Here is a 72,089-nt window from a genome sequence, read left to right on the forward strand (position 1 = left end):
TTTCCGATCTATAATATTTCCCAAAATGTTATCTTTCTGAAAAATATAAACACATTATTTATCTTTTTCTTATTTTCTGTATAATTTAAAATTAATGTAAGTAATTTTTCGAAAAAAAATGGCGAAAAAATACGTTTTTATTTTTAAAAAATTTTAATGCACATAACTATTGACTCATTACGATAAATAATAAATTTGTTGTTAATTCAAAAATATATATTTCTAGAAAATCGGGAAAGATTTGGATCCGTTATTAGCAAAAACAACAGACCAAGCTAGGTAAAACAAGTGGCGAATCTTATATACCCTTCACCAAATTATACTTCAAAATACAAATTTTAATATTTTTAGGTAAACAAAATTCATTTTATTTTTTTTGAGTTTTTTCATTTTTTTGGTGAAAAAAAATTCGGGTTAAAAAATATTTTTCCGATTTTGACCCATTTGTAAGTCCAACTTACTATATTCTTATATACGTCGTTGCAAAGGTCTTTGAAATATTTATCATTAGATATCCATATTGTCTATAGTTAATGACTTAGTAATCCAGATATAGGTCAAAAATCGAGGTTGTACTGATTTTTTCCTCATATCTCAGCCATTTGTGGACCGATTTTGCTGATTTTAAATAGCAAACTTCTCGAAAGCATGTCTGACTGAATTATTGAAGATTTGGATCCCGAGGATATCAGGGGTCTTCAGAAAATTGATTTCAACAGACGGACATGGCTTAATCGACTCCGCTATCTATAAGGATCCAGAATATATACTTTATAGGGTCGGAAATGAAAAATGTAGAAATTACAAACGGAATGACAAACTTATATATACCCTTCTCACGAAGGTGAAGGGTATAAAAATAAAATTTTACTATTCAATTGCGAATAACTCGTAAATATGTTATAAGCACAAATTCAAAACTTAAACTTATGAAAACCTCCTCTACAGCCATGGAACATTTTATTGGAATCGTGCTATACGTTTAGAAGTTACATACATATTTATTTGCACTTTTATCAGTTTGTGGTCTGGCGGCTTGATTGGGCCGTTTTTTTTTTTGAAGATTTAATTATTTCACACAAATCAAGTGGCCAGCTAGATCATGTGATTGAACACCACTGGATTATATTTTGTGGAGCTATGTTAAGGACAGAGGATTGTAGCCTTAAAACTAAAAATCCGTGATTAACGAAATGACGTGTCTACAAAGTGATTACAAATTTTTATGAAAGAATCGACATCAGCGTGGTCGTGGTGGACATTTGCCAGATATCATTTTTCATTCATAATTGCCGAACATTTCTCTTCGTAATACAATAAAAACATGAATTATCTTCATCTAAATTTTTTGTTTTAGAAAACAAAGTTCTTGTTGAAAAACCCTTTACATATATTGGGGAGCATTAATGAGTACATGAATGTAATTCTTGTATTCGTAAGTGCCTAATCGCCGTTTCACAATTGACCGCAAATTTTCAATTGGATTGAAATCAGGACTTTGTGCCGTCCACTCCATCAACTGAAAATTTAGTTCAGCAAGCCATTTCTTCATGATTTCGGACGTATGTTTAGGGTCACCATCTTGCTGAAATACGACTTCTTCCTCAGGGTAGGCGCTTCTGTCAACAAAATCGGGTTCTGTAAAATATTCAGGTAATCCTCTTTCCTCAATATTCTATAAATTTTTTGAAGTGGCCCAACATCCCACCATGTAAAACAACCACACACCATGATATTGCCACCACCATGTTTCTCCGTTTCCTTTACGTGATGTCTTTTTATGGGTTCATTGGGCCGGCGCCAGCAATATTGCTTACCATCAGGTTAACAGGTTTTGCAATTTCCAAAGCTGCATTTCCTGGAGTCAAGCTCTTATCATTTTTCGTATGTATCATCATAAGGCGTGCGTCCGCATCTGTCAAAAGCCTTTTACGCCCTTTGACCTTCACGTCAGATTTTGCATTGCGTATTTTATGGACTCTCATCATAAGTGACTGGCTAAATTTCAGTTCCACAGCACAGTATTGACCTTGACCACCATATTGGATTAAAATTAACAACAAATTAAACATTCAATTTGGAAAAATAACGGTAAACATTCTGCTGAAAAGATAACGGGTTTTTGTCTATTTGTTATTAGACAAAAACCAAAGCTCGCAACAAGTCAGGGCGAGCTTTGGGAGCGTGTTGCCAGGGAATGGCAAAATATTCCTCGAGAAGTATTGCAGAACTTGGTTGAAAGCAAATTTGGTCTATAGACCAAATACTGATATTTGTCGCGCAAATTGAAATATAGAAAATGGTGCATAATTGAGTACATACAGATTGTTTTGGTTTTTATAAATTTGTTATTAGAATATATGTATAGTGAATGTCACTTAAAATCGTTTTGTGATGTTCTTTAATTTTCATCAATATTTTTTTAACGAATTGAGGTTTTGTTAACTTTTTTGTTGAAATACATATTTTTTGTTCCAATTAATAAAATGACTTTTAATTTTTTATATAATCACCTATTATTGCCGTATAATTTTATAATATTTAAAAAAAAAAAATCTTATATACCCTTCACCAAATTATACTTCAAAATTTTAAATATTTTTAGGTAAACAAAATTTAATTTTTTTCCAGTTGTTTTTTTCATTTTTTGGAAAAAAAAAATTGTTTCGATTGTTTATGTATACATATGTATTAGAAACGATGGAGTTTATATATGTATATTGTATTCTACAAATAATACAAGCGGCAATAGTATTTGGTTCGTTTAGGGAGACCAAAAGTTTTAAAGCTTTATTTTAATCATTTTTGAGGATCCGACAAGACGTTGTTTTTGTTCTTTCAACCGCTGGTTTAGATGTCGGACTCGAAAATAAATTTGGCACTTAACAAGGCTTTGATGAAGGTTACGAGAATGTGAAATTTCCTCCTATCAGAAAATGCTATAAATTTTATCATTGGCCCCTAATGTCAGTTCTGTTTTGACATTTGTGTAGTAAACACATGCGAAATATACGTTAATAAACAATGTTACTCTACACTGCTCCAGAACGCGGAATATTGCGGACTATTTATTTGATCAATAATCGGTCGGTGACTTTGGCACAACGTGTATTTCGTCGCAGATAATCTCCCGTTTTGGCGATTTGAACTGGCCAGCAAGACCGCCAGATTTGACCGCTCCAGACTTTTTGAAGTCACAAGAAGAATCAAAGTTTTTCATTTTTTTTAATTACAGCCAAAAAACATCGGAAGTTTACTTTTGCGCCACCTTGTATATTCCATTTTTTTTTACCTCCGTGACGAATTGGCTTGTGGGTTTTTTTAAATAGCCCTTTGAAATCTGGTCTACCCATGTGTAGGAATTTTGATGACAATTAAATTCTTCAAGATGAAGCTTTCGAATCATATATCCTGATATATATTTTTCTTCGTCGAGGTCATCAAATTCTTCAATTATTATTATCTTCTGATTATTATTATCCAAGGTTTTATCGAGCACATGTTCCGATATTCCTTCGCATATCTTTCTCGGCTGTAGCCATTCTGTTTGGTCATCCTTTACATTACCGTTACCGCTTAGATGCTCCGTATTTCTGGCTGAAAATAATAAGAATAGTAATAGCTATGAAAACCTAGTAGTAGTTATATAGTAACATAAATATAGTAATAGATATGAAAACCTACCCATGATATATTTACGCATTCTATACTTAAAATCTTTCGGCGAAGGGTGGTCATTTAAACCACCAAAAAAATGTTCTAAGATATCTTGATTCAATCGGTTGGTCACTATGTATTTCATGTTATATTTCTTTCTGTCTTTACGAAGCATCTCTAAAGCAGTATTGGTCATTATAATCCCTTTTTGGAAGGGCTGCAATACTTTTTCCCTGAGATTATTGCATTTGACATAAATTGGCTCATTCGAACCAATTTATCTTGCTGGTTTTCCAGTGCTATACCATATGGTTCCTTAAAAGATACAAATTTCATAACATTATTTTCAAAATAATATCAAATGTATTAAAAAATACCTTGCCAGGGTAGTTGAAGTTAGCTAAAGTGCTATTCAGAGCGTCAAACCAGTCATTAAGCAATTGGATGAACTCTGCCGTCTCAATTGGGTTAGACATCTCCATCCCTAGTGAATAACTCCGCCTAATGGCGCTGGCGGTAGTGTTTGAAAATAGTTGTGCAGCTAACTTTACTTTTTGCCTACCTAAAAGTTATATATTAAGTTTTGATTTTAAAATATTTTTGTATATATATTCAGGCTTACCAGCTCCTTTGACGAGAAGGTGTTCATTGTTTAATTTGTACATGATAGATGTATCGCTTTTAGAAGTGTATTTCAACAAATCAGTGATCGTTTCTGATGTCAAAAGCTTATCATCGTGCACTAATCCGGAGTCCAAGTTAAAGAATACTACTTCTGAAGCTGAAGTCGACTCTAAATATAAAACTAGCTGAAGTTGTTTTTAACTCGTTTAACAACAGCATCAGCTGTTCTTCGCCGAGTAAAAAAGTTCGTCACAAAGTAAAAAATGTTTAAGTTACAAGATATTGGTACAGATTTTGCAATTATTGAACAGTTATCAATAAAATTAGTACCAAAATACCGTAATTATGATATTAATCTTATCTTTTCCATTTTTTCACAAGAAACAACTTTCTTTAGTTGTCCCGGTTAGTTTTATTGTTTACGTTTTTTGGAATTTTTTTTTTAATTTTGTATGTCAGCTGTTCAGCGTTGCCACTTGTCTATTTTTTGTTGTAAATTGTATGAAACAATTTTCTTCTCCCAGTTAAAGTCGGTTCAATTTAAAACATACTTTAATTTTGACTATGGTTGCAAATTAATAAAAAGCAGGTTTTTATTTTAAAGTTGTTTTTAAAAAGAACCGACTTTAGTGTTTGTCTATGATTATGGGCCAATGTGTTTTTCTTAAATCAATCTTAGTTTGGCATCAAGTACGAATTCGAGCTTAAATCAATCCTATTTTTGGATTATATCAAGTGTGAATTCGTGCTTGAAACAAGGTCATTTTAATATTAATTCAATCTCGGTCGTACTTAGGGAGAGCTAAAATTAAGAATTTTGGGCTTGATGAATCCGTACTTGAATCAAGTATTTTGTATTCGGTTTAAGAAAATCCGTACTTACCCTACTATTGACACCGCTACGGATTGATTTATGTGCTGTTTTTTTATACCGAACGAGTACTTTGTGTTTTGTTATTGTACATGTCCACTCAAAACGCTCAGTCGCTACAGAAAAACCGCACATTTAGTACGGATTACTCAATTTTTTTATGAGTGTACTTACTGTTTGCAGCAATGGAATATAACAGTCAACAGGTAAGTAGGAGAATATCTATATTAAAAACAATTATTAGTAAATAGAACAAATGAATTTAATAAATACTTACTGTTCATTATACATCTCTAAAAACAAAATTTACAAACTTGGTATTATTTAAAATGTCGTGTCATTTGAATAGAAGCCATCATCATCATCAGTGTTTAAATTTTAAAATAGTAATTGTAATTTTATTATATGAAGTGACCTTGCTGCCCAAAAAATAATAAACATAAAATTAAACAGGGAGCTGGGGGTATTATGGGGCAGGACATCCATACCAGCCCCACTATTAGCGCAATATTGTCAGCCGCCGCCTCTATATGGAACAAAAATACGTCCTCCACCGCAACCATGAATTTAATTTTTATTTTTTTTGTTTTTTATATATTAAAGAGAATTGTTTTGGTTATTTATTTTTATTATAATAATTTTTTAGATAAAATTTAATTTTATAAACGAAGATTGAAGTGAAATTTAACTATATATGTAGACCTGGGGGGTTACTCCCTAATTTTTTGCACATCAACATAAAATTGATTGATTATTTGATGAATTTGAACTAAAATGCATTTCTCTAAAAACGGAGTATTTCCCTCACCCACACACAGCAAAGGTGAAAAAGTTATGAAAACTCATAAATTTGTTGGTTTGGAAAATAAATATTATAAATGCAATATCATATGGTGAATCGAACATAGTAGCAGCAATGAGTATGTAACTATATCTTCAGTCATATATTTTTATGAAAATATGGGTCAGACAGACCACTTAGCCATAATAGTTTGTCTGGATAGATCCAACGATTTCATAGGCTCTGAACGCCGTATTTACATCAACCCAAAGAAAGTAGACTGGCTCTTAAAAAACCACTTCTACCAAATATAAATAAATTCAGTGGAAACTCGGTGGAACTCCATTCTACATATTTTTACGATTTTACCTTTTAAAAACGGTGGTTTATTTTCTTTAAATAAACCGTATAGGTACATCACATATGATGCACAGAAATTTTGTTTCACTCCCATGTGCCTGACTGCAACTTTAGAAGTTTTATGAAAATGAAGTTGCCATTTTTTTATAACGAAAAAATAATGAAAAATTTTTATACATATTGTTACGTTTTAACCTTTTCAAAACGCTGGTTTATTTCCTTTAAATAAACCGGATACTTTTGATTGCAAATAAAAGCCGTTTAGTAGTTTGAAAATGGTAACAACTCTTTATTCAAATGTACAACAACAACAGAATTAAATAGCCACTCAATGTTTTTTATACACGTTTATAAATTCTCAGAAATATAGACACAATTTATAATGTACACGAATTTAGTTGAAAAACACAACACATTTTAAGGCACTATGTTGATGTTTATTCGAAAAGCGTCTCTGATAAACTCACTAACGACTGCAACCTCTGCCACTATTTATAACACTGCCATCTGCACTCTAGATTTCTCTTTAACTGTCTAGAGGTTTCTAATACATACGTCATCTGTGGTGTACTTTCTACAATGTTCTTTAACTGAATATTCGAAATCGAATACAGCGTTGCCAACTTACGATCAAATCAACTGAAAGCTTTTATTTAATAATGCCCACAGATATGTTACAGTTTTACAGCACTGTTATTTGAAAGCATTATGCTACTTTTAAATCAGCCGTTAAAATCGTTATATTTGAATTCTAGTACATTTTCGTAACAATATTTATAAAAAAATATTTTGTTAGTGTAAAGTAAAATTGCAATGCATATACACACAGTTACTAAATTATACGTACGATCGACTTTTTGGGCCTTTTTTTAAAAAATCTATATGGGGGATTTCACGTCAAGTGAACAAACTTTTAAAATCGATGTCTTCCGATCGGGATGAAATTTGCACCAAGGTTAGACCTATTGGATAGTAATTCAGACACAATTTTTCAACAAGATCGGTCAAGAACTCTCGGAGTTAGAGGCCAAGCATGTGATTTTTCTCATCCATGTAACTTATTGCCTATTGTTCTTAGCAAAATGTTTCCCAAATAGTTTACATAGCTATTTCTACAATCATTCGAAAAAAATTTTAATATTTTTTTCCGAAATCAAAAACTTTTTTGACTTTTTTTTCAAAATGGGACCTTTTTTTCATAAAATAAAGCTTAGATATTTTCCTTGAGGACCTATTTGGTTGCTTAGTGGGATGCGAGTTCGATATCTATCAAAAAAAATGTTTTGTAACTAACTCAAAACTTTTTTTGCAAAATCAAAAACTTTGTTGACTTTTTTTTCGAAATGGGCCCTCTTTTTAATTTTTTTTTTTTTTTGCTCAACAGAAAGCTCAGATATTTTCCCCGAAGACCTATTTAGTCGCTTAGTGGGATGCGAGTGGGATATCTATCAAAATAAATGTTTTGTAACTCAAAATATGCAATTTTTTCCTTTTTTTTTTTGCAAAATCTAACTTTTTTTTAAATGGGCCCTTTTTTAAATTTTTTTTGCTCAAAAGAAATCTTGGATCTATTCCTTTAAGACCTATTTGGTTGCTTAGTAGGATGCGAGTGAGATAGTATCAAAATAAATGAGTTACAAAATATTTATTTTGATAGATAGACCACTCGCAAACCCACTACGAGACCAAAAAGTTCTTAAAAGAATGGACCTAAGCTTTCTTTTCAGCAAAAAAAAAATTTAAAAAAAATTAAAATTTGAATATCTTGAGTTACAAAACATTTATTTTGCTATACAATACATAATACTTTGTTTGTTGTATTTAAAATAAATTGATGTCGACTTAACAACAACTGAATGGAAAAAAATTCTTGTTATCTTTATTATTGCACTTTTTATGCATTCCGAAGTACAAGAATTACATCCATGTACTCATTAATGCTCCTCACTGTATTTATGGTCTGATTCTGTGTTTTATTAAAAAAAAACAAACAAAAAATTGCATTATTTTAAAATTAAGATTATATGTATGTATAGGTAGGTAGGTAAGTATTGCACAAATATACAATTTGGGAGAAAATATAGTAGGTGTTAAGATAATGCAAGCACTTTTATAATTTTTTGTCCCGCGTAAGTTTTAAAAATCCCGCCATTTTTTACATACATAGTTTATATACAGTACCACAGAAAACTATTCATACCCCTTAAATACACCATACAACTGTTTACATCGGCAACCTTCGATGACCACGCCTTGGTTACACAGGTAGACATTTGTTGTTTGTGTATAAATACAGTTCAGAGGTCACACTTCATGCAAATGAAGTAGAAACCAACATCTTGAATTTCATCATCCCTAATATGTAATTGAAGCGACCTACACAAAGAATATAAAATAACTTGTAAAGGGGTGTGATAAAGAAAGATTCATATTTAAATTGTTATCAACGCCAACTAAAGAATGTCAACGGAATCTAAAGAAATACATACACACACACACGTTTACAGTGTCATGAATCATGAACATCCATTTAAAATGCAACTACAAAAAAACAATATGAATTCGAAAGAAAAAGCAATAAAAAAGATTTTAAAAAAAATAAATTTATTACCTCTGAGAAAATAACATGAAGTCACTCTCTCACGCTAATTTCAAAGATACAAACAAACAAATATGAATGGATGTGATACATGTGTGTACCATGCATACTGTACATGCTCGGACAACGCAACATAACAGAATCTTCTTAAAAAATGGCAAACAACCAACATGCGGTACTGTACCAAACGAAGTTTAAAAAATAGAAACAACAACACAAAACCACCACTTTATTATACACACCAAATTTGTTTGTACCATTTTTAATACACACAATTTCCCCTCACGTTTATTCTCCTTCGCTAACTCATTTTTATTTCACCGCTCTCTGCATTCCCCTCTTTCAGAGAATGACCTTACAAATGTGCATACACACACACACATGTGTATGCACATTTATTATTTATACATTCTTTTGTTTTCTGTTGTTGTTTTCCGTTTGTTTCCTTTGTGCGCATGACTATTTAAATGGTGTTGTTTGTTGGTGGAGGGGAATACGAAGGTGACGATAAAATGTAAAACAGACAAATGTGAAAATCAAAACAACTTAAAAAGGAAAAAATAAAAATGAAGTAAATTCGATAAAAGTATCGAAAAAGATTACAAATTAATATGGCGACACAAAACAGCGCTGCGTACAAGATAGCAAATTAACAATGTAGTAAGATCATGTCGTCATCGTTAAAACAACAATTAAATAAGGGAAACACTAAAATGTAGGTAAAAATCGATTAAAAACAAAACAAAATTTTACAATGTTCAGATAAGTTTATTTTTATTTGTTCATACCAGGGATGGAAAATTCACTGCTATTTTAGTTTTTCCATAATTAGAAACATAATTTTCCCTTAAAAACATTTTTTTTAATTTTTAAAGTTTTAATTATAATTTAATATAATTGTACGAATTTAAGTGAAATATGAATTTTGTGATGTTCTTTAATTTTCATCAATATTTTTTTTTAACGAATTGAGGATTTGTTAACTTTTTTGTTGAAATACATATTTTTTGTTCCAACTAATAAAATGACTTTTAATTTTTTATATAATCACCTATTATTGCCTGTATAATTTCATAATATTTTTTAAAAAAAAAAGTTTTACGATTTTGAGTGACACTCACTGTATATCTTATGAATAATAATCTTAAAAATACCAAGGTTATCGAAATACCGTTGTCGATAAAATCGCAAATTAAACATTATTTTAATCATTTTAAATTATGAAATTACTATGTTTTGATTTTAATAGCAGAATTTATTTACATCTTCTGAATTTTCCTTCCGTGTTTCTTCTGAAGAATCTTATATTTTAAATTTTATCGAAAGCATAGGGGGCTGAACAGTAATATTGATGATTAGCAAAGTTATCAATATGCTTCATCGCATACAAATATTGTCAGAAATACTGTCTAAAGCTGGCCACACACGGAATGATTTGTTCGCCTGATTTGTGATTGGAAATTTTCAATTACTTGTTATTTTATTCGCGCACAGCCCCATTAACAAGTCGAACACGAACAAATCACCCGTGTGTGGCCAGCTTAATTGTATATTTTTTGGTTGACAAGACTTTACTGCACAAATGGCCGCAAATTCAACATTTTGTGACACACCCATTTTATTAGAGCTCAGTATCATTTAAAAAATTCAGTTTTCCATGCTTGGTTCATACATACATATGTATGTAAATACAATGTATGCATGTAAGTAGATGTGTGTTGCATTGCAATATATCACATATATATAAAAAACAAAATGAATTCCATCATAATTTTCATTAAAATATCCACACTTACTATGTAGGTTGGGCACAAGTTTGAATATACATAAGTTTGTCATTCCATTTGATTTTAGTAAATTTTTCATTTGCGAGCCAGTAAAGAATATATATTATGGATCGTTATAGATAGCGGAGACGATATGTTGAAATCAATTTTCAAAAGCCCTCAAATAACTATTCATGCATGATTCATGCATCAATATATCTAAAGTACGACAAATGGCTGAGATATAAGCAAAAAACGACTACCTCAATTTTTTATCTGTATCTGAAGAACTCGTTCGTTCATTTTTAATGGCATTTAAAAATTTAAAATCGGTTAAATAATAACTGAGTTAAACATTTTTAAATTTGCAGGTCAAAAAAAATCTTGGAAAATTGAGGAACTTTTAAAGCCAGTTTTGTTATACACTCAGCTAGACCTGCAACCTGTACTAGGCCATTTGCCAAGTTATTTTTGAGTCTAGCACTCTGTAATTATATTGTTTTGAAGAAGCAAACTTTTGAAGATCTCTTTAAAAATGGTTGTGTTACGGTCAGTGTTGACGCTTTGGTCCAATTAGACCAAAATTGGTAGTTTCAAGTTAACAAATTGACTTTTGGTAGTTTGGTTGGTTTGTTCCGATTTTTGTCACATTTTGGTAGGCTACGATAATTCTGAATACATATGTATCTTAAATATCTTATTATACGAGTTTTGACCGTTAAGAACAATCTAGGCTACTCAGATGCAGATGGCAGTGTCTGTAAATAGTGGTAGAGGTTGCAGTCGTGAATGAGTCTAACTGTGACTATTTAATTATGTTTTTGTTGTAAATTTGAATAAATAAAGATTTGTTACGAATTTTTAACTGCTAAACTGCTTTTATTTGCAATCAAAAGTATCCGGTTTATTTAAAGGAAATATAAAATTTTAAAAGCTAATAACGTAACAGTATTTTCGTGCTCTATGGATTCCATATAATATTGTCATCCGAAGTGCTGTTACAAGCTATACAAAGTTTTCCGAAACCCGTGGTAGTCAACTTTAACGACATGTATCTCATGTTTTCTTAAAGCCTCTGTCCTGCTCTATGATTCATTTATACACCATTTTGCAATCGGACCAACTGTTTAGAAGATTTAGATATATTATCACATTTGTTGCGATTGATCCCACTGTGCGTCGACTGGTTGTCCGAATGCGATGAAATTATTGCATCAAATGTACAGAAGCTTTAATGGCTATATGTATGTATATGCAATGAACAACCCGTTCGATCTTGCAACTTCTCTGGTATGTATACTATCCACCCTTGCGAATTTTTTATTTTTTTTAAAAAAAAAGTTAACTTTAAGCAATAGAAAAAGTACCCTTAAAGTTAACTTTTACTATTTCGAACTTAAAGGCAAGTTGTAATAATGGCCCTACAAGTTAATAAGATATCACACGGTAAATAACGGAAAAAACAAAATTTTTGGAACATATGTAAGTATTTTCCATTTTAGGAATTTCGATATGTACGTGAAGACAATATCAAAAGTTATAAACCCATTTATTAAAATACCTTTCGTTGTATATTCTGAGTCCGTTCGAATTTTAAATCTTCACGAAAATTCACTACATTATGTAATTTCATGTTTTTATGGTAAATGTTATTCTGAAAATTGATCGGAAACAATTTTCCTGTAAAAGGTTACTACTCAAGTTCCAAAATTTTTAATAAAACAATTCTCGTCTTCGGAAAATAATCACTTCATGTACCTTGAAAAGTGGTTCTCTAAAGATGCTTTACTGAAAATTTGAGCAGAAGTACTGCTGGGTTCTCACGGTGACCACGCGGTTACTCACGTATTATCCATTGTCACAATGGGCCTATGGTCTGGAGATGAATCTGCACGATTTGCAGTGTCACTTGAAGCTAAATGAAAGTTTTTTCCAGAACCTGTTAGCTGGCGTTCCTCCTTTATTTTAGCTATCCCACTATTCATTTTAGGAAAATTAATAACATGCTGGGCACTCTTCTTTACCTATAATGGAGTGGTCATCCATGGGTATGACATAAGTAACCACGTTTTTCCTCCACTTCCTCTTTAAAGGGTTGTCAGTCTATTAATTTGTAGTTATATGTAGCTGGAGTAGTGGCACGAAACTACGATTATATCGGTGGTTTAGACATGATATTATTCTTCCGGGAATGACAGATTTCGGACGTTCACCCCGAATAACGTTCCCTGAAAGAAACGACGGACTTGGAACAAAATGACTTTTTGAACGATGTGAAGCAGGCTGAGATCTTGGTTGGCTTGATAACGGCGAATGTCAGGGAAAGGTTGCGGACGAACATGTGAGACAAGGTTTTGGATATGACGGAATTGGGGAAAAAACTCCTATCTGTAGCCTTCAATGATTTCAACCGATTCAAATTGTATGTGGCAAGAACCTGAATGCATTAAGGGTTAGTCATGCTACAATGACGTAGGATTAGATGGATGTTAAAACGATTCTAAAATGGAGTAAAATATTGGTTGTGGACCAATCATTGGAGGAATCAGTTGGCTTAATGACCATCTTTTCGAAGGGATTCACAATAGACCCTAGGGCTCTGTGAATGGATATGTATACCTTATTATAGCGATGTTCTGGGCATGTAATCCTTATATTTAAAGTAATAAAACTAACACACATTTATCACTATATAAGCATTGCTTTTATTCGAGACTCTATTTTATTTATGTACATTTTGCCAAAATGAATACATCCTTGGGGAAGTTTAACTTCGGAATTCTGACTTCTCTTTTGTTATCTCTATGCCTCACTATTATGGTCAAACCGGGGGAAATAGAGTTAGATCCATAAAATGTATACATTCTGTCAATAGCGAGCTGTCCTACAGGAAACCATTGCGACATCTGAATATTTTTAGACGGTGAATCCCATCTGGTCTGGACATTCAACATCCTAAATGACAATGCCCCACACGGATTATGGGTTACTCCGACATTAAAATTGTAAGATCAACTGCGCACTTGCCGAGCAGCAGTTTCTTTGGGATCAGACCACTTACACAAAATCGTTTGTATGAATCGAAATCAGCCAAAGCTTATACGGCTTCATTGATTTTATCGATTGCATTTTAATGATCTTCCAAAACCCTCAAGCAGAAAGGAAGTTCCATGAAACTGTCATCTCAGCAGCTGTTCGCTTCTTCATGGTGCTGCCACACTTCCAGGCAGAATCAACTCGAATCACAGATGAGTCGTAAATTGTCTGTTTTGCCGCCAGTCGTTCTTGGAATTTAGAGACCAAATAGTGGTGTGGTCATTTCTCCTGTTTAACTATTACCACTCTAAACAATCCACAAGGTTTGGAATAGCGAGGGAAGTAAAGCTTACTATTTTTGTCATAGTCGATGGTGTCCAGAATCCGACTGAGTGTGTATAGTGTTCTCCTTTAACATGAATAAAGAAACGATGTTGTCTACCTATATGCCGCCTTACGAACTGCCTCAAACCTCAAAGGATAACAACACCTTATCAAGGGATTTGGATGATCTAATAATACTGTCCAGCAGCATTTTTGTAACAGAATAGCGACCCTATTATTCTGAAAGGGCATGTTGATTAAATCATTTTTGTAGAATAAACTTATAGTCCAGCTGGTCTGAGGTTTTTTTATTTTATTGCGATAATTTTTGTGGAAGATCTTAAGCCTATAGATCCTCCCATTAGGGGTAAATTTGAACCTTATTTCGAGAAAATCCAAAAAGGATTAAAATATTCAACGAAAATTTTTGTCTAAAAATTTCATTTGGTGTCAGCAAAGATAGCAAAGTTGTAAATAATGCTCTTTACGCTTAATTAGCAAAATTACTTTGGTCTCATATTTTTTAAAAAAATCCATTAATGTAAATAATCCTTAAGAAAACATACATACATATGTATGTAAGTTATCACTTTTAGTTCAAGAGAATTTTTTTAGTTTTTTAGATACGGCGAGTCGATTTTTTTTAAAATATCAGCTACTAGCATATTACCAGCTACTTCGTTAGCATATATTTTGATATTAAAATTGAAGTATGTATATCAATGTACAATTAAAAATGTGTTACTTAGTCCCGGTCCACACTGTGAAACATTGCAGTTTCAAAAGAGAATTTAAAAATGTTTTGCAGCAAATGTTTCACAGTGTGGACCGGGACTTATGTAGCATGAAACATATTAACTTATCAAATTATTTGATTAGGAAATAACGTTTGTACATAATTTTCAAAATATTTAATCGTCCTATTCCATCTGATTCCTATTTATGTTAATTTAGCTAGGTCCGTTATTATAGACTATTCAAAAAGTACCATTAGAATAATGAAATATTTCCTTTCGCTTAGGTCCATATCGTCCCCTCAATAAATCAATAGTGTATAAGCATATACACCATATATATTGCATAATAAGAATTTACATACTGATTCTATATGTGGTCAAAATTTGTTGAAATTCTACTTCCACAAAGTGGGTCAAAAGATCTATTGAAATATTACTTTTGCTTCAGATGTCTACTACCACAAAAATTCATAGAGAATAGACATATAGCGAAAACTCTCCTGTCAAAGACCTAACTCAGTTGTCAAAAACCTAAGTGGTGAGAATGTATTAGTAGAAAAAACTATGTGAAAACAAAAAGTTTTCTAGTTTCCGCTCTATGTTTCTCTATGCAAAAATTTTAAAGTCAATTATTTCGAAATGGCAACAAAAATATACAGTATTGTTTTATTAAGGGTTTTAATTTATTTTAAGTTTTTATGTTCATTTGTGAAGAGAATACAAAAAGTACCATTCGAATAAAGAAAATGTAGCAAAATTCTCCCCCTTTAATTCTCACTCATGATCATGTTTCTAGGTCAATTGCTATAGAAAATTCAGAAATTATCATTAGCTAAGAAAAAGTAATATATGTAAAGTACTAATTAGAATAAAAAAGTACAATACATTTTTGAAAAAAGTCAAACTTTTAATCACTAATTCAAAAATTACTTAGCATTATGTTTCATTGCTGATGAAAATAAAAAAAGTACCATTCGAATAAATAAAAAGTACCACAAAGTCCCTCTTTGAATTCTCACTCACATTGAACCATATATGCTTAATTTTATGTTTATATGTTCATTATTATAGAAAATTCAAAAAGATACCCATGAGAATAAAGAAAAAGTACCATGAAGTATGCCCTTGAATTTTCACTAACTTAGGACCATATACGCCTAATTTCATATTTTTATGTCCATTATTGCAGAAAATTCAAAAAGTACCATTATAATATAGAAAAAGTACCAAAAAGCAGCCACTTGTGGTTTCACACTCACTCGTTTCCGTATAACCTTTATTTGATGTTTCCAGTTTCATTGGTGAAGAAATAACAAAAAGGTACCATTCGAATAAAGAAAAGGTACCAAAAAGTCTCCCCCTAGAATTCTCACTCACTTAGGACAATATATTCTTAATTTTATGTTTCTAAGTCCATTGTTATAGAAATTTCTAAAAAGTACCATGAGGTATCCGCTTGAATTTTCACTCACTTAGGACCATACACGCTTAATTTCATATTTCTAGGCCCATTATTATAGAAAATTCAAAAAGTGTCATTAGAATATATAAAAAGTACCAAAAATCATGCACTTGTGGATTCCCACCCACTCTGGCCCATGTAAGCTTTATTTCATGTTTCTAGGTTCATTGGTGAAGAAATTACAAAAAGTACCATTCGATTAAAAAAAAGTACCAAAAAGTCTCCCCCTAAAATTTACACGCAATTAGGACCATATATGCTTAATTTCATGTTTCTAATTTTTTGAAAAAATTACAAAAAGTACCATTCGATTAATGAAAAAGTACCAAAAAGTCTCCCCCTAGAATTCTCACTGACTTAGGACCGTGTATGCTTAATTTCATGTTTCTATGTCCATTGTTATAGAAAATTAAAAAAGTACCATTTTAATAAAAAAAAGTACCATGAAGTATCCGCTTGAATTTTCACTCACATAGGACCATATACGCTTAATTTCATGTTTCTAGGTCCATTATTATAGAAAATTCAAAAAGTACCATTATAATATAGAAAAAGTACCAAAAATCAGCCACTTGTGGATTCCCACCCACTCGGGCCCATGTAAGCTTTATTTCATGTTTCTAGGTTCGTTGGTGAAGAAATTACAAAAAGTACCATTCGATTAAAAAAAAAGTACCAAAAAGTCTCCCCCTAAAATTTACACGCAATTAGGTCCATATATGCTTAATTTCATGTTTCTAAGTCCATTGTCATATAAAATTCAAAAAGTACCATTAGATGAATAAAAAAGTACCTATAGTTCAGTTCTCACAAAGTACCATTAGGAGAAAAGTACCAATTTCCCTTTTCAAGCTTGAAATTTAAAAATACTCCATTTTGCCAAAATTATTTATGCTACAGACATATCTCAAACGATTTAAATCTGTGTTAATGTGCCCAAGAAGAAATATGTTTTAAAAAAGTACCAAACTGTTTACCCAGATTTGGCCCTATTCACTCGAGTTCCAAATAACACCCTGTTAGTTAATTTTTTTAATAATCCAGGAGACAATATTAAAAAAAATTATCAAAATTGGCTAAATAATTTCAAATAAAAAGTATTTTCCAGATTTTATCCCCTTTTTGGTACCTTTGTGGTGGTAAAATTTTATTCAAATAAAATTCTGCATCATGGTGAGAGTTCATAATAAAATATTCGTATGTCTATGTGAAATTATAGAAAAACATATTTTATGAAAAAGTACCAAAAATAAACACAATTTTTATCCTTTAAGGGTTCGAATTTCCAAAAAGTACCAAACTAATATTTTTTTATTGTTTGATAAGTAAAGAATACGATTTAAAATTTGTTTCTATGTTTATTGGTTAAAAAGATACATAGGATGCCAAAAAAGTACCATAATACAGTTTTTACCCGTTTTCTCCCCTAAACGGTTCGAATTTCGAAAAAGTACGAAACACCTATCAGTTTATTTTTTAAATGGAGTAACATGCAATTTTAAGTTTTTTTTATCTTTATTAGTTTTGAAGATATAAGGTTACCGAATTTACCCGTTTTTACCCCCTAAACGTTCGAATTTCCAAAAATCCCTTCTTATCGGATCGTTTTGGGGAGGGAGGAACCCACAGTTAAAATTTCATGATTCTAGCTTCAGTCGTTTGGGCTATGCGATGATGAATCAGTCAGTCAGTGAGTCAGTAACGTTACTCTTTTATATTGTTACGTTTTAACCTTTTCAAAACGTTGGTTTATTTCCTTTAAATAAACCGGATACTTTTGATTGCAAATAAAAGCCGTTTAGTAGTTTAAAAATTGTAACAACTCTTTATTTATTTAAAATGTACAACAACCACAGAATTACAGACTCTTTATAATATACACGAATTCACTTGAAAAATACAGCACACTTTAAGGCACTCAGTTGATGTTTATTCGAATAGCGTCTCTGATAAACTCACTAACGACTGCAACCTCTGCCACTCTATATCTGAATATTCGAATATACGGTCGCAGCAAACAGCGTTGCCAACTTACGATCATTGGTCAACTGATGCCCACAGATATGTTACAGTTTGCTGTTACAGCACTGCAACTTTTAAATCAGCCGTTAAAATCATTACATTTGAATTCAAGTGCAATTTCTTAACAATATATGTATATAGATAATTGTGATAAAATTCCGAATAAAATAAAAGCTATTAGCTTACAGTTATCTCGTCCCTATAAAAAGTTACACGCATCCAAATTTTGAACTGAAAGAGATAAATTCATATGTATGTATTGTTAAGGATTATTTACATTTTAAATTTCAGCTCATTCGGATTATAAATGGATTTATGGTGGTCTTTAAAAAAAGGTGAGACCTATGTTGTCGTGTAATTTTGCTAATTAAGCGTAAAGATCACTATTTACAACTTTGCTATCTTTCGTGTAATTTTGCTAATTAAGCGTTTAGTTACGTTTATATTTTCATCGCAATTATAAATATGAATATTGTTCACCGAATCATAATTATTTTTCGAACTAAATGATGATAAATAGGTAAACATATTATTATTATTATGTACAACCATTAAATGTTAACTATTTACATGATTGTGGTAATCATAATATGGTTAATGTCCAACTATATTTTTTCTCTGCGTGTAATCTTTTATTCGCACCATTTGTGAGTGTTGGTCAAGGTTGTCAATTTAACCATTTTCCGGCTAGATTAGACCAATTTTCCGGGTTTTTTAAACCGGTTTTTACAAAAGGACGGTTTTCGAGTTATTCGACAAACCGGTTTTTTGTCTCGAATTATTCGACAAAATCGAATATTTTTTTTATTTATTTTAAGATTCTGCGATTACTTTTAATAATTATCGATTACTTTAAACAACACTTTTCATCTAAATGTGTGTTATGATTTCATGTTGAAAGCCATTAACAAGTTATACATCAAGTATTAGGCGCAGTCGAGCGTCATTGTCATTATTTCTGGCCCATGTTTGATTTAGCTTCGTATAGCGGTTCCTGTTCTACGTAGGTTGAAAGTTGTTTGTGGTAGAAAAATGGAAAAAAAAAGATTAATATCATATTTAGGATATTTTGCAAATAATATTATTGATCTGTTAAATAATTGCAAAATCTTTGCCAATATCTTGTAACATAAACATTTTTTACTTTTTGACGAACTTTTTTACTCGGCTTACTTAAGTCCACTCTTAAGTAAAGTCGAGTTTAATTCTCTTAAAATGTACTTTATTTTTGACTATGATTATGGGCCAATGATTTTTAATTAGTTTTAATAAAAAAATATTTAAGCTTAATTTATACCTCAATTCATAAATTGACAAAAAATTTAAAAACCGGTTATTCGAACCGGTTTCTGATTGAATAAACCGAAAACCGGTTTTTAAAAATTACGCTTTTTCGAATTATTCGAAAACCGGTTTTTGGAATATGTCGAATATTTGATCACTCTAGGCTAGATCTAGCGATTTTATTTTCATTTAGCCATAAAAAAAATGGCTAGATTTAATCTAGACGGAAGATCTAACATTTTTTGAAAAATCACATGTATTCACCTGTAGATGTTTTGATGAAAATATTATTAGTTTTATGAAAACAGGTTGCGAAATTGTTTCCAAAGCAAACACATCAGACATATTAATAAATCAATTTCTTTAATGGATCTGATTTTGTTTATAAGGGCCCAGAAATTTTTTTAATTTATCTAAAAAGAACAAATTTTTATTGATATTATTAGTAAAGTCGATGTCACTAAATAACATGTAGTCTTGTATAAATTGGTGAAATTATACATAAAAAATTGTTTTTTTAAATATTTTTATTTAAACAAAATAATTTTTTTTTTTAAATTGTTTTAAACATTTTTTTAAACGATATTTGGACAAAAAAAAAATTTTTTGATGAAAAAAAAATTCGGGTTAAAAAATATTTTTCCAGATTTTGACCCATTATAGGTCCAACTTACTTAGCCTAATATACATACATCATTGCAATGGACTTTGAAATATCCATCATTAGATATCCATATTATCGAGAAGTTTGCTATTTAAAATCAGCAAAATCGGTCCACAAATGAGATATGAGGAAAAAACCTGGACAACCTCGATTTTTGACATATATCTGGATTACTAAGTAATTAATATAGACAATATGGATATCAAATGATAGATATTTCAAAGACCTTTGCAATGACGTAAGTCATGTAAGTTGGACCTACAATGGGTCAAAATCGGAAAAAATAAGTTTTGTTCACATAAAAATGTTTAACATTTTTATTTTGAAGTACAATTTGGTGAAGGGTATATAAGATTCGGCACAGCCGAATATAGCTCTCTTACGTGTTTCATTATATCTCAGCCATTTGTGGGCCGATTTTAAATAGCAATCGAGACGGAAGAATTCCCAATATAGCGGAAACTAGAAAATAACTCAAACAAACAAATTACTCAAAAAAGTTACACATACGAGTGTTGTTTTTGTTTTCACATATGTAGTTTTTTTTACTAATACATTCTCACCACTTAGGTTTTTGACAACTGGGTTAGGTCTTTGACAAGAGAGTTTCCGCTCTATGACTAAATGACTATGACTAAAACCTATTAAAATAAAATTTTGTATTGCCAAAAATAAATTTTAATAATAATATGATTACTTTGGATCATAATATGATTTAAATGGGTCATAAATATGATTACTTTGGGTCATATTATGATTGATTTATATCATTATGGGTGAATTCCAAAATGTATGTATGCAATGCAGTCATATCTTTATCAAGACAATGCATTCAAACGCCTAGTTAAAATTTAAAAAAAAACTTATTGCCTGTTTTTACTTTTTCATACATATGATATATGAAACATTATCAAAGTTTACACGGTTGCGTTAAGAATCGCTCGACTTTTTAAGGTTGCATTACATACATACATTTTGGAATTCACCCTATTTCAGAACATATGATATTTTATGATAATAATAATGATCATAATATGTTTGGACTACAATCACAAATCTTATCATAATATGTTGCTATTAGGTTATGTAGGGAACTGAATACCTGAAATAATTTTGGTACCTTGGGATTTTGAATTGGGTAACTGGGATCATCATATCTCAAACCTGAAACAGACTTCGTAATTAAAAAGATGACAGTTTATACATACATGTATGTAAATAATCCACTTTAAAAATCGTCGGTGAAAATCTTCAGCTTTTGTACATATAAATGGGGAACGAATCAACGAAGAATATCCTGACATTATGTGTGTTGTAGGTAGGTAAGTGTAGGTAAGTTTTAAAGTCGAAAAAAAGTTTATTATTTTAAAAAGTCATAGTGGTGTTTTCAATTATTACCGATAGGGGGTATGTTAATACTATTTCATGGAATACCTATATTATAATGCTTACTATACATGCAGAAACTCAATTGGTAAGAATTGGGGCCTGCGACCAAGTATGGTTAATTGGATCTACACTTCTGTGGTTAGACCTATTATTACATATGGTTGTGTAGTGTGGTGGGAGGCAATGAGGAAACGTAGCTACAGGGCTATACTCAATAAAGCTCAAAGGTGTGCACGTCTGGGCATCACAGGTGCCCTAGGTAGCACTCCGCAGGCGGCCTTGGATATAATCCTGAACCTACTACCTATTGAGAACTATGTTGAAATTGTTGCAGCAAGGAACTTACTTAGACTATCAGTCTTTTCTGGTAAAACCCTTGCGGGTAGGTCACACCAGGATACTGTATGATGCAGGTCTTATTGGTCAGGACATTATTCCATCTGGAATCTCTGATTATAAGATCGCGACCTTCAACTTCGGGGCATCACCCCCAGTAGAATTCCCCACTAAAGATGAGAGGGTTGAATCTTTGATGGGTGCGCAGTTTTCACTGACGGATCCAAGATGGACTCTGGTACGGGGGCCGGGGTTTATTTGGTCGACATTAATATCAAGCGCTCTTATAGACTCTCAAACGAGTGTAGCGTCTTCCAGGCAGAGATTTTCGCGACCTGGAAAGCCACAGAGTTGATAAAGGCTCACGTAAATAGAGAGTCTGCAGTGACCATATATGTGGACAGTCAGGCTGCACTAAAGGCTTTGGAATGTCATTTAATACACTCCAATTTAGTGGAGGACTGTAGGAGAGCTCTAGAGGAGCTATTGGCACACTACTCAGTAAGACTGTGTTGGGTACCAGGGCACTGTGACATACAGGAAAATGAGGTAGCAGATGAACTGGCTAGACATGGTTCTGATCTAGATGATGATACTAGGGAACGGGGGGTTAAACCACCTATATGTCACTACTACAGGTTAATTTATGAACGATTCCGCAACTATACAAACCAATCCTGGAGCAGTAGATCGGATTGCAAAGTGTCCAGGGCCTTATGGCCAAATGTAACGCAACCGGTACATTGATAGAGTTGGACAGGTATAATCTTAGGATTCTAGTAGGAGTGATAACCGATCATTGCTCAATAGGAGCCTTTAAGGGTAAATGGGATAATGGCACACAGGACTTCTGTAGAGTGTGTGTGGACGCAGAGGAGCTAGAGACAGTAGAGCACATAATGTGCAACTGTGCGAACTGAGCAACATACTAGGTTTCATTAAGGGAATAGGGTGGCTATTTAAGGGACGTTCTACGCTGTAGAATCTACAGCGACTCCGAATCCGGGATCTCTCTCTCTTTCTTTCTCTTTTTTTTAAAATACGGTTTTGGACTCTTCTTGCATTCTTAATCTATCCTCACTATCTTTATCTTTTGAAGGGAATCACAATGGACCTCAAGGTCTCCGAGTGGAAGTGCACATAGTGTACACCCCTTCCTAACCTAACCTATATTATAATGTAATATTTTGCATTTTTAAAATTTTTGCTGAATTTTTTATTTTCATCCCTTATATGCACTGTATTCTCTTGCGTAAATATAATGCTGTACAAAAAAGTATTTATTGTTTATTTTGCATAACACGAAGGTGATGAATACCACTTCGGTAACAGATCAAATAATAAGTACCTATAGGGCTAATTCGAATTGGTTTTGTCCCGATCAATTTGGATCGATTTCAATTATGAAGTACAGCATATGACCAAAGAATCATTTTTATCAAAATCGATAAACACCAACAGCAACAAACGTTTGATTCCATAATGATCGATCGATCACCCCTCCCTACACGATCGAGCTACATACATATTGCTGTTTAACATTTAACCGCCACTGTTTAAAAATCAAGTATGTAGCCGTCATGTTAATAAATTCATAAAACAACAAAAACCAACAACTCTATGACAAGCAATCATTTTTAATTTAAAACGTTGCTTTGTTCATTGTGTAAAAATGAATGCATAGATACGAATGTACGAGCGAGTGTGTATTTAACAACGAACGTAAAAAACAACAAAAAACGAATTGAATACTTTCATGCATAATATTTATTGATAAGAAATACAAAAAACACACACATTTACTGTGAGTTGTGCGCATGATGTTAAAACAAAATTCCACACAAGAAGAAGAATAACAAAAAAAACAGAAAAAACAAACAACAACAACAATGACGATGTTTAATGAAGGCAATCGTCTACAAAGCTATTCACACGCACCCATACACTCGCACACACTCCATACAAAAACTAAATAAAAGATGAAAGAATCATTATCAACAATATGAAATCTTATTAAACGAAATAGCTTATAAACCCGAAGAGGGATGGCGGGAAATGCAGGGGCTTAAGAAAAAAAGTTAACAAAGCAACTACAAAATGTGGTTGCTAGTGGTGTGCGAGTGTGTGACAGCAGCTGCTGACGCCGCAGTGAAATTAAAACAACAAAAAAGCATAAAAATACACAATTTTATGGCATTTTTTCTTTCGTTTCTACAAAAACTACCTACTTGACTGCTTCCACATCTACCACCATACTATCAAACTTCAAGCACACACAAATACACGACAACGTACCCACCACCACGGCAGTAACAACAACAAGGCATACCACTTTTTGTTGTTTGCTTTGTGTACACGAAGCTATTTTTAATTTTCACTAAATAAAAAAATAATATCCACGATAATCAACCCGTATGAAAGAAGAACCTAAAAATCTGTCATTAGTATTCGTATTTGGTAGTTGGAAGCAGAGAGGTAGAAACAGATATTTATATTTACACAAACAAAAGCAGTGTGTAGGAAAGAGAGAGGCTATAATACTATTGCTCTACTTTAGCGTGTATTCTGTTATACAGAATTTATAAAACATAGACAGAAAGAGCGAGAGAGTACAATTGAAAAACCAGTTATTGAGAGTGAAGCATTGCATTTGCTTTTATTGAACGTAGAGTTGCCGATTAGTACGTGTTTGATGGCTAGAGAGTTTGGTTGTTTCGGTTGGAATACGTTTTTGTGTTTAACAGTGTACAAAAATAAAGAGAAAAAAAGTCTAAGATAATGTGTATTAAAAGGAATAAATATACATACTAGTATTTTATAAAGAAAATAATTAAAAATATAAAGAATAAAGCAATGAATTTAAAAAATATATTAGTGGCAATGAAAAGTTTTCTTTTAAAACATCTTTAGTGCGTTTACATAAGTGCAGCTATTTTCATCAGTCGTCATCATCAGTTTTGTCAATGATAATTAACAAAATACGCCCGTGATATTTAAACAACTATACAGGTGCTTCACCTTAATTTCTTTTTGTTATAAAAAAATTAATTTATTACTATTTCTATAAAAAAAAACCCAGTTTTTCTCTACAACTTTCAAAAAGAAAAAAAATTCATATTTAATTTTACAAAAAAAGAAGAAAAAACACCACCTTTTGTTACAACTACATACACACAAACAGCAATTTATTTATTGTTTTTCAAAATTTGTTTTACCCTAAATTTTGTGGTTGTGTTGAACTTTCAGTTTGAGTTTGTACTTTTTTTTCGTTCAATCATTTGTTGTGTGTTTTATTTTGAGAAAAAGTGTGAGGCAAATAATTGGTAAAAAATACAAATACAAGAAAGAAAAAAATAAAGGAACTATGATGTTGCATGCTTTAATAATTTCATTTCGTTTAAATTCGATTTTATTTTAAACGATGGATCGTCGTGCTTTAAAAGTTCATCCAAGAAGGTATTATTTTCTTTCATAATTTTGTGATTTTTTTTTCTTAATTACATATTTTTTTTATAATTAATTTTAGCCTGTATTTGTATGTAGAATGTTTTATTTAGTTTATTATTTTCATATTTCGTAATTATGTTTTCTTTTCTATTTTCTTTTAGTGTAAAATACATTTCATGGACGTCTGTTTTCTTTTGCTAGTTTTTCATTCTCTTTTTAATACTGTTTTCGTTTATTTTTTGTTTTCTTTGGCTCTTTGTATTGCTTTGTTTTTACGTATGTATACATATTTATTTATAACTCTCTTCTCTCTTGTTTGTTGATTTTATTTAAGCGCTCATTTCTTTTTCGTATTATTGTTTTTGTTTTGTCATGTGCACCAAGCAAATCAGAAACATGCAGAGTTGTATTTCTATAACAGTGGGGATTTTGGGTAATTTTTATATTTTGTAATGCTGCATAAATAATTAACATATTTGTACACAAGTTAATCAAAGATTCTTTTAATATTATTCTTAAATATTTACAGTAAATTAATATATAAACTTGATTGAGCCAATAAATTGATTATAGCTAGTACCTTTATACAGTAAAATTGTTAATCACACGATAATCCTGCAACTGTAATTTTGCGAGCTTCATTTTCATGTGCTAAACATTTGGCATTGGTATCTTTATAAATACATAATCTTAAAAATACCCTAATTCATCTGTGATAAATTGTTATGAGTTAATAATTAAAATGTAAAAAAAATATATATGTTTTATGACAATGAAAAAATGTCATGTCACATTGAGAAATTTTTGTTGCTGCAGTATTAAAACAACATCATTCATTATGACAAAATTGCTTCTTGCATGCAATACTTTTTTTTTAAATATTTCATATTTTCTTCACGTTTTCTCTTTTGGTTTGTTTCTTTTTAAGTTTTTCGTCATTATGTTAGTTTTGTGCCTTTTTGTTGCAACATTTATGTTTTTTTAGTATAGTCACTGCCTGCTGACTTCTGATATGTACAGATGTATGTACGTATTCGTTTTAGACGTATCTATGTACCTTGCAATTCATGACAGCAGCAACAGCTCTGAAGGAAAAATACAGAGAGGTCAATGTTTTTTTTTTTTTAACTTTTGTTCAAATGTTTATGTATAATATTTTTTAAATAAGTTTACAAAAAATACCTAAGATTAATAAAGAAACGTTCTAAGATATTTTTATTTCGATACAAACCCCGATTCCAAATCGAAATTTAAATAGAAAAAGATTTTAATTGTATAGGTACCTACCTAATTATTTAAAAAAATGGTTTTTGTAATCTGAAAGTAGTGTTTTAGTAAATAACTCAATATTGACAATCGCAAGGTGCTAGCTCGATCCAAAATTTGGTTATGGGTGCTAAATTAGCAAATTTGGTGTTATATACATTTAACTTTCAGTAGATTTCAATAAACATAATTATGGCAAACAAAATTTTGTATTGGCGTCACATCTAGACGAATTGAGATATTGCCAGAAAACTTTTTACATATTTCAAAATTTATTACAAATAAAAGGATGTTTTAGAAAAATATTTATCTATTGCCAAAAATTATTACCGAAGATATTTGCGAAAAAAAAAATTAAGTCATGGAAAAAACCGAAAATCCCAAAATTGTAACTTAAATATCTTTTAAACTATAAAAGATTATTTAGTGAAATAAAAGGGAATTTCTTTACCTTCCCACTTGCTTTATTAAAAAGCTAAATTAATTAAAATCTGTCAATATTTGCAAACATTAAAAACTTTAAACATACCTACATATTTAACGATAAATTAAATCATAATGTCTTCGCTATAAATTGCCTTTATTAAGGTATTGAAAAGTATATAGATCCCTTAGCGCCAAATTATCGTAAGCGACAAAACAGAAATTTTACAGGAGAAGGTTTTTTCGATTATTTTGAAATTTATTCATAGAATTCAAAATGTTATGATGCGATATAATTTCGTTCAACACAGATACCAATTTTTCGAAATGAAATAAAATTGTTATTTATGAATAGTTTTTAATGAAATTTCACAGTTATGTAAAATTTTCTATTCAAAATGGAAAAAATTGTTGAAAAATCCCAAAAATGGAAATTTTTAGTTTTTTGGTTTCGGAACCCTTTACAAAATAATTAAAAGCATATTGGGCCATCTATAATCGGTTACTATATTTTGATATCGAATATGCGATTTGAGAATTTTTGCCCATAAAGTTTAATTTTACATAAAAAATATGTGTGTTTTGAATGGACCTGGTAACAAAAATTTAAAATTTTTTTTTTAATTTAAAATATTTTATGAAAACTTAGCTTTCAGAAAGTATAAATTCCTTGTACATCCACTTAGAAATTTTTTGTGATAACTTAAAAAGAAAAACAGTCCTTTTTTCCCAAAAAATTAGCGAAGAATCGGCTTTTTAAAATTTTTTAAATTCAAATGGATATAACTTTGGACTTAGTCATTATTTTTAAATAGTTCTTTTTCTATTTAACACATACATATGTTATTAGTCCAATGAAGTAAAACTGGAGAAAATCGGAAAATATTTGGATACGCTGTTATCAAAAAACTGGAGTAGGTTGGTTAAAAATATTGAAAATTTAATTTTCAAATGCGAATATCTCCTAAGCTATAAGAGATAATTGATAGCTACGATTGGGTCTTTTGTAGCGCTCGATGAAAAGATTTTATACATATGTGTAATTTTTTTTGAAATCGGAACACAAACGAAGAAATTGGATCGTTTTAAAAATGTAACATACCCGAGGTGTCCTACTTTGAGGGCCCTTGGTCGCGACCCTGGTGGGCCCATGTGGTCCACATTCAGAACTTAAACTCGACAGCACTTCTTCTTTTCGCATGTGAAATTTCATTCAAATCAATCTAACCATTTAGAAGTTACAGATTTATTTCATTCTTTTTTTTCTATACCACCGAATTTTATCGTAAACGACACGATAAAATTCGTTTACTGTAAAAGGTAAACATTGACTTACGATAAAATCTTAACCCCTATAATTTTGAAGTTATTAACAATTTTGATATTTGAGTGCGCTAAAATATCAGTCGGTCCATAAAATTTTAATTTTTGCAATTAAAAAAATTTAGAAAATGTCGCTTACGATAATTTGGCGCTAAGGGCTCGATATATTGGAATATATGGTGTTTTTTTAATCCCGACATAACTTACGAAAGGTTTAACTGTCAAATGAAGTGTAATACTGCGCTCACTCTTTTACATTTATGAACGGTATATGAAAAATCATCATGAAGAGATTGACGCTTGAACAACGCTACCAAATTATCCAAATTTACTTTGAAAATCAGTCATCGATTCGCACAACTTATATACAATTATTATCGCAAAAATGTGTTCAGCGATGAGGATACATTTTGTCTTAACAAGTTTGTTAATAAACACAATTGCCGCATATGGAGTGGGACCAATCCACAACAGACACACGTTTTGTGCCATTTACAAGTTGGTAGCATCATCGGAGCTTATTTCTTCAAAAATTAAGCGTTTGGTTGAAAAATAGGGATGACATTGATCCGGGCGAGATGAGGTTTCAACAGGATTTGGCGAAAACTTGATTTCAAGAAATGGTCGTCCGATTTGACACCTATCTATTTTTGCCCTGTGGGGAACAATTGACGCTTTGGAGATCAACATAGTTCATGTTGTGACAAAGCTCGAAAGAGTGGCCCAAAATTGTACTCCATATGCCCGAAATCATTTAAAAATGTTAATGCCATTTTTATCTTTTGAATAAAAAAGGTTTTTGATTAAAATTTACCTTTTGTTATTATTTACAATTTCAAGTTCTATCGGGCTTAAAAAAACACCCTTTATCTCGGACATTTGTGGGCCAATATAGATGCTTCCTTCAACACAAAATATTTGGAGAGTTTTTAGTAGCTCTCTTAAAAACTAGGGTGCTTTAGTTCGAAAAAGTGAACTTTCTAATTTTTTAAAAGTCGACTTTAGCTATTTATGAAAAGAAAAAAAATTTTAAATGTTTATAATAAAAAATCTATTGTTCTTACATTTTTCCATTTTTTTTAGCTAGTCGATTGTTCGACTTTTATCGGACCATATGAAGGGTACATAAATGAAACTAAAAAAGCAGAAATTTACTCAAAAAAACAACGTTTATAATAAAATACCTAAATATTTGTATATTTTCGTCTTCTTTTTCTTGTTATTTTCCAAACGCCAACAAAAAAGTATGTACGTGAACGATGATGGTGTGCTAGTCAGACACTTCGTTACTGTGGTTGTCTGTCGTCTTTTTGAATTCCCAAAATGCACATTTATCAAAAACCAGTTTCCCGCTGTGTTGACAACTGCTGCTTCTGCTTTAGAATTGTTGTTGTTTTTTTATGTTTTTCAAAGTAGTTGTTCTTGTTCGTTTTTGTAACTTCTCTTCCTTTGGTCAATGTTACTTTGTTGTTTTTGTAAATTTAATGTGTTGCCTCTGCGCACTTTAATTTCGACGTCTTTTTAGTTTATTTTTTTTTTTGCAAATGGATTTTCTTAAGTCCGGTCGTACAGCGACATCTTTCCTGGATTTTGTATTTGCTAGATATTGAGTCTGAGAGTGTTTGTGTGTTTTTATTCAACATTTTCAATGACTGTCGGTGGTTGTTTATTTGTTCATGTTGTTGTTATGGTTCCATTTAAAGGAAAATCAAAAACATTGCAAAAAAAAGGAAAGACCGAAGAGAAAAGATTAAATTACAAAAGAACTTTTAGGCAGACGTCATACAACAAAAAATTGCAGATTTATTTTGGAGGGTAAAAGAGAGTTGCCAAAATCATGGTTTAAGAATACAAACACACACTCACAGACATGAATCCATACACATTTATCTAGATGTGTGAAAGTAATTCGATACAGCTGTTACGCACATTATGTCTTGTTAAAGCACGATAATTCCTTGATAATATAAACATTTTTAAACACTTGAAAAAATAAGAAAATTAAGAATGTGTATGTTTATATTCAAAAAAGGTATTTTTCAGTTTAAGATATACATACCTAGTTATATTTTTTTTTTGGCAACAATTTGGTTTTTAGGAGTAGGGTTTAAAATGACCCCAAACTTTTAAAATCATAAAAAACCTTGTCAATTTCAATAGTGCTGATCAAAATTTGATTTTTAAAGTAAGCAAATGAAATTGATTTTAACCCTTTATTGTACTTTTCATTTATATTGACTGAGTTTATCGTGATTTTAAATGTTGAGGGTCGTTTTAATAATAGACTTCATGTTACACTTTTTCATTTCGTATCATTGCGCTATAATTCCATTAGAAATTCCAAATATTGAAAAATTTGACCTTTGGCCTTCATCTGTACCTTGAAATTTGTTCGTTCATACAAACTTGGAGCACTCTAATGTACTTGATACTGTAGACAGCTTTACTCAAAATTTTAGAAAAAATAAAAAGTGAGTACCTATCTGTATATCTATACAAGGTTATTACCACTGATATCTCTTTCTAAATATGAGTTTTGTACATTTTAAATTAAAAAAAATAATCGAAAAGACTTTATTATACCCTTCACCTTCGTGAGTTTGTCATTCCGTTTGTAATTTCTACATTTTTCATATCCGACCCTATAAAGTATATACATACATATATTCTGGATCCTTATAGATAGTGGTGTCGATTAAGCCATGTCCGTCTGTATGTTGATATCAATTTTCGGAAGACCCCAGATATCTTCGGGATCCAAATCTTCAATAATTGTCAGACATGCTTTCGAGAAGTTTGCTATTTAAATTCAGCAAAATCGGTCCACAAATTTTTGACCTACATATGTACATATATCTGGATTACTAAGTCATTAATGTAGACAATATATATCAAATGATAGATATTTCAAAGACCTTTGCAATGATGTATATAAAACCATAGTAAGTTGGGTCAAAATCGGAAAAAATATTTTTTAACCAGATTTTTTTTCGCTAAATCTTTTAAAAAATTGGAAGAACAAAAAAAAAAAATTTTAAATTTAAAAAAACAATTCGAAATTTTTTTTTCCAAAAAATTAAAAAACAAAAAAAAAAATTTGTTTACCTAAAAATATATAAAATTTTTATTTTGAAGTATAATTTGGTGAAGGGTAGATTCGGCACAGCCGAATATAGCTCTCTTAATTGTTTTTCCATAAGGTATGCTGAAGATATAGAATTATCTCTATGAAAAATGTAGCCAAAACTTAACATCAAATTTGATCAAATTAAGTGATATAGTGATATATGAGGAGCCGCAGAATAAAAGGTACTTTTTCGCATATTTCAAATTTTTGGGAAATTGAGATTTATTTATTTCGCCCTCTTAAAAAACTGAATGAGCCTGGAAATGGTAACATGTTTCTTGCTTATCAATAGATATATCTAACTACCATAAGTCAACACATTAAATGTTAAGGATGTTTGATATAAAACCATTTTAATATCGAAAAAAGAACCTTTTGTTAAAAAATCAAGAGAAAAAAGTACGTTTTGTTAAAAACAAAATTAAAAAGTATGTTTTTTATGCGTTTTTTTAACGATAATATTTTAAATTAATGTTTTAATACTGATTTTTTTTTTCGTTTTATATTAGTGTTGTACGTTTTGTTAAGCACACATTTTTTTAGAACCCATTTACTTAGTAAAAACTTAAAAAAATGTTTGCTTGATTGTTTCTAGAAGATTTCAACCTAAATACGAAAAATGCGAAAAAGTACATTTTGTTCTGCGGTTCCTCATATGTATGTATGTATATCGATCCATAAATTGCAAAGATATGCAAAATTAGGGATGTAGTGACATTTTCATATCCCTTCAAAATTGTTACCTCTAACACATTAGACATCAAATAAAAATTATTAGAGTCTAAACGACTATTCGGTTACGGATTAGGTCAAAAATCGGTCAAAGCAAACTTTTATAAAGGAAAGCCATAGATTATGGAATTTAATAGGAATATATAAAAAATTAAATTAATGGATTTTTTGTATAATAGGTATCTAAGATCTTCCCTCAAAAAAACTTTTCTGTTCTTAATGAATGGAGTCGATAATGTAAAGTTGGTGATGCAGGGCTAAAATAAACTCAAAACTAAGAATAATAAAATTATCTATTGCAGAAATTTGTACCTACCTAATACATTTTAAAAGTTTTGGTTTGTTTCGTATTAGGCGGAATAAGGTTTTTGGTGTGAAACTTAATTTCGGGACGGTACGGTTTTGGCTTGACAATCCCTATATTAGACTGACTCTAAACATTATTTATCTGTGACAAGGCAAACGTAAAAATACGTTTTTGCATTATTTTTTAAGGAAATTCATTTTATTAACATAGAAAAATATTTAGGCAAAAAAAAGTACATAATAAGAAATATGTAGTACCCTTGCATATAACTTTTAAAATTGGCAACCCTTTTTCACATCAAAATATTGCATTTTTAAGATGTTTGTACAAGTTATATCTTCTCTCTTTGTCCCACTTATTGTTATTAATGCACTAAATTTCACTATATCGTTTTCCCATTCCCACTTGGCCGTAACAATTCATTGTTGTTGTTTTAGTGTGTGTGTGTTCGTTTTTACCCCAAGGAAAAAAATCTGTATCTAAAATAAATCGATAAAATGTTAAATAATGCGCGCGCACTTATATCCACTACCCGGCTCTTCGAGAAAAAAACAACCTCACTCGGCAAAAAAATATAGAAAGAACTGTGTGTATGTTGAACGATGAAACCTAAAATCTCGTAAAATTTAATAAAAAACCAAACGATGGCTGAAAATAAAAAAAACAATGACGACCGACCACTACATGTAGCAGTGGAGTATAATAATAAACACAACAATAACAACAGAAAAAAGAAAAAAATTAAAATGTGCATGGAAGCATTCAACTAATAAAAGCAACAACAACAACATAATGTTGTTTTTTTTTTTGGTTTGGTGTTTTTGTAATTGTGCTCTATAGTAGTGTAGTATGACATGACATGGTTGGTACTACAACAATATTAATTTATTTCTATCGTTTCGTTTATTGCTTTGTTCCCAAAGAGGGATTAAATTTGAGTTTTCTACGTTTTGTACCTATGTTGGGTTAATAACATTTGTGATTTGTTGTTGTTGCTGTTCCATGCAGTCGTACATCCACATACTCTGTGTGAATTTTGGGTATGATGGTATTGAGTTTTTCGTTGTTGGTTTAAGCGACCAACGAACAAACCTTCAGATAGATGTAGTCGTCGTTATGGGTTGCCTGTCATGCCAGCCTACATTAATGGTTTCAATACAGTTTTCAACCATATGTTTTTTCTTTTCAAAATGTTTTTTTTATTCGGTAATTTTCTTTTCGTATAATTGATGATGATGATAATTATGGTTTTCTTGTATTCGTTTTATTTTCATTTTTGTTTTATAGTTATGATTTCTTTACATTTTTTGTTATTGTTTGCTGTTTGTCCCGAAAAATGTTGATGGCGTAAGAAAGATAAAGTATAATGAAAAGGAATAAGGTTTCGTTTTAGTAAGGGAATTGCTTCACACACTGTTTTTTGGGAAGGTGAGAGAAGAGCAAGAAATATACATAATTTCAATGTCTGCTGCAATATTTAGTTTATGTACATACCTACATGTATGTAGGTATGTAGTTGTTACTTCTACCACTGCTTCCTCAACACCCCCATTATATTCTCTTCTTTTTTTTTATTAGCAAGTTGTCTGGTTCAGTGTCTGCGCCTGTTTTTTTTTGTTTGTTTTTTGTTTTCATTTTACTTCATACATCCTTCCTCCCTCCATTCTAAATTGTTTGTCCAAAAACGAAATTTAATACTTTAGCATTAACAACAAACATCAGAAACAAGTCTTGTTTACATATCTCCCCAACCACAGAGTAAGACTCCCCAACTCTTGGTTTGTTTACATTCTGTTTTTCTTCTTTTTGTTTTATATTTTATTGGTATTTATGCCTTCTCTTTAATTTGAGTAAAGGATACAAGATTGCCAGGGTAATTTCTAATTTTTATACAATTCATATGACATGAAACGAAATATTTTTTTAATTTTTAACTCATGTTTTGATTTGTGATTTACTGACTTCTTTCAGGTTATTTATTTGTTGCTTATTTTTTCTCTCTCATTTGTGTTCATTTGATTGTAGCGCTGCCATCAAGGCGAATTCATACAAGGTGGTGGCAGTTCTACAAAAACAACAATTGGTCTTAACAAATGTCAAAAAACTAAAATTATAAAATAAAAAAAAGTATTAAAACTTAATATAGTGTAGATAATTGATTAGTGAGGGATTTACTTATTTATGTAAAAAATAAATATATTGTTAATAAGCTTAGAATATACCTATAGATATTTAAATATAAAAACAAGCTTTGACAATTGTTAGAACCAAAAAGGGGATAACAAATTTATCAGCTGTTTGACTGACTCCATCTTGTATAAATTCGCCTTGGCTGCCATTGTTATTAAAAATTTTAATGAATTTAGATCTTTTCGCGTTATACCTATTTAGCGATTTTTAATAATTCCATTTTTGGCATTTAGCGTTTTTTTTGAAAAATGCACGTTTCAATTTAATGTTTTTATACCCTAAACCACCATAAAAAATATTAGTCTAACTTCCACCTTAAAGTATGTATACTAATCGACTCAGAATTACTTTCTGTGAGAAAAGTACATGTCGCAATTTTGAAGATATTAGCCTCACACAAATGTCCTCCCGAAATTGGACATTATCGGTCATAAATGTTTAATTTATGTTGGTATCCAAACAAAATTATCTCCAAATTAGATTTATATAGTACATATGTATATGGAATTCATGTCACCTAATTTTATGATGATCGGTCCATAATTAGTCATAGCTCCCATATATGGCCCTCTTCCGAAAATCACTTTAACGAACATAAATTCTTAAAATTTTTTGTATACACTAAATTTCAACTTAAATAACTTTCATACAAACATAAATCACACAACCTAATTACATGGCGATCGGTCCATAATTAGCTCCCATATAAGGCCAACTTCCGAAAATCATTCACGAAAATAAATTATTTAAATTTAAAGAGAAAAATGTTCTTATTCATTAACATGGTTGGGCTTGAACGACCATAATCAGACAATCGAGTGAGGTTTCTGACAACTGAGTTAGGTTGGGAGCAATCAAACCAGAAGAATATGTATTTGAAATCCAATATCAATTTATTTTACAAATACCTACATATATCTGTTAATTCAAATATTCACATACTTTTAGAATTTTGTAGCGCATTTTGAGATGCTTTCGATCATAAATAGTTGGTATATAGTTTTTAGGTAATTCCATAAAAGACTTTCCTTCTGCCAAGAGGTAAAGAAAAGATCATTACGCAACATTTTCCATAAAGTATAATTGTAATAAACGCTGCACACCATCAATCGCTTGTTTTGTACGGAATCTTTCGGGTTGCATATTATCGTTAAGAGTAAACGTATTGCGAAAACTGTATAAAGCCAACAAAAAAGGTTTCGGTATTCGGCCAAATTTTTATTGAATACCGAATATTAATAGTAGGCTGGTTTTTGTCCTATTCCGAGACTGAAACCGAATATTCGGTCAGATTCTAAAAAGTAGAAAAAAAACTTATTTTAACCCTTTTATACTTTAAAACACATAAACATTTTCATTAATTTCATCCTTAAAATTTTACCTTTTCGCAGCAAAAGGTTTCCTTTTATCTGACACAGTAACTGAGTTAAAAAAAAAACATACTTTCAACCCCTAAATAGAACATATTCGAACGAATATACCATACAATTGAACTAAAAACAATATTTGCACTGAGTATTCCATTCCATTTCCCCATTGTGTTGTAGATTCTTTCTAATAAACAAAAAAAACCCTAAAATGTTTTCTGTTTGTTTTCTTTTCCCTGCATCTGTGTCATAATTTTGAATTAAAAAAACGAAAAATATTGTAAATATGATAATTTATACAAAATGAAATTGTGTTCGAGACGAGTTTGCCACTGTTACTGACTTGTCTTCCCCAGCAATTGTGCTTGCAAACAAACGAAGGTTTGTGTACAAAGTACTTTATTTAATGTGCGTGTCGGGCGGGGGTGTTTCGTCCGACACCACCATGCTAAAAGTAAAAGAATACGAAATACATTTCCCTAAGACTATTTCTATGGGCTTTTGAGGGTTTTTTTTAAGTGTATGGCGGAAGTTTTATTAAACATTTTGCCATTTTTCGATCGAAATAAAAGTAAGGGTTGAGTTTAAGTATGTTGCATGTTTCCAGTAATTTTTCATAAAATATTTATCAGATAGGGTGTATAATAGGTATATATTATATTAGTTGTGTTTGTATTTAGCTTTTTTTTTAAATATTTTGTTGCCAACTTTTGTTCAATATCAGATTATGTGGAAAGTAGGCAAATGTAGAATTGATTACAAATTACATATAGTTTAAAATGGTGTGCTATGTTTGATCAGTATTGGATCACTCTAGCAACAAATAAAACCATATTTTACAAATTCTTCTATATTTAGAAAACAAGATTCAAATTGTATTTTAAAAATTCTTATTATCAACCTGTAAATCTTTTATGGAGTAATGTGTAATATTGAGTTTTCAAATCGTTACAAAGTTATAAGTAAAGACATGCATTGAAATGATTTCCCTTTTTAATGTTTGGATTTTATTTTGCTTCTTTCAGAACTACGGCCACAAGAGAAAGTGAAAACACAACAACAACCGGAAACACTACATATCTGCCAACACAACCCCTTAAGGATAATTCAAACATAAGAATAATAAAATTCAATGCTGAGCAAGCGCACTTTGTCGACCAAAAACAACCGCAGCAAATTGTAACACAAATACAAACAACGCCAACAACAACAACTCCTCTAACAAACGGCAACAACAATCACATTAACAACAACAATAACAATAACAACAAAAACCATAATAACCACAACAACCACTACAGTGCAACATACTTGACAAATTCAAAAGTCTCCAACACCAGCCCAACTTCAAACGGCACCGTCACCTCAAAAGTCGCTAATAACAGCAGTAGTGGTGGTGGTAACGGTGGAAACGAACGCCCTCTCAAGTGTTTAGAAACGTTAGCACAAAAGGCCGGTATCACATTTGACGAAAAATACGATTTTGCTCCGTCGTCAGCATCTGCCGCCAACACAACAACTACCTTCACAGTTTCAACCTCAACGCCGCCACCCCCACATTCCCAGTCACAGTTGACAAACAAAACATCGTTTACCGTTACGTCAAATTCCTTCTTTGGCAACGGTAATAATAAAAGCTTCACGCTGGAGAAGTCACAGAGTCCAGCCCAACAGGTGGCACCTAATACGGTGCCCCTACAAATATCACCAGAACAATTGCAACAACTACAACATTACCATCAACTGCAGCATGGCTCGCCCTTTGCTGCCATCCAAGTTAAACAGGAATTTCCCACACAGCAACACACGCTGACGGGTCCCGGTAGCACTACCGAAATAAAACATCCGAGCCTTCTCGATGCTGCCACCCAGGGGCAATTGCAGCAGATGCAAATGCAATTGGCTCAAGCTACAGCTGATGCCAATGGAGGCGGTGGTCAAAACAGCCCAGCCACACAACACACGCCCACCAGTGCGGGCGCTGTGGCTGCTATGCAGCAACAACATTCGACAACCATAAGCACCATGTCGCCGATGCAATTGGCCACTGCTACGGGCCAAGTAACGGCAACCGGAGACTGGACACAAGGTCGTACCGTACAACTAATGCAACCGTCCACAGGCTTCCTATATCCGCACATGTTGGTGCCCGGTAATCTCATACAATCTGGTCTAGGCCAACAACCCATTCAAGTGATAGCTGCTGGCAAGCCATTTCAAAGCGGCGCTCCGCAAATGATCGCCACAACTCAGAACACAAAGCAAATGTCCTTGGGGGGTAATACTGGGTTTCCTAGTGGTACAACGTACGCCATACCATCCAGCCAATCGCCCCAGACATTGCTCTTCTCTCCGGTCAATGTCATATCACAGTCGCCACAGCAACAGAATATACTGCAAGCAATGACCGCAGCCGCCAATGCCCAGCAGCAACAACAGCAGCAGCAACAACAACAACAGCAGCAGCAGCAGCAAAAAGGTTCGGTGGATGCGCAAAAGAGTTTACAGCAAAAAGTCGTGCAAAAAGTGACCACCACTACGAATACTGTTCAGTCGGCTGCTGGAGCTGCCCAACAGCAGCAGCAACAAGCCACCCAACAATGTGTGCAGGTCAATACTCAAAACGCGGGTATGCAAGCTGGCACCACACAAATCATAAGTCCTCTGCAACAGGCCACCGGACAACCCCAACCATTGCAAATTAATGCCTCTCCTTGGGTGCAGAGTGTGCCATTTTGGTCGAACGGTTTGCAACAGTTGGCCCAAAATCCCATTATCATAAGAGGCACACAGGCGGACGGCACACCCGGAGTGTTCATACAACAACCCAGTGGACAAACATTGCAGACTCAACAACCAAATCGTAAGTATTATCTACCACTACCTTCCCACAATGTATCGTTACATAACTAATTTGTTTTGTTTTCATTCAGAAATAACCCTGCAATGCAATGTCACACAAACCCCCACTAAACAACGAACACAGTTGGAGCAGTTGGCTGCTAAGCAACAACAGCAGCAGCAGCAAACGGGACAAAATCACAGCCAACAGGTGGTGCAACAACAGGCCACACAACTGCAAGTTCAACAGCAGCAGCAACAACAACAGGTCTCCAATGTTCAGCAGCAGCAACAGCAGCAGCAGCAACAACAAGCTGTTGTTCAGGCACATTTGCAGCAACAAGCTGCTGCCGTCGTGGCCGCAGCCAATCAGCAACGTGGACAAACTCAAATTCTACCCCAATCGGGTGGTGCCCAAATTCGTCCTGCCTCATCCGTATCCACACAAACAGCTCAAAATCAAAGTTTACTCAAACAGAAGATGCGAACAAAGCAGCAGGCGGTGCGTCCCGCTTTGCCAGCCATGAAAACAGAACCGCAAACTGTGCAACAGGTGCAGCAGCAGCAACAACAACAGCAGCAGCAAGTAGCTAAAACTACTACTGTGGCTGGACTTCAGCAACAAATTACGGCTGCTGTTGCAGCACAACAGCAACAACAACAGCAGCAGCAACAACAAGGTCAACCGACCATGCATCAAGTTGTAACATCAGCGGGAAACAAGTGAGTAATAAATGTGAAGTTATTTTTACACTATCTGAGATTTTATTTGAGTTGAGTGATTGTAAAACAACTGTGAAAAGCTTATTTTCAATACACGCACTGTGGTTCCAAATCAAAATCTAGGTGGACAAAATTATGAAAATCGGTATCTTCAGAATTTGAAAAAACTAAGTTTTTTCGGAAGCTGCTTTACTAAATTAGATATGTCTCTATTGTTTTACCATATAGAAATTCATACTTCAAAACATAGATAAACATTGATATAGGCTTTTATTAAGTGTATATCTTATATTTATGGGCCTCTCCATTTTCCTATGACTATATACATCATTTAAAGAAACTTCTGGGGAATGTCCTTGTAAAAAAATTGTAGCCGCCAGCACCCGCCGAAATGCTTTTTTTTAATTTTTACGGAATGGAATTTTTAGAAATATTTCTTTCTTTATAATTGATTTTTATATATCTAGACTTGAAATATAGTAAAGTAAATACAGATCTTTTTAAAAATTTAGTTTCAGAAACACTTGAAAACGTATTTTTTTTAAATTTTTTTATTAATGTTTATTATATGAATATCTAGACCCTACTATAACTTGAAAAATAGTTTATATTGATCTTTTAAACATTTTTTTTGGAATCGGAGATACCAATTCTATATAAAAAGAGCGCAAATAATTTTGTCCACCTAGATTTTGATTTGGATCCACAGTGACTCGTCCTGAACGAGTCTCAGTTCATGTGCAAACTTAAGCAAGCTAAAACATGGGTTAATTCAATAATTGACATAGAAATTATTGGAAGTATCAGTTTCTAGGTATAAGATCTGTTCAAAATGCATTTAATGAAATCTAAATGTTCGTACTACAATGTACTTCAAACAAAATAAAATAAAGTACAATTAGTTCGAAATACCCAATAATCTGATGGTCTTCCCCGTCAATTTGGCATATACTTCTAAACTTCTATATTGATCAATTTTTTAATAAGTTATTTGAGTTATGTTGCTTTTTTGGATCTCGTCTTTGCCAACTCTCCTAATATATAATAGTCGAGTTCATCGCCCCTTGTTTGTCCTTAGGATAACTATCATCTGGCTCTGAATATAAGAACAATGTTTTTCGCAACTTTAAGTAGAATTTTGTATGTTCATATCATTTTCGTTCTTGAAAATGCAACATTTATCCCAAACAATTGAAATCAAATTTGAATTATGAAAGAAAATTATAAATGTGTAAATAAAAAATGATTATTATTTGCTTTTGCAGAATGGTGGTTATGAGTGCTGGCACACCAATCACTATACAAAACGGTCAAACGCTGCAGCAGGCCGTTGATAAACAACAACAGCAGCAGCAATTGCAATTGCAGCAGATTCAAAAGCAACAACAGCAATATCTGCAGCAGCAATTGATTCAACAGCAATTTGCTCAAATACAGTTGCAACATCAGCAGCAGCAACAGCAGGCAGCTGTGCATCAACAACAACAGCAACAACTCCAGCAAGTTGTAGCTGCTCAACAACAACAGCAAGTTGGACAACAGCAGCAACAGCCTCAAATTCAGCTGCAAGTTGGTCCACAGGGTTTTATAACAGCCCAGCAGCAGCAACAGCTGCAAAATCAATTATTGCAACAGCAACAACAATTACAACAACAACAGCAGCAGCAACAGCGAGACCAACAGCAATCTCAGAATATTATACATCAAATTGTAGTACAGCAATCACCGCAACAGCAGCAGCAACAACAACAGCAGCAGCAGCATCAGCAAACGCAACAGTTGCAACAGCAAATAACTGCTGTGCCATTTTCCGTTTCGTCCTCGACGCCAGCTTCTATAGCAACATCTCAAGGACTGCAGCAACATGTGGCGTATCAAACAAAAACTTCAAACTCACTGCCCACCACTTCAGTGGTGACAATTTCTAATCAGACAGGTCCTTTGGTTACAAGTACGGTGGGCTTAAATCAAGCAAACGCACAGTTACAACAACAGCAATTAATAGCAGCAACAATAGCAGCCTCTCAGCAGCAACAACAGCAGCAGCAGCAACAACAGCAGCAGCAACAACAACAGCAGCAGCAGCAGCAGCAACAATTGCAACAACAGCAGCAGGCGCAACATTTGGTAGCTGTTGCTCAACAACAGCAGCAACAACAGCAGCAGCAGCAACAACAGCATCAGCAACAACAGCAGCAGCAACAACAAACAACAGTTATGCCACCTCCCTCATCTCCAGCACAAAATCCAATTTTAGCAATGGCTTCCATGATGAATGCCGCCGCCGGAGGCAATCTAACGGGCAACACCTCACTGACAACTCCAGTTTCCATGACATCGCCCATGGGCAACACTATAACAACGAATGTTTCCTCATTGCCCGCCACACCCACAAAACCAGCCATTGAACAATTGAAAACTGTCTCCAGTGCACCCAGCACTCCCTCCACAGCCACTCTTAATATCAATATCGCTGCATCTGCACCTTCAACTCCTGTGCAACTCGCCACAGCCGAACAACCATCAAAGGAGGCTGCCACAAAATCCAATGATAATAAAACAATTGAAGCTTCTACTACTTCTACTACTACAGCCATGACCACCACACCATCTACACTTTGCACTACAGCCACTATTGCCACCAGTAACAGTGCAACAACTACTCAACAATCACAACAACAACAACATTCACCAATAATAACAGCTTCCCAACATACAACCACTACGCCTACAGAAACTCCCCAAATGGCCGTACAACCCATGGATACTACAGAATCGTCAAACGAACCTTTGCCAAACATGGGTACTAAACAAACCAATGCTAGTGCTGTAGCTCCGACCAACCAGTCGTCTGATTGCAATAATTCTTCGCCTCCTAAATCTCTCAAATCTTCCAACACTCAACAAATTGTTTCAAATGAAAGCGAAAAATCATCTGCACAAATTTCTTCGGTTGTTTCTTCCTCCCCGGATGAATCCACTTCGCCGACATGTTTGCCAGCTGCTGTTAGTACAAACTCCTTGACCAGCTCTGCCACCTCCATAACAACAACTTCTTCTACCACCAACACTTCGAGTACTTTCACCACGTCCACAACAACTAGTACAACTACTGGTAGCACTCCCGTTACTCCCAAGTCCAGTGGTCCACCACCAAAATGCACACCTGGCGCTACGATTGTTAAGGTTGAAAAGGATTTACCAAAAGCCATGATCAAACCGAATGTTTTAACGCATGTCATTGATGGTTTCATAATACAGGAAGCAAACGAGCCATTTCCAGTGACACGTAAACGTTATACGGACAAGGATGACAGTGACGAATTACCACGTAAGTTATGGTCCTTTTCTATATTAACAGCAAATTCGGGGGATATAATATTCAATTTATTCACAGGGCCACTTTTTATACAAAAAGATTTAATAAATTTTGTTTTATTTTTATTAATTTACAGAAAAGAAACAAGCATTGGATGATGCCTCCAACAATATAAACAACAACAATAATAATTTGTCTACCAGTCCATTGCCAGCCGATATGGTGGCATGCGAACAATGTGGCAAGCCGGAACATAAAACTAAACTGAAAAAGAAACGTTTTTGCTCACCAGCATGTGTACGCCAGGCTAAAGCTTCAATCGGTGAGCAGGTTGCACAAGCTCAGCAGCAACAACAACAACAGCAGCAGCAGGCACATCAACAACAACAACAACAGCAGCAATCTGAATCCATAAACAATGCAAACATTAATCTTAACGATTCCAATAATACCAGCCAACATTTAAACAACAGCATTAATATGGACATGAGCAACTCACTTTCTGCAGCACCCATGGTGGCAGTAGGCGTCGCCGGCATGATTGATAGAATGCAAACTGATAATACAATAATGCAAAATCTACCAATTGTGACAACAGCAACCCAACTGCAAATGCAGCAAGCGCCTCCGCCAACATCATCATCACCATCCGTCGCCATCGTTTCAGCCGCAGTAAATGAAAGCGCTCCCTTAGCCCCAACAGCGGCTACAACTGCAGCACCCGCTGTAGAACAGCAGCCACAGATGGCCAACTGGACGGTGTCGGATGTGTGTGAATTTATCAAGAATCTGCCGGGCTGTAGTGATTACGTGGATGACTTTGAGCAACAGGAAATTGATGGCCAGGCCTTATTGCTGCTCAAAGAAAATCACTTGGTTAATGCAATGGGCATGAAATTGGGACCGGCTCTCAAAATAGTAGCCAAAGTTGAATCCATGAAGGAAGTATCAGCCGCAGCATTAAATGCTGCCAATAATGCTATGGAGACCAATAATGGCAACTCGCAATAAACAAATTTGCTAAAACAGCAAAACTATTTTCAAATTGTAAATAATTGGGTCCTTTAAAAAAAAAATAAACTAAAAAAAATTAATATTAAAAGGCTGTATTATAAAAAAAACAACTCTTCACTAAACCATAAAAATCGCTGACTAAATTCAAAATAATTTTGCTTATATCTAAAAAAAGCAAAATAAAAAAATCTAATTTACTACTGTATATAATAATAACAACTAGTTAAGGTTTAAAACAGATCAGATTGTGTGTTTTCTTAAATATCACTTTACTTATTCTAATGAAAACAATTCTAAATGTAACAGAAATTCACTAACTTAATGAAATTAATTAAATTTTCATATTGTTTTTAAATTTGTTTCATAAGTATTTATATTAATTTTATATACATATAAAAAACAAAACTAAAACACATCTTTAAGATAAATTTATAAATAATATAATACTGATTCATACATACATAAACACACACACACCATTCAATACAACATACATTATACATAAATGTATTAATGTATTAATTTATTTAAAAATGATATTAAATATTTTATAACATTTAGCCTAGCCCTCTTTTTTTTAATTTTTTTATTTAAAATTTTTACGTTTTTAATGCAATCTATTAAATAAGATTTTGATTTTGTATTTGTTTTATTCCACTTTCTTTTTTTTATTTAAAGTTAACATGACATTTTAGATTTATGAACTTATCTTTTTTTTTTAATTTCATCTTAACATAAGTATAGTTTTATTTTTTATTATATTAATAATTGATAATATTAATAATACAATAAAATAAATAAATTCACTGAAAAGTGTTAAAAAATATTGTAAAACAACATGTCTTTTGTGCGCGGTTATTTATTAAGATTTTGAGTTTTAAAAGTAGTTTTACTACTTCTCACTAGGGCAATTTATTGCAAATTAGTATACGTTAAAATATTTTCTTTCAAATGCCTAATACCTGATACATTTTTATCATGATAAACGTCAAAATGGTTATCAAGATACAAAATTATCAGGTATAGTCTCCATTTAAGGTATTTATAGACGGAAATACTGAGTATTAACACTTTTCAAATTTAAAATATTGTTATAAAAAGTTTTTGAATTGTTTTAAACATGGTACAACAATATAAGGTACACCCAGTAGAAAATAAATTCTCAATTATACAATTCTTGTAACGTCAAACAAAAGAAAATATAAAAAAATATGAAAAAAATCAAAATCAAAGTTTGACGTTATAGGGCAAAATATTCACCCTTATTCTACTTGGCGTCGTCGACATCGTCGTCAATATTGAGTCAAAAAATGGTAGATGTTACGCCGATATCGATAACAATTGGTAACTTTTGACAGCGTTTTGTACTTTAACCCGACTTATAAAAGTATAAAATTCTGTCAAAAGTTACCAATTGTTATCGATTTCGGAGAAACACATACCATTTTTAGACTCAATATTGAAATATAAAGGTGAATAATCTTTAATGCCAAGATTTAGCGGTGCGAATTATTCCAGAAAACACTAGTAGAACAAAGGCCCCTACTGTTGATGGCGGTACACCATTTGGTATTTTCAAGTATAGAATTGATTTTGGCCTTGAAAGGAAACACAGCAATAATCCTTGGTAACAATGACTGCATTATAATGAGTGTGTTTTGCAGATGTTGTATTATAAAAATTCACCTTTGAATCCAATAATTTGAAAATTTTCGAGATCAACATAAATTTTATCTCTTAACTATTCAGCTAAATGTATTGAATTCATTCCTTTTACTAAAAGGCTTAAGAAATTTTCTTTCAATTCATTTTGAAAATGATTAAAAGCTAAATAAAACTGAATGAAGAAAAAACATTTTAACTCAATTTGTAGTAGATTGGAATCAACAAAAATTTATATGCTTTTCTATAGCGAACGAGTACTTGAGTGGAAATTTAACATGTGTTTTGTTATTGTAACAAAAACAAAATACATGTAAAACGTCCACTCAAAATGTTCATTCGCTATAGAAAAACAGCACATTAATCATTCAAAGTTTGAATACAATTCAATTTAAAGTTTTTAATTACGGATTAAGATTTTAGTGAATTAAGCTCAAATTGAATTAATTAATACGAAGCTCTATATATAATTGGTCAATTCACAAGGTCTATTATCATGTCATATTGTCGTAATATCCTAATATTTCACAATGGTTTTTATTGTTTTTCAAGCAAAAAATGTCCTAAAATGATACAACTTTGTATCCTATGTTTATTGTGTTATCGTAGCCAACCAGCAGAGACCTGCGCCGAATGCCTAATAGTCGGTTAAGCCGAGCGGCCGAGTCGTGATATATTAGGACATTATGACAATATGACTGATAAGAGACCTTGTGAATTGACCAAATGACTATAACACTAAGTTTGTATATGAAATTTTGATATAATATTCATAGTTTACAGTATTATTATATATTTCGGGAATAGCCGGGTACCCGGGAATGTAGAGAAAAATGTTACCGATTCCCGGGAATCAAAAAAGGTCGGGAAATTAAAAACCCTAGTTGTGCCGAATCTTATATACCCTTCACCAAATTATACTTCAAAATACAAATTTTTAATATTTTCTGGTAAACCATGGTAGAACCAACCAGGTACAATTATTAGGGAGAGTTTTCAATATTTACCCCTGCAACGTCAAATAACGCATTTACTCTCATCACTTTTTATTTTGTTTTCGCAATGTTTTGCACGTTATATTAAAACTAACACATATTTATTTGGAAAAAATTAAATTTGAATTGAATATTTCACGAAAAAAAGTAAATACACAAAAATTTGTTTAATTAATTTATTTTTGTCTCAGACATTTCGTTTTGTTTTTTTCTAATTTTCTTTTGTTTGACGTTATAGGGAATGTATAATTGAGAACGTACTTTTTAATAATTGTACCTTGCTTGTTCTGCCATGCTGGTAAACTAAATTTATTTTTTTTCCAGTTTTTTTTGGGGAAATTTTTTTTTTTTGGATCCCGAAGATATCTGGGGTCTCCAGAAAATTGATTTCAACAGACAGACAGACGGACATGGCTTAATCGACTCCGCTATCTATAAGAATCCAGAATATATATACTTTATAGGGTCGGAAAATTATATTGTGGAAATTAACACTTATACACTTATACAAATGACAAATTAGCTTTTTAAAATTTTGGCCGATTTTTTGTTTGAAAGTTCTATACAGTCAATGGCCCTATAAAAAGTTACATACATACATCCGAATTCGAAACATCTAAAATAGGTTCAGGCCTGTCACAAAATTCCATTTCGATCGAAAGTGGAATTAATTCCGCATTTTGCTTCTAGAAAAAGTAAAATGAAAATTTCTTTCGGAATGAAACCACTTTCAGTTTTCAAAGTGGAATTGATATTTGTTTTTCTAAAAATGTTAATCAATTTCTGTACCAAAAATTTAACTTTTTTTTAATATTAAAAACGTTGTCAAATTAAAATCTGAAATACAGAATTATTAAATATTTTTTGAATTAATAAGTTATACGGAATCTAAAGAAACTAAATGGATTCTGCATCAAAAATTAATATAATTGATGTTTTTGAATCCTTATAAATAGTTCCACAAACCCACAATAGGGGGCGCAAAGTTCATAAAAAATATAAAAAAAAAGGATTTTTGATTTTTTAAACATGCATGATGAAAAGACATTTTAAGCTTATCAAAACGGTACCAATATTTCCTTTCCCGTTAAAAAGTTATGTGGGTTTTAAAATGTTTTGCTAAGGCAAACAAAAAATTAAAATTCTTTTTTTTTATGAGATTTGCGCCCCCAGATTTGCAATATATTCAACCGTTTTTGCTCTACAGAAAAATGTGGTAAAAATCCGCGTCTTTAGGTGCGTTGAACCACCACAATAAGTGAAAATTTTCCAAAAAAAATATGAAGTGATCTGGTCACAAACGAACTCTAATATACATACAGTAGCCCAAGAAAGTCTACATACAGGAAAAATTATTATGTTACTTTAATTTATAGCAGTTTTTTTTAGTTTTTTTTTATGAGATATATATATTGATTCTGAGTAAAATAACGAAAAATTTATTCTCGGTCACGCAAACTTTTTGGTGGGCGGGGCGTGGCTATTAAGTTTCATAATATTTTGAAAATTAAAGCCCAAAAAAGCAAAACAAAATTTCGTTATTTGACTCAGAATCAAAAATTCTAATAACGGTGAAATTTTGGACGTGTTAAGAAATGTTGCTAAACCCGACTTAAGTGATGTTGTTTTAATCTTTTTTAGTGTGAATTTATTTTTTTAACAAATATATTTCATTACTTTTAAATTACAAATACAGCTTTCAACGAAAGAAATTTAATTTGAATTCCTGTATGTAGACTTTATTGGGCTACTGCATGTATAGTTTACATACACTATCACACGGTAAATAACGGCCTCTTTTAAGAAGAAACTAAATTGTTATAACATATTCATCATAGAGAAACATAGAGCGGAAATTAGAAAAAACTCAAATAAAAGAATTACTCAAAATAATAACCATAGATGGGCACTTTGCAGTACCAGTACTTTTGCAGTATATATTTATTTTTACTGATTATTGGAAAAAAAATTCAGTATTCAGTAAATTTTACTGATTACTGAAAATAATATCTGGATAAGACATCAGTAAATTTTACTGAATACTGAAAAAAAATTAGTAATCAGTAAATTTTACTGATAACTGATAAGAATCAGTTTTTACTAGATACTAAAAAAAGTTAAGTACCATAGATGGGGCCTTTGAAGTACCATTACTAACTAAGTACTTGCCTTCAATGACATTTCCGTGTTAAAATTAACATCAATTGAAGTTTTTTTTTTTAATTTTTTTTACTGATTACAGAATTGATTTTCAGTATTCAGTAATTAGTCAAATTTAGGGTTCTACAGGTAGATTGTTCGAACAATTGTACTGTCATCAGAGATTTCCTTCTAGGCTAGGCCTTCTGTCTACTTATTTAGCAGGTATTTTTTTATTTTTATTTATTCACAAATAATTTTACCAAAAAAAGTAAACAAAATGAATCATCTGACTCAGATATTAGATATGTATGTATGTATGTTGTATGTATCAATAAACAGTTTTCATCATTCCTGTCTCCTCTTTTCCGTTTTTGCTTAATTGGAGCTTTGCAGTTACGCTAGATGTGACCGACATTACCGCAGTTATAACAATTTATTCTAGCCCTGCTATGCTTATCATCTAATGCCTTCATAAGTGCCACTTTTACGGCGTTCACCATTTTTCTCCTCTTCTCGGCGACATTTTCAGGATCTGGCACCTCGCATCTTTGCTGTGTAGAGAATATCTTAGTGGTTTCTTGTGCCAATGCGTATGAGACGATTTCTGCAAACGATGACTTCATTGAGGCACATGCCGCTTGTTTCACTTCAAGATCATGAATTCCCATCACAACGGAAGGTTATCGCCTAGATATGACAAACTTTCAATATCCATCGCGAAGTACTGCAACGTTTCATTGGCTTTCTGTACTCTACCACGTAATTCTATTCGGTATACTTTTCTCACGTTGTAGAGCAGACATTATGTCCTCATAATGATTCATTGGTACGCATTCCAGAATTTCTACTGCATTTCCCGTCAAGTCCAAAATTAACTCTGTAGCTTTATTTGCATTGTTTCATACATTTATATTTATACTCGAATTCGTAAGCTCCGATTGTCAGCAATTTCTGGTCGAGACCTGTGGGAAACATGATGGCAACGAAAAAATTTATAAAAATTTACTTTCGTTGGCTGCAGCTGATGTTTTGATGGCCTGCCCACCCTCTTCCTTGGCAAAACCTGTAGCAGCTCTACTGACTAGGTAGTTATTTTGAGACCACATGGACACATTGGAACCAAAGATTCACTAGTATATTTTAATGACTTTGGTCTACAATTTTCTAAGCAGTGGGGCAATACTTTTAAAAACATATGTTCATTTTCTTCGAGGCTGGCTAAACCTTTCATTATTTTTAATTAACAAAACATTTTATATAATACTAGCTGGCCCGACAGACGTTGTTCTACCATACCTCACACAAAGTTTGAGTAGTACTCCAGATATGCAATAATAAATTTTTACTTTGTATGGACCATGCCCATTGTTCCTATATAGGTCAATTGTGAATCTAAACCAGTGATGTTCACGCCATACAACAATTGTTTGAAAAATTTACACACATTTGTTATGCTCTTTTAAAAACTTTTGTTCATTCATCGCTGAGAATGCGAAGAAACCACATGTGACGGAGTATCGCAATTTTTTTTCAGAAATTTATTAAGCATTGTTGTTGGTTGTTTTTGTTTGAAGCATAGCAAACACACGCGTTTCAATTACAATTGAACACAAAACAAAGTCAAAAATAAATACAAAATTTAAGAGAATTTCGGACTTACAATGTATATTTTTTCATTTCCTTAAAATTTAAATTACATTCATTTAATAAATTGGTTTTATTTGACAAAAATTCTAAATCTCAACTTTCTTCATTTTGTTATTATTTTAAGTGTTTGACATTATGTTTGCTGGGTAGCTCTCTCACCAATACATCTTCATTTTTATTTTTGAACATCACTGATCTAAACCATCCAGGGACCCACTCAAACACACACAACAAATTTCATCGAAATCGGCCCAGCCGTTAAGGAGGAGTTCAGTTACTAACACACGTACAGAAGAATTATACCCTGAAGGAAACCTGTCGACAAGTGTCTCCAAGTCACCAGTTTTGTCGACTATATTGGTGACGTTGTGATCGAAGAGTCAACAATTTTTTAATTTGCCTTTGATGAGAAAAAAATTGTTAAGAACAAGTGAGTGGCGGCAGCTGATTAATAATGTATCGGCGGCATAATCGTTTTTATCAATGGGATGTTTTTTAAATTGTGGTATAGTAGTTATTCACAAAATTCATGTTTCTAAACTACAGAAGTATCAAAATACCACAAACCGTTTTTAATTTCTTAAATTCATTCAAAAAATAAAAAATTTGTATTCAACTCGACGGCTTTTTTAAAAAAAGGTTCGGCGGCTAATCCCAGTCGACTTTTAGCTACAAAATGTATGCTCTGTAATAAAACTATTCTTCTTCTTAATGTTTTTATTATTTTGTGGAAAAAAGGCGGCTGTCACCAAAATTTTAAAAAAATAAATCAAGAAAAAGTGAATAATAGTGTTTTGTAAGTTAATTTAACAATTATGAGTAAAAGAAACTATAAACGTTTATTAAAAAAACAGTCAATTTTATATAAAAATAGAAGTACTGAAAATGAGATACTTATAAGTCCAAGTGTGAATTGTGAAAATTTTGTGGAGCCTGAATGTTCCGTGTCGTCTCAAATAGATTTTCCAAAATATAGTTTGCGCGAGAAGATTAAAAATTGGTATATTGAGACAGGCCCTTCTAGAAAATGTTTGGAAAAGCTTCTCATTATATTACAGGAGGAAGGTCTAGATGTGCCTCTCTCAGCTGCAGCGCTGATGGGTAAAAGGCAAGAATTTTCAATCAGAAAAGTTTTTGGAGGAAATTATTGCCACATTGGAATTGAAAGTCAGATAAGAAAATTTGAGCAAGTTTTGAAAAATTACGACGAAATTGAACTGGATATCAACATTGATGGAATCCCATTGTTTAAAAGTTCGCGAGTGCAGTTGTGGCCAATTCTTTTAAAAATCGTTAATGTGCAGGAGAAAGTTAAACCATTTCCGATAGGAATATATGTAGGCCTTTCTAAACCAAAATGTGTTACAGATTTTTGTAAAGATTTTGTTGAAGATGTCCTTTCTCTTAATGGTGAATTTTTTTTAAATGACAAGAAAATTAAAATCTAGTTTCGATGTTTGTCATGTGACACGCCAGCTAAGGCTTTCATTTGTGGTGTTCCAGGACAAACTGCATCCCATGGATGCACTAAGTACCCAAATATCTAAAAAAAATTGGTAATGTCCTAACATACAGTACATCTAGCGGAACTTTGATCTCCGATACGGACTTTTCTTCAAGAAAGTATCCAAACCACCACAGCCAAACATTCCTAAATCAAAAAACTCCCCTTGAAGAAATAGGTTTTAATATGATAAAGCAAGTACCTTTAGATAGTATGCATCTTATCGATCTTGGAGTTATGCGGAAGATTCTTGTTCGAATCATCAACAACAAAACTGAAGAGAAGACTCCTAAAGAGAACTTGGTTAAAATATCATCCGAGCTGTTAAAGTTAAGAAAATGTTTCTCAAAGGAGTTTCCACGAAAACCTAGATCTCTTGATGAAATACATCATTGGAAGGCCACTGAATTTCATCAGTTCCTTGCATATACTGGTCCCATTGTTCTTTGCAATAACGTTCACAAAGATATATACTATGAGTTTTTGGTTTTACATTGTGCTTATCGGCTACTTAGTAGTCCAAGGCATGTTTACAGTAACGTGAAAGTAGCTAACGAATTGCTTGAGTTATTTGTTGAAAATTTTCCAATTGTGTTTGGCCCAAATAGTGTTTCCTTTAATGTGCACAATTTGTTGCATATTGCAGCCTGCGCTGAAGACTACGGACCTCTAACATCTTTTTCGGCCTATGATTTCGAAAATAAGCTGCAAATTGTTAAAAAACATGTTCGAAAACCAACCTCTATAATTCAACAAATTGTGCAAAGAGAACAACACGAATTATATGTTGAAGCTAAAAAAGAAACATTAAAGTTCAAAGGAACTGTCATTGTAGAAGCTCAAATCAATGATTGTTTAATTTCATCCAAAGAACCCAACAATATTTGTGCTGTTAATTCAGACATCCCTGTAAAAATTGAAGCAATAATAAAAGAAGACGACATATATATTCAAGGACGACGTTTGTTAGATTTAGAGAGCTTTTTTCAAGAACCCCTCAATTCCTGCGAAATAGGCATTTTCACGACAAAACTAGTTTTAGGAGAAAAAGAAAAATTCTTATTTAGCGATATTCAATATAAATTTATAAGTCTACCTATAGATAATCATATCGTAATAATACCGATTCTCCATAGCTGTCTTCTAGAAAAATGTCAAACGAGCATCCACAACACTCCAAAGGAAAACTAAAATATTTTCGTCAAGAAGGTAATTTTACAATTTCATAATGTTAAAATGTACATTATACTTAATTATTTTTTTCTTTCCAGTTACTTCCAAATGTTCTAGCTGTGAAGAACTTTCAAAACAATTTAATTTTTATAAAGGTTTGTTTAAATGTTTGTGCAACATTTTGTGCTTAAATTGTTGACTTGTAGACTTATTATTTTATTTCTATAGATGCCGCTGAAAAACGCTACAACACGCTACTTGAAATTCTAGCAGAACATAAAGTTTTATTAGACACAATTCTGAAACAAAACCAAATTACATCAAATCTTATGGAATTTTTCCCTATCGAATCTGAAGAAAAACTAAGAGAATTTGATGCTATTTTGAAAACTCATTCAGATCCATACGTAAGTATTTACTTTTATTGTGGAAATATTTCAACGAATAAAATTTATTTTTTTGTTTATATTCAATAGATTCGACAAATGAAATCACTCCTTGCGGGTAATGCAGAAAAAAACCTTCATGAAATATTTGGCCAAAATATTATCATGAATTTTGGCCAAATTTGAATGTTGATGGCTCTTTTGGAAAAAAGAGGTTGCGCGAATACGCAAATGTTTTTAAAGCAGTGATGTTCAAAAATAAAAATGAAGATGTATTGGTGAGAGAGCTACCCAGCAAACATAATGTCAAACACTTAAAATAATAACAAAATGAAGAAAGTTTAGATTTAGAATTTTTGTCAAATAAAACCAATTTAATAAATGAATGTAATTTAAATTTTAAGGAAATGAAAAAATATACATTGTAAGTCCGAAATTCTCTTAAATTTTGTATTTATTTTTGACTTTGTTTTTTTGTGTTCAATTGTAATTGAAACGCGTGTGTTTGCTATGCTTCAAACAAAAACAACCAACAACAATGCTTAATAAATTTCGAAAAAAATTGCGATACTCCGCCACATGTGGTTTCTTCGCATTCTCAGCGATGAATGAACAAAAGTTTTTAAAAGAGCATAACAAATGTGTGTAAATTTTTCAAACAATTGTTGTATGGCGTGAACATCACTGTTTTAAAGCCATAATAGGTAATAAATGCTTTCTTGTGTTCTCATATTTGTAATATTTTAACAATATGTTTCGTTTTTTAATATCCAGATGTAATATCAACTTTTAATGAAAATTCGGACAAAACAATTAGAGCAGCATTTCAGCGTCAAAAGAAAAAATATTTTAAACAAATGGGTAGCAGCAAAACCAAAAATAATGAAAATCGTGAAGACGACGATTCTCCCAAAGAGGATTAGTAATTTTACCTAATTTTAGTAAAACAAAATTTTTATGTTCTTTTATAAATATTTTTAAGAGAGACTGAATAATAGTACCTTTTTGTTTTTATATTTAATTTAAAAAAAAGGCTGTAACAATGAAATCGTACCTTATACTTATAATTTTTTAATAAAATATCAAATATTTACAAAATTTTAAATTTTATTGTCGACTTTTACTACAGAAAAGTACCAAAAGTGTAGAATAGAACTGCTAAATAGTACTATTGATTTACTGGTTCTAATGTCTACATATGATCCCAAAAGAAGTACCTAGTCAATAGTACTAACGTCAGTAGTAGATTTTCAATGACACGCACATGTTAAATGTCTATAGTAAAAAGCATTGTATGTCGTATAATAAGTCACTAGTACTGGTGACTGCGTCAATAGTAAGTCAGTACAGTTTCACTATTGACATTTCCTGCAGGGATATATATAAAGAAAGAAGATAAAGTACATTAGAACTATGAATTGTATTAAAGTTTTTTTTGTATTTGAGGGCTCATTTCATTCAAGGCTGGCTAAACCTTTCTAATATATAAAAGTTTAAATATTATTATACCCTTCACCTTCGTGAGAAGGGTATATATAAGTTTGTCATTCCGTTTGTAATTTCCACAATATAATTTTCCGACCCTATACAGTATATATATATATAGATAGCGGTGTCGATTAAGCCATGTCCGTCTGTCTGTCTGTTGAAATCAATTTTCTGAAGGCCCCAGATATCTCCGGGATCCAAATCTTCAACAATTCTGTCAGACATACTTTCGAGAATTTTGCTATTTAAAATCAGCTAAATCCGTCCATAAATAACGGAGATATGAGCAAAAATCCGAGACAACCTCTGAAAATTTCATCAAAAAACACACTGTATTGCATGCTTTGACAAAAAAGCAACAAAACGTATGTTTGGATGTGCATGCTTTGCGTATTTTGTTTTTTTTTTGTGTTTAGTTTCTTTTGGCGTTGTTGTTGTTTTTTATACAATTAAACGTATGTTTGGATGTGTGTTGGTTTCATTGCCTTGCGTATTTTGTTTTTTCTTTTGGTGTTTTGTTTGGCGTTGTTGTTGTTTTTTGTGTTCTTGATAAATTTAGGATGCTGTACGCTGAAAGTGGGCAATGTACATACATTCATATATACTAATTATAAAAAATAATAATGCATCCACAACAAAGGTGAAGGGTATATAAGATTCGGCATAGCCGAATATAGCGCTCTTACTTGTTTTAAAATTAATTATATAATATTAATTAATATGACAATTTGTTTTTTAATAAAATATGATTATTTAACTATAAAGCTCATTCTATTTTTAGTGAGTGAAAAACTATATTTTCTCCATTTTTCATCTTGCCTTTAGAATTGTTGTGGCTGTTTTCCTTAAAATATTTATATTTTTGTATCTTAAAAGCTGCTCTAATTATTGGAAAAAAAGTTTATATCATTAATGTTATTTCCGAGAAGCATTCTTTTTGACAAATTCTGTACCTATAATAGCTGTAAGCACATTGACAAAGTCCCGTAATCCTTTTTTCCCAAAAGTTCAGTCAAGAAAATTACTTCTTCAATGAAATCTTTCAAATAATCTTTGATGCAACTCGGTTTAGTGCTCCCCAAGTATATTCCCACAGCAAAAGGTTTAATTTTATTATGTACCTTGTCGATTCTGCAAAGAATTGGACATAACTGGAACAGCGAGCTTTTGAATAGTGGATTTCCGTCATTGTTTACATCCAATACGACCTCGTCGTAGTTTTCCAAAACGTGTTCAACATTTCTTAACTGCTTTTCAATTCCAATGTGGCAGTAGCTTCCAGGGGAGACGTTTCTAACTGAAACATATGTTCTTTTGCCCAACAATGTTTCTATAGACGCATTCTTTTTTTAATATCGATAACAGCTTCTCCAAACATTTTCTAGAAGGAGATGTTGCGATGTACTACTTTTCCATTTATGCCTCAACTTCAAGTGCTCCACAAAATCTTCACTATTTTCCACAATTTCAATTTCTGTCAACAAAAATGTATACCTATTGACAATGTCACCAGAAATATACTAGAACTGTTGTCTCTAACGTATCTCTACTGACTCTTAAAGGAAATTTGTCGCCATTTTAACTAGTGCAATTGTCGATAGAGAAAGAGTATTGACATGGAGACATTTGGTTCTGGGCTCACTACAGGGATGTGTTTCATGTGTGTAATTTTTGTGTATTTCTTTTTTGTTAAATAATTGTATGTATTTTGTGTGTTTTATTTATTAAAGAAAAGAAATCTATGGTGTGTATTTTATTTAAAAAATTTTTAATTGTAATCTTCAAAAAATTCTATTTCATTTCCTTTCATATTTTTTTTAAACACTTCACTTCACATCTCCTCACAGAATCCTCTCCAAAAAAATTTCTTTTTCTTCCTCTTCTTCGCTTTTCCCCAATTCACCACTACCTTTATTTTTCCCGCCCTTTTCGCCATTTTTTCTTCTGCCCACCTTCTTATCACCCCCTGAACGGCTGTGTAAACAGTCTAGCAGTTACACGGTTGCATACTAATGTAGTTAGTGCAGTTTTTATTTTGTTTATTCTGCTTGTTAGATTAGTATGCAACTTTAAACCGTTCAGGGGAGACATGACACGATGTCAATATCACACCGCATGAATTCATCTATCAGCCTCTTTTGCAATTCTGCTTTATTGCCAGCTGTAGGTAACTCCAACTTATTCAATTCTCTCTTGAGTTGTTCCATTTTTAGTTCTTCAAACTTCAAGACTGTTTATTATTTTGCAATCCCACTTCTGACACCAATTGTTACAGTTTACTTTTTGAAAACGTATTCTTTTAATTGTAAATATACACACACAGAAAAAACTATTTTTTAAACCGTTTCAATTCAAATATTTTTTCACATACTGAACTGGTTTCAATTATTTCATAATTGAATCAAGTATTCATGTGCTCAAAAACAAAATTTTCTGATATTTTCTATTGAATTTTGAGTTTTGAATTTGATAATTTTGACAATTGAATATACAATTTTCGTAATTGGTTGAATTTTAAATATAAAAAGTATTGAATAGATAATTTTCGTAATTGAAAACACATTTTTGTTATTTTTTGTTTTTTCAATTACGAAAATTATCTATTCAATAATTTTTGTATTTAAAGTTCAACCAATAACGAAAATTATATATTCAATTGTCAAATTCAAAACTCAAAATTCAATAGAAAATATCAGAAAATTTTGTTTTTTCTGTGTAAGCAGTTTAATGGTTTAAAATTGTAACAACTCTTTATTAATTCTAATAAACACAAAAATTTAAATAGTCATTTAAAAAACACATACATATATTCCATGCGTTGTCGGGTGCATCGATGGAAAGCATGTGGAAATTATAGCCCCTTCGGACAGACGGAAAGTTTAGCATGATTATTTTATTGGTAAGTTGGCCAATTTAGCATATTCACATATCGCTCATTTGCTGCAACAACGTCATAATTAAAAAAGACGTTTCGAGAAAAACGGCTTGGATTCTATTTCTCTCAATCGCGTCTTCTCCATAAAGGTATTGAGCAGCTGCATTTCTTTTATTCTCTTTAGTTTCAGTCTTTCCATTTCTTTAAAATGTTTTTGTCGATGATTTCCTAATTTATCTCGCAATCGATAAATCTGTTTGTTAGTTTGATCTTGTTCCTTTTGGTTCACCACTACCAATTTTATTGTTTCTAGAAGTTCTTTCTGTATAACAAGTTCGGTATGCAACGCGTTATAGGAACTTTTAACAAGATATTTTTGGGTAAGTGCATTTTTTTCGTCTACAATCTGCTGCTTCCACAGTAGCTAGCGTAGCTCTGCTGTATCTAACGACACATTCATACAGGAAATATTTTGCGGGGAATCAAACATTTCTTCTGTAATAGATGTGTCATTAAAGCCAACGGGCTTCACCGAGATACCCTCGACAGAACACTTCATTCCTATGAGGTTATAAATTGACTCTTTCTAGTTTTTAAATTTTGTGCAGACCTACATATGTATAATTATGAATATGTTCGTTGGAGGCCCCATGGAGTTGAGCTCGATTTCAGCGTTCTTCCAAATCCGCGCCCAGCACCTCTTAGCTACCTTTATGGAAACCACAAGCATTGTCTGCATTGGCTTCCATTAAAGTTACCAAATGTTGCAATTGCACTTTATTTGTACTCTTCTACCTAATATAACAATAAAATAATTTTTATTTATTTATAAAAATACTAGCATGCAACCCGCTACTTCGTTAGCGAAAAAATGTGGAAATAACAAAACAACTACGTAAATTATTTTAAAATGTTTATTATAGAAATTTTAATTATTGCGTAAAGTAAATACACCTTACAATTGTTTGTAGTCCATGATATTTTGAAGTATTAAAGCATCTCAAAACTGCTTGCGTAATTGAAAATTCATAATAATAATTGCAAATATTAATAGTAGATAGATAAAGATATACTAATTTAATAATGTGTGTGAAGTTAAATTTCGAAATTTATAACCCTAGACACAAACCAGTTGAGTTAACAGAGTTATGTTTAAAAGTTTACATGACACCGTTAAACATTGTAAATCAAGGAAAGTGTATTCAAAATGGAATAATAACCACACGGTTGAACCTAATGTACCACTAATGATTGAAACGGGAACTAATCTCCCGTTTTTTCATAAATGTCAAACATAGTTTTATACTTTTGCGGAATTTTTAAAATTTAATTATTATGGATGGACGAATCTAAATTCATGGAAAACGGGAGCAGATGGAACTTGCTGGAATTTATAGCCAAGGTGTTTTTCTATCATAACCCATGGTCATAACCCTTAACAGTGCGAGTTTTGATAGAGAAATTAAAATTTTTCGGAAATTTAAATTTCTTGGGAGGATGATCTAAATTTCTTGGAAATGGGAGAAGATGGGCGGATGAATCTTGCTGGAATATTTAGGTAGGGTGTTGGTCTATCATGGTCCGTGGTCATAACCTTTAACAGTGCGAGTTCTGCTAGAGAAATTTAAATTTTTCGAAAATTTAAATTTTTTTGAGGATGATTCTAAATTCTTTTATAACGGGAGAAGATGGGCAGAAGGAACTTGCTTGAATTTATAGCCAAGGTGTTTTTCTATCATAACCCATGGTCATAACCCTTAACAGTGCAAGTTTTGGGAGGAAGAATTTAAATTTTTTGGAAATGGTAGAAGATGGGCGGATGAATCTTGCTGGAATATTTAGGTAGGGTGTTGGTTTATCATGGTCCGTGGCATAACCGTTAACAGTGCGAGTTCTGATAAAGAAATTTAAATTTTTCGAAAATTTAAATTTTGTTTGAGGATGAATCTAAATTTCTTGGAAATGGGAGAAGATGGTCTATCATGGTCCGTGGTCATAACCTTTAACAGTGCGAGTTCTGATAGAGAAATTTAAATGTTTCGAAAATTTAAATTTTTTGGAGGATGAATCTAAAATCCTGTATAACGGGAAAAGATGGGAAAATTAAATTTTTCGAAAATTAAAATGTTTTTGGAGGATGAATCTAAATTTCTTGGAAATGGGAGAAGATAGGTGGAATGAACTTGCTGGAATTTATAGATAAACTGTCCCACTATGATAATCTGTGGTCATAATATTTAACAGAGCGAGTTTTGATAATAATTTTTTAATTTTGACCAAAATCAAAATTTAATATACTTGGGAGGCTGAATCCGAATTCTAGGAAAACGGGAAAAGATGGGCGGATGGAACATGATGGAATTTATAGATAGGCTGTTAGTCTATCATCGTCCATGGTCATAACCTTTAACAGTGCGAGTTCAGAGAAATTAAATTTTTACGAAAATTTAATTTGGAGAATGAATCTAAATTTCTTGGAAATGGGAGAAGATTGGCAGATGAATCTTGCTGGAATAGTTAGATAGGGTGTTGGTCTATCATGGTCCGTGGTCATAATCTATACCAGTGCGAGTTCTGATAAAGAAATTTAATTTTTTCTAAAATTGAAATTTTTTGGAGGATGAATCTAAATTCCTGGATAAAGGGTCACCAATTACCAATAAATATTCTTACTTTAATCATATATGTATATTTACAACTGTCTCAATTTACATCCATTGTTTAAGCCAAAATAAAAATTACAGCCAGAAGATAGATAATTAATAGTAGTAGTAATTGGTTTTTAAGTCTCATAGAAACTCACATTCTAACTTTTAGAATTTTCTATGTTTATGAAAATCAAAAATACTATTAAATAACTGTTAGTTCAAACGTCATTTCGGAAATGCTAAATCGGTTTTCAAGGTATCTCGTCTTCGATTCGTATGGTACCCAATTTGCCTTTTTTTTTTGACAAATCCTGCTGCTTGCAAACGTTTTGCTTCTTGAGTATCTCCCTATGATATTGCAAGCTCATGTTGAGTTTGACAACAACATTCACGGATTAATGCCTCCAAATCTTGGTCTTCAAATTGTTTGGTTGTCCTGGGCCTTCCGTTTCAAAATCATCACTTCTGAACATGCACCATCTCTTGCACGTTGAAACCGATGGAACACGTTCACCATAAGCTTTGGTGATCTATGTGTACTTCTGCGGCACGTTTTTCAAATGAAAGAAGTAAAGCAAAACTTTCCACATATGACGCTTTGTTGGCACAAAATTCGACAAAAAAAACTTTGTTGTTTACACTTAATGTTCAATAACTAAGCGAGGATGAATGACAGATATATACTAGGGTGGCCCTTAATAAACGAAAGTTGGATTTTGGCCATTCTCACCCCTCAGTTTGGTGAACATTAGTAAAAAAATCATCCTGAAAAAATTTTAGGTAAATCGGTTGGGGTTAAGACGTGCCGCAAGCCCTCTGAAGTTTTGAGATGCATTTACAAGGGGAAAAAATGCATTTTTTTCAGTTTTTGCAAAAATTTTGCCATTAAAAAATTACTTTTGTAATTTAATTTAAAAGAATCGAAATGTGTACGTAATTGTCGTTCTAATGAGACATAAAAACCAGAAATCGGTCAAAAAATTTTAAAGTTATTAAAAATTCGCCAGGCCATTAACGTATCTCAGGCCACTAGAACAAGATATGTAGGAACAAAATTAACATATTTTGATAAATATTAAAATAAAAGCTCATTTTTACTTAAAATATGTCCATATATACTTGTGTATGAGTTTTTGTCTTCGTAGGATACCGTTAACCTATTCTTAGGTATGATCAAAAAAATTAAATTTTTTTAACGGCAGTTTCAAAACTCCATTTTCAAATTTTTAAAAATTTTGTTAAACAAATTTCAGAATTTTTTGATCATCTCATTGGGATTTATTAAGAGTATAATAGGGAATAAAACTGTGAAAAAATTATGAAAATATCTCTTATAGTTTTTCCGTACCTGCGATTTAAATTTTGAAATTTTCGAGAAAAACCAATTATTTGGCAATTTTTAGGTCAATGAGCTCTATTTCCTTAATCTTATGAATTTTAAGCAAAACTTATACAGAATATTATAGTCGATATAATTTTAAATATACTCTGAAACTTTTACTAAAATCGGAAAACGTTAACCCTTAAATCGTGAAGGTCAAAGGTAAAATTTTTCAATATTTGGAATTTTTCATAGAGAGATAGCGAAATGTTCGAAATATTGTATATTTTTGGGCCGATTTTGATAAAATTTAACAAAAATATAACACAAAGCCTAGTATTTACAAAAGCAGCAGAAAAATTAAAATTAACCCTATATAGCACTTGGTGTTAAAATGACCCCAAACTTCTAAAACCATAAAAAATTATGATTTTAAAAGTTTGGTGTCATTTTAACCCCAAGTGCCATTAAGCGTTAATTTCCATTCTTGTGCTGTTACTATAAACCCCAGAGTTTATGTTATAGTTTTGTTAAATTTCATCAAAATCGGCCCAAAAATATACAAAATTTCGAACATTTCGCTATCTCTCTATGAAAAATTCCAAATATTGAAAAATTTTACCTTTGACCTTCACGATTTAAGGGTTAACGTTTTCCGATTTTAGTAAAAGTTTCAGAGTATATTTAAAATTATATCGACTATAATATTCTGTATAAGTTTTGCTTAAAATTCATAAGATTAAGGAAATAGAGCTCATTGACCTAAAAATTGCCAAATAATTGGTTTTTCTCGAAAATTTCAAAATTTAAATCGCAGGTACGGAAAAACTATAAGAGATATTTTCATAATTTTTTCACAGTTTTATTCCCTATTATACTCTTAATAAATCCCAATGAGATGATCAAAAAATTCTGAAATTTGTTTAACAAAATTTTTAAAAATTTGAAAATGGAGTTTTGAAACTGCCGTTAAAAAAATTTAATTTTTTTGATCATACCTAAGAATAGGTTAACGGTATCCTACGAAGACAAAAACTCATACACAAGTATATATGGACATATTTTAAGTAAAAATGAGCTTTTATTTTAATATTTATCAAAATATGTTAATTTTGTTCCTACATATCTTGTTCTAGTGGCCTGAGATACGTTAATGGCCTGGCGAATTTTTAATAACTTTAAAATTTTTTGACCGATTTCTGGTTTTTATGTCTCATTAGAACGACAATTACGTACACATTTCGATTCTTTTAAATTAAATTACAAAAGTAATTTTTTAATGGCAAAATTTTTACAAAAACTTAAAAAAATGCATTTTTTCCCCTTGTAAATGCATCTCAAAACTTCAGAGGGCTTGCGGCACGTCTTAACCCCAACCGATTTACCTAAAAATTTTTCAGGATGATTTTTTTACTAATGTTCACCAAACTGGAGGGTGAGAATGGCCAAAATCCAACTTTCGTTTATTAAGGGCAACCCTAATATATACCCTTTAGAGTGATATAAAAGTTATTAAAAATTAAAAAAGGGGTTCAAAAGATACGCCACCTATAGCAAATCCCACATTTTTAAGTCATATACCCAATAGTTGAAATCAAATTTCAGTAAAAATATTTTTTTAAACACACTTTCAACATATTTGGGGTATTCAAACGGTCTGATTGTCCTAATATATTATGATAGTTTAAACAAATTGTTGTTGTGCTTCAAAAAAAGTGTTATTTTATGACAAAAGTTTTGTCATAAAATAACACTTTTTGTCACAAAACAATGAACATAGTTCAAAAAGTCTTATTAGTTTAGAACATTATTGTTTGAAACACAACAAAAATTGTTTAAACTATCATAATATATTAGGACATTATGACAATAAGGACATTATGACAATATGACCTAATAGCATATCATTTTTTAAAATTTTAAAAATTGTGGTGTGAATGTATGTACATATACATTTTATTTACACGATAAAAACGTAATAAAACTTAATGAAGATTAATATATATATATGGAATATGAAATTAAAAAACTTACATTTCTAAAGGTAGGGTGAGACTACGCAAATTATTTGACAGAAGATGTTTCATGTGTTTGATCAAAACTACATCAAATAATTCATGGGTTGATTTTGTGTTCACACTGTACACATTTATTTGCCATATTTGTTTAATCAAACTACACCGAAATACTATCAAACACACAAAGGGGAGAATATATTTGACTTGTGGTCACATTTATGGTAATATTTGTTTTAAATAATTATTAAATAAAGCTGTAAAACAACTTTAATTTCTTTCATCAATAAAAAAGACATTTCTAGAAAGTAAAATATTACCAGATTTTGCTTTACATTTGAAAGAATTATGAAATTTCTGTACTCTTATTTAAGCGTCAAATATTTTATGTTTCTAGTTTGAACACAAAATATTTTTGCACTGCAAACAAGAAAACAGCTGAATTTGGTCAAACAAATTTATTTGCCAATATGAAAACATTCTTGTAATGTGACCAATGTGTGACCACTAAACAGCAAATATTTTCCTACATTTTGGGTATTTTTTTATTTGATCTTGCAATTCATTTGCAAGATCAAACACCGTCAAATGACAGCTGTTGCATCATGTGTTATCGCAAAAGTAGTGTTGCTATATCTTAAATTAAAAATCGCTAAATAATGAAAACAAATCGCGAAAAGAACACAAGCTTGAACAATTTAATAATATAATTATTAAATGTTTATTTATTAAATTATATTAATATCACAATTCATAATTGAAATTGAATGGAAATGTAATCATGTTTTATACTTGAAAAATATTTGAAATATTAAATATTTTTCAAACAAAAAGCATATGGCTTGAATTTATGTTTCCTTTTTACTGGAGAATGCTATTGAAATAAAGTGTAATACAACTGTAATTCAATTGCTTGACTATAACTCAAGGCTTGAATTACACTTGCTATCAACTTGAATTCCAGTAAAAATGCTTATTGGTTTTTTAATACATATTATTAATCGAACACGACTTTTTCCAAATTTTTTTCATTCAGAATAAGAACATGTTCACAAATATTGTTAAATTTTATGGAAATGTTTACCTTTTTTACATAAATTTTTAATTAATTCCAATTCAATCGCATTATCTAAAAATTTATAATAAAAATTTTTGTATGATACTAAAATCAGAAAAGTGAAAAATGCTATTAGACATATTCTTCTTCTGCAGTAAAAAAAAAATTAAACAGATCATACTGTTTAAGAATTATTTTTTAATTACAATCAATTCATACTATTTATTAGGGTATTCAATTAATCGGGTTTCTGGTTTAATCGGTTAATCGAGCAAATAATTAATCGAGGTTTAGATTTATTCGGTTAATAATCGGTTAATTTAAAATTATTCGATTAACCGAATAATTTCTATGTTCATTTTAAATTGAAAATACAACAACGAATTTTGTGTACAAAAACATTAAAAACAGCAAATAAGGTATTTGAGATCATTTTTGTAAACATATCACCTATTTGCTGGAACAACGTCATAACTCAAAATCCGTGTTTTATGAACTGAGTACTACAAAATACGAGCTGTTCTTAATTTAATTTTTAATTTTTTGTATGAGTGTTTTTTTTTTAGTTGTAAATGAAAATTCATGTTTTCTCGTATATTTGATAAATAAAAATTTAGGTTAAATACAGATTAGAAAGATATTAACATCTACTATTTATATTTCTGAAATCGCATGATTTGTTGAAAATTTATTTAAGAAATATTAAAATGTCATGAAATATTCAAAAACGTTTTTCTCGAAACGATTTTTTTTATTATGACGTTGTTGCAGCAAATGAGCGATGTGTGAGTTTTTTAGGGTCTTAGTGAGATCTTCAGAAATAATCTTTTATAAAAAGAATATAATTTAAACGATTTGTTTCTTTAGATTTAATGAAACTTTTCTTGGAAAAAACTCTCGCTGATTGTATATGTTGAAGAAATCAAAAGCATGATAAAGAATATTCCTTTTTGGATTGTTTTAGATTTTGATGAAGTTATGATAAAAGACTAATTCAAAAAAAAGTTTCGTCTATACATGTAAATACAAAGTTTCAAATACATGTAAATTAAATATGTCAGTTATTATACATACTCACTAATCATGTTTATTCAAAATGATGTTCAATCTTCAAAAAAAAATATAATTTCAATATGATATTTGTATTTGAATTGAAACGGAAAAATAAATACAAAAAACATATTTAAAGTGCAAAAATAAAGGAATTTCGGTTAATCGGTTAATCGACACAAATTAATCGGTTTATTCGTTATTTGAAAATCGGCAATTTCAAATTATTCGAACAGTTAACCGTACAAAATTAATCGGTTAACCGATTAACGGTTAATCGATTGAATACCCTACTATTTATGTATGTATAAAAAATTTTCTTTGATTTTAAATTCAATCTGTATAAAATTTCAGTTAATATTCCATATGTACATATGAGCAATTTTAAATTTTGAAAATAGACAAACTCCATGTATAAATAAAAAATAATCAAACTTCAGACTATGTTAAACGTATAAAAATATAAATCGCATAAAATTGCAAAAATCGCAACATAGACTTCATGTCTTCAATTAGTTTTTCTCCCAGTATGTCATCCTAGGCTGAATGACTTTTATGTGAAGAAGAAGACTTCATTTATTGATGCAATTATTTAGTGAAAATAATTTAAATAACAAATATTCAAGAAATATTGAATATGTATTTATGTTTAAAAAAAAATAGTGAATTTGTGTCTTTAATTTAGTACGAAAAATATTTAAATAATCTCCTCTTATTTTCCCGCCATGCTGAGCAAATAATTTTCTGTTTTTTTCTATTTGATCAAACAATTATTTTATGAAAGTGTTTGATATAGTGTGACCACACGGCAAATATATTTACTGATTCTTTTTCGCAGCAGTTTGGTCAAACAAAAAGTGAAAAATTAAATTCAATATATGATAACAAAATTCAATAAATCTCTAATAAAATGATTATTTTACAATTCGAAATAAGTGCTTTAACCTTAAAAATATTTGCAAGATCAAATTATATATTTTTTAGGTATTTATGTAGCTAGTGGTCACACTTTGTTCACATTAAGAAAATATTTTGTTTGCCGACAAATAATTTTGTTTGACTAAAATCATCTGTTTTGTTGTTTGCTCTAAATTTTATTTGTGGTCAGATTCAGGCAATGAAATATTTGACGATAAACGTCAAATATTAGCTGTGTGTGACCGTACCTAGTAACGTAGAATTTTTTCTTTTAAAATTTGAGCACTTATTATTACACAACTATTTTTTTTCAAATGAGTTGACGGTTATATGTAAATTCACGGTTATATTGTCTATTCATCGAAATAAAAATATTTAAATAAATGTTTGTGTAAACGATTTTATTTAAGCGAAAATTTATTTGTTATTATCTAAAAAAATGTTTTTTTTTATAAAGCGTGCAATTTGTATGAAGAATACTGGTAATAAGGTTTTAAACTTGAATTTTTTTCATACACAATTTGTTTAACGTTTGGAAGCGTAAGCAATTTGTATGAAGAATACTGGGAAAAAAGTTTAAAACTTATTTCCATAGAATTTTATTTTAACGTTTGTCGTTGCGTTTTATAAAATGAGGCCCTAAATTTGTTTTATAATCTTTTGATAAATTGAATATGAATAAGGTTTTAATCATAGAGACACATATTGCGTAAATTCTGTTTTTTAAATTTATAAAAAGTTTCTAATACTACATTTGAGTGAGATATAAGTTGATTTTATAAACTTGATAAATAGAGTATAAATAATGATTTACTCATAGATACACATAGTGCTTTACATTTTATTTTTTTTAGGGTCTAATTTTATAAAACGAAACGACAAACGTTAAAATAAAATTCTAGGGAAATAAGTTTTAAACTTTTTTCCCAGTATTCTTCATACAAATTGCTTACGCTTCCAAACGTTTTGTTTTATAAAATGAGGACCTTAATTTACTGAAATTGTTATTAAATTTTGCGAGAACAAAATTCTTATTTTAGCGAATAGGAATAAACACGTGATTTTTTTTGAGAAATGCTTTAATGAATATATTTTTATGAATATTTTTTGTTTTGTTTCACATTTCAACAAAATAATTTGTTTTGTAGTTTTTTATCAAATAAAACTATAACATTTCAAATAGCATTAAACCAACTATATTTACAACACTGTTATTAATATTTTCCCTCATAAATTCCCATATACATTTCATATAACTGTATGTTGAATAAATTTTAAATTTATTGAATAAGGTGAAAATAATAATTTTTACAAAAAAGGTTAAGGTTTGTGTCTGCACTATTGGAATTTTCAACACCATTAGAATTCAATTAATGGTGAATAGGGTGAAAAACTATATATTTTAAAATAAAATTAGTATTCTAAACATGAAAATAAACATTCTGGTGTAGGCTAAGGGTTTAGACTACTGAACTGTAGCCGAACTACATCGGTTCGAATCTCAGTGGAGGCAAAACAATTTTATTGAAAAAAAAAATAAAACTACTTGAATAGAATAGTAGAAATGAATTTCAAAAAAGTACCAATATACTGTACTGTGTACTGAAATTTGGCCCTCTTTACCCATTTGTATTTGACTTCCGAATAGCATGTTGTGGATTCTTTTTTGTGTGGTTGGAAGAATATTTTATCTTTTTTTTATTTTTAAATTGAATAAATAATATCAAATCTCCGTTTTTATCCCGTTTTTTGTTCCCTTTTTGTCCCCCGTGAAGAAATAATTTTCAAAAAAGTACCTAGTAATACGTACTATTTGAAAATAATAGTTCATGGAATTGTTAGTGAGAAAATACATTTTGATAAAAAAGTACCAAAAAAGAAAACAATTTTGAGGCCTTAGGAATTCGAATTTCAAAAAAGTACCAAAAAGATTTCTAGTTTTTATTGATCTGAGCCAGATACATTCAATATAATATTTCTATGTTTATTTATGTAGGAGATATACATGTCAACAGAGGGTTCTACGGGAACTATTTTTACCCCATATGGCCACTTGAATTTTGAATTTCAAAAAAGTACCAAACACCTGTCGGCTCTTTTTTTGATTACAGGCGGACGCATTTAAAATATTATTTCTAAGTTTATTTGTTTTGGAGATATAGAGGTACAGGTTTTACCCGTTTTTGCCCCATTTGTCCCCCTTAACGACCGAATTTCCAAAAATCCCTTCTTAGTGGATCTACATATTGTAAAAGGAACCCATTACCCGAATTTCAAGTTTCTAGCTTTAGCGGTTTGGGCTGTGCGATGATGAATGAATCAGTCAGTCAGTCAGTCAGTCAGTCACGTTACTCTTTTATATATATAGATTACATTTTTATGTAAACTCCGTTCGGTTTTGTTTTGCAAGTTAAATATTTTTAGGAAAAAACTAAATTCAAAGGCACTGAGAATAACTACTATTTTCCCCATTCAATTATATTCCTCTTAATAAAAATGTGACAAAAATGAAGAAAAGGGAAAAGTGAGAAATTTCAAGGGAAAAAAACTCTGGCAACACTGCAAATGTCTTGAGTTCTAACCCTAGGACTTCACGTAGCAATTTTTATTGCTAATCACAAGCAATAACGTCGGCAGAACAACAGCAGAGCGATTGCTTTAGGTGGAAAAAACGTTCGTCACAAATACAATATTTTCAACACGAGAAGTTCTATGAACAACTGAGGTGTATTTTTTCTCATATTTTGTGTTGAATGATTTTTTTCACTAATTTCTTTGTTTTTTTATTTTTGGTACTTAAATAAATTAAATATGTGTGTAGAATCAAGATGTATTTATTTACAGGTGAAGTCAATAAGCCAGCTGATTATTTTTTGTTCGATTTGTTTTATATTTTCTAACTGTCAAAGTTTATTTACTTGTATTTTCCGTTTCCTAATTGTCAGTGTTAATTTATTTAAATTTAAAATTGTTTTCAGTTAGAAAAAGTAAAATTATAAGAAATTTTACCAATATTTTAAATTCAAAATGCGATCCTGCACTATTTGCAAGAAAAAATATGAAAAGGGTGGTGGAACATTGTTTAGAATGCCAAAAGACCCCGAAAAAAGATTATTGTGGGGCCAAATTTGTGGCAAAATCTTTTCGGCAACGGCACTTATTTGCGAGGAACATTTTTTACCTACCAGCATAATACGTTCTGGTAATAAAGTTCTACTTTTGCCAAATGCTGAGCCTTCTGTGCAAAAGTGCCAAGTCCCATTTTTGGAATTTTACAGGAGAGACAAAAAGCATTCAAATTTTGTTTTGCTAAAAAATAAAAGTAATGCCTACAGAAACTTATCTTTCTTTAATAAATAATGGACTTGTCGCGTTTGCGAACTAAGCTAACGAAATACTCTCCCCTACAGCTCTTCAGAGCTGACAATATTTTAATTGATGTTCCAATTGTGCACGTTTGGATAGATCACCTATGGAGCAAATACTATCTGCTGACGGTTGGAACATTGAATAACTTCCCAAAGCTTTTTACACAGTTTGTTTTAATTAAATCATAGTTCCTGGCTTAGTGTTAGACTCATGTTCCTTGTATTTTTATGATGCTATCTGTGTACCCCAAAATCTTGAAGAGTTTCGTCACTTTGTATCACCAATTTCATTTAAGAATTCTCTTTTTAAAATTTTGTTAAGAAAGAAATCATTTGGTTTTTATTTTGTTTTTTAATTTTTTTAATCAGCTGTTGACTTATTGTTTGACTTTTAGAAAATATTTTTACAAAAACAAAATCCATGTTGTTTTTGTATAGTTGTATTTGTTGTAGAATTGGGACTACCTGTAAATCATTATGCCATGTGTAGAATCATAGAAAGAAGAAATTTTACATTAATGGCAACTGAACTGACAGCTTATTGCTTAACAATAATTGCTTAGGCAATTATCATGAGTATAAAACTGGAATTTACAGTTTTTGTACAGCTATAGCGAGATGGATAACATTTGCGTTCCAATAGAAATTCGTTTTTATGCTTATTTCTAATTACAGTGCACTCGCGATAATATGAACTAATTAAAACGAGGCCAGTTCACTTTTGCAAGATTGTTCATATTTGCGAATGGCATCTAATTCCCATCCACAAACATTTTTCCCATAAAAATAAAAGTTTCCTATGTTAAATTTTTTATTTATTGTTTATTGGATTTATAAAAACAATTTATTTTGAAAAAAGAAAAAAAAAAAGGAAAAAGTTATTATGCGAATAAATCAGTATGAAGGTCTTTGGCCTTTTCTTTTAACATAAGTCCGTTAACAGGGATATTTTTGTCTCTCATATTTTTGGTACTCGGAAGGCCGTACAGTTTTTCTTTTTCCAGTACCGCAATTCTATAACTTTTTAACGACAATATTTATCGTTAAGAGATATTCCGAATTAAATTTTACGTTAAAAATAGTCGGTAGATAACGAAATTTGTCGGTAGGCTAACGACAAATAAAATGTTCTAGTTAAGCCATAACGATAATTGTTTAGGAGTTAGTTTTGTAACATAAATATTCGAAATAAGTTGTTTTTTGAAAGTACGGTTGGTCAGCTTTTTTGTGTTTGTTAGATACGGACTGATTTGGGTTTTTAATATAAAAATTAACATGCTTTAATTATCTTTGCTTTAATTATCTTTTTAAGATAAATTTGTACATATATTTGGTCAATTTACAAGGTCTCTTATCAGTCATATTGTCATAATGTCCTAACATACCTCGTCTCGGCGGCTCGGCTTAACCGACTCTTAAGCTGAATTCACCCATGTGTTTCTGAAACATTTTTTGTTCGGAACATTATTTTTTTTATATGTAGTTTGAAGTCTCTCTCAAAAATAAAACGTCAAACTACATATAAAAAAATAATGTTCCGAAAAAAAATGTTTCAGAAACACATGGGTGAATTCAGCTTTAGGCATTCGGCGCAGGCCTCTGCTGGCTGGTTATGATAACACAATAAACATAGTAGTATTATTTTAGGACTTTTTTAGCTTGAAAAGCAATATGAAATATTAGGACAATATGACAAGATAAGATACGTTGTGAATTGACCAATTATATTAATTTTAGAAAATAATATTCGAATTTTAAGAGCAACTTTTATTTGGGGCATAATATCCATAATTAACACATTTCTAGAGTGTATGATGTTTATCCCTATATTCAATTTCCATTTTTGGCG

The 72,089-nt window shown here is 31.4% G+C and overlaps 1 protein-coding gene and 1 pseudogene across 1 annotated transcript; both read left to right on the forward strand.

Moving 5' to 3' along the window:
* Window positions 1–24,589: 24,589 nt before the first annotated feature.
* Window positions 24,590–44,045, forward strand: LOC135956485 (polyhomeotic-proximal chromatin protein-like). The gene is made up of 6 exons (XM_065507000.1): window positions 24,590–24,921; window positions 24,992–25,368; window positions 37,120–38,957; window positions 39,028–39,658; window positions 40,924–42,989; window positions 43,114–44,045. Exons 2-6 carry the CDS (start codon window positions 25,334–25,336, stop codon window positions 43,986–43,988), a joined length of 5,445 nt encoding a protein of 1,814 aa, XP_065363072.1. The 5' UTR covers window positions 24,590–24,921; window positions 24,992–25,333; the 3' UTR covers window positions 43,989–44,045.
* Window positions 44,046–53,092: 9,047 nt separating this feature from the next.
* LOC135958532 (uncharacterized) lies at window positions 53,093–54,423 on the forward strand (annotated as a pseudogene).
* The last annotated feature ends 17,666 nt before the right edge of the window (window positions 54,424–72,089 follow it).

The sequence above is a fragment of the Calliphora vicina genome, chromosome 4 (genome assembly GCF_958450345.1).
Source record: "Calliphora vicina chromosome 4, idCalVici1.1, whole genome shotgun sequence".
In the NCBI taxonomy this organism is placed as follows: domain Eukaryota; kingdom Metazoa; phylum Arthropoda; class Insecta; order Diptera; family Calliphoridae; genus Calliphora; species Calliphora vicina.

Coding starts and splice junctions, on each gene's coding strand:
- LOC135956485 (XM_065507000.1), top strand. CDS start 25,334: ATGGATCGTCGTGCTTTAAAAGTTCATCCAAGAAG. Junction 38,958..39,027: donor GCAGACTCAACAACCAAATC/GTAAGTATTATC, acceptor GTTTTCATTCAG/AAATAACCCTGCAATGCAAT. Junction 42,990..43,113: donor TGACAGTGACGAATTACCAC/GTAAGTTATGGT, acceptor ATTAATTTACAG/AAAAGAAACAAGCATTGGAT.